This window comes from Malaclemys terrapin, chromosome 3 (genome assembly GCF_027887155.1).
Source record: "Malaclemys terrapin pileata isolate rMalTer1 chromosome 3, rMalTer1.hap1, whole genome shotgun sequence".
NCBI classification, from domain to species: domain Eukaryota; kingdom Metazoa; phylum Chordata; order Testudines; family Emydidae; genus Malaclemys; species Malaclemys terrapin.
The window spans coordinates 49,525,952-49,598,040 of NC_071507.1; the positions used below are offsets into that span (position 1 = coordinate 49,525,952).

General features: G+C 43.8%; 2 protein-coding genes and 1 pseudogene across 2 annotated transcripts; 2 read left to right on the forward strand and 1 right to left on the reverse strand.

Moving 5' to 3' along the window:
• Window positions 1-2,515: 2,515 nt before the first annotated feature.
• Window positions 2,516-4,815, reverse strand: PFN3 (profilin 3). The gene has a single exon (XM_054023726.1). It carries the CDS (start codon window positions 3,680-3,682, stop codon window positions 3,269-3,271), a length of 414 nt encoding a protein of 137 aa, XP_053879701.1. The 5' UTR covers window positions 3,683-4,815; the 3' UTR covers window positions 2,516-3,268.
• Window positions 4,816-11,247: 6,432 nt separating this feature from the next.
• Window positions 11,248-28,773, forward strand: MTARC2 (mitochondrial amidoxime reducing component 2). Its single transcript, XM_054022611.1, has 7 exons — window positions 11,248-11,558; window positions 13,349-13,522; window positions 20,157-20,319; window positions 22,568-22,708; window positions 24,847-24,908; window positions 24,987-25,058; window positions 27,431-28,773. The coding sequence occupies exons 1-7, from the start codon at window positions 11,278-11,280 to the stop codon at window positions 27,555-27,557; spliced, it is 1,020 nt and encodes a 339-aa protein (XP_053878586.1). The 5' UTR covers window positions 11,248-11,277; the 3' UTR covers window positions 27,558-28,773.
• An 8,005-nt stretch (window positions 28,774-36,778) lies between these two features.
• Window positions 36,779-48,991, forward strand: LOC128833792 (mitochondrial amidoxime reducing component 2-like; annotated as a pseudogene).
• The last annotated feature ends 23,098 nt before the right edge of the window (window positions 48,992-72,089 follow it).

The following is a 72,089-nucleotide window of genomic DNA, read 5'->3' on the forward strand; positions in this document are numbered from 1 at the left end:
GTACACAATATGCCTGGTGAAGTATCATTTGAAAACTAACAACAACATCATTGTTGAATATATGTGACAATACTGTGTGTGGAATTATGGCTACTCAGGGATATTATGCTTTGAAATTTGTGCCTAAAAGGTGTTTACACCAGGCATGCCAGGGGAAGTTGATAAACATGTTTCCTCAACACAAAGGAAAAAGGCCAACACTTCAAACCAGGTGTGGCCAAATTCAATGGGCTATTTGTTTGTATTCGAGGCTGCAGAAGGAGAACATTTCCATTGTCAAATTGGAGCAGGAAGCAACACATTGGAACACACCAGTGAACACCTTAATCAATAGGAGACAGGTGACTGAACCCCAGGGAATCAATTTGACCCGTGAAACAATGGCAGACCAGTGCAGTGCAGTGCTGTGTTTGATGGGAAGGGTGTGTTAACTCCAATTAAAAAGCTGTGATGTATTGACTCTTTAAAAGAGCAGCAAACTTTGTACAGTGGTAGGGGCTGTGCATAGCAGAGAAAGGAGCTTGGGGGGCTGGAGTTCACTGACTGTTACCTGCTAGGCAAAGTCTGGGCTGGGAGAGCCTTGAGGAGTTTGCTGGTGAGGAAGACAGGCTGGTGTGGCAGGGGAGTTGATGCACAGTCTAATCTCCAGAAAAGCTCACTCTTGCTGCGGCAGAGTGCTCACAGTTCTGGGTGTTCTCAGCAGTATGTTACAGCTACTAATCTTCATATGGGCTTAATATTAGCACCATATACAATTAGAAAATTCATATTTATCAAGGAGCACAGAAGATTTTTTTTGTAGTTCAGATGTATTTAGGAGATGGCCTGTCGAATTTTTGCCATGATGCTGACTCAGACCTTATTTCTATGGGGGCCTCGTGCATTCTTCAAAAGCAATTTATTTGTGGCCCAATGGGACTGGAAAGCTGAGTGATCAGACAATGAGTGTGATGCGAAGGTGGGGTGCCAGTGCGTAATGGGATCCCTTGACAGATGTGGTAGTGTGGAGAGTTGAGCTTTCCTGGCATAGAGGGCGGAGTCCCATAATGTTGTGCTTTGGTATTGTGTAATGCAGGGATCGTCAACCTTTGGCACGCGGCCCGTCAGGGAAATCCATGGGCGGGCCGGGATAGTTTGTTTACCTGCAGCGTCCGCAGGTTCAGCCGATCGCAGCTCCAGGCCCATGTCGCTTCCCCCATTGGCCTGGAATGGCAAACAGCAGCCAGTGGAAGCTGCGATCAGCCGAACCTGCGGACATTGCAGGTAAACAAACCATCTTGGCCCGCCAGCAGATTTCCCTGATGGGTCACGTGCCAAAGGTTGACGATCCTTGGTGCAGGGCCGGTGCTACCATTTAGGCAAACTAGGCGGTTGCCTAGGGCGCCAAGATTTGGGGGCACCAAAAAGCGGTGCCCCCCATTTTTTTTTACAGTGTTCCTACACCCCTTCCCCGAGCGTGTGGTCACCGCTCCACTTCTCCCGCCTCCCAGGAGCGCCAATCAGCTGTTTGGTGCTGCAAGCCTGGGAGGGGAGGAGAATTAGAGTGGGGGCGGCATGTTCAGGGAGCTAGGGTGGGGAGCTGCCGTACGGCTCCCTGGGGGGAGGGAGCTGCCGCTGGGGGGGGCACCTCAGGGCAGGGGGGGGGGAGCTGCAGCAGGGGGGGCGCCTCAGGGCGGAGGGGAGTGCAGGGAGCTGCCGCAGGGCTGGGGGGGGGTGCAAGGTGGAAGTTTCACCTAGGGCGTGAAACTTCCTTGCCCTGCCCTGGTGTAATGTATTGAGATCTCCTGGCACAGCACATCACCTGGCACAATGGGGTGTCTTTGTGTGTTGAGGTGTTTGGGCAGAGCAAACAGTCACCTGTTATAGTGAGAGCAGAAGTTGGTTCCCGTTCAATACCCTGGCAGTGCAGTACCTAGTCTGGCTAGAGCATATATCTACCAGCCTTTCAGGAGAAAAAAAAATGTGGGACATAATGTCCAAAGGGGATAAATCTGGGGAGAAGGTGCCTCTCCTTTGCTCTTCTTTATTCTCCCAGCCCAACACCACCAAGTTCTTCTTCTTGCTGGCTGCTGCGTTGTGAAGAAGGAGAAAGCGTTCTTCTCTTTTCTATTTGCACTGTCCTGGTTAGACCCCTCCTGCCCCGTATGCGGCATCTCCTGCAAGGGAAGAGGAAGTGCTGCAGCATTCATGACAACATGGCCTTCTCTTGTGGAGGCAATGCTAGTGGAGTGTGAAGGAGTCATGGAACCGAGACCAGCTGATGCAAAGACGTATGAGGGTACTTATCATGGGAAAGAAAGGGTTGAATGGGGAAGGAACCGGTCCCATCGTCACCAAAAAGTATGGGTGGCTTAAAAAAATCAGTTAAAAAAAAAACTTGCTTCCCTTCCAAAGTTACTGTAAAATGTGCAGTAATGGAAGTGAACAGGTGAAAGATTAATGGGGGCGGTTCCACACCCAGAATTCAGGTCAGTCAATAGGTTTGGTAGCATGAGGCTGCCATAATAGCCCAACTCTGGATGATCAATAGTTAGCCTCCCAAGTTAGCTGGGCTAGTTCCAGTGATACCTTTGTTCAAACTGTGGCTTTATCATGTACACAGCACACATAGCGGAGGTGCAGCTTGTGACACCCGACCCTTCAGGGTTCCAATACTAATTGGACTAGCTACATTCTGCCTTTAATAAACCCTCTAATGGAAAATGATACAGAGCTTTGGCTAATAAAATGCCATAATATGAAAGAAAATGAATAGTTCATGTTAGTAATTGCCTAATGGAACATTATCCAAAACAAAATAGAAATTGACTGTCCGAAATAACCCTGCTATTCCTTAGTCTTTATGACTGTTTGTAGAAGCAAGGAGCTTTCCAGGTACCAATAGCAGAAGGGCAGGATGTAACGACCTCAAAGAGCAACAATCACGGACTTGCCAGTAAAAGAGACCAAATCCCCCTTTTCTCAAAGCTATTGCTAACAGAGAACCGGGAGAGTGGGAAACGCTCAGGGTACCACATAAGATGGCTTGGAGACAGACCGGTGGGGCTGGGGTCAGTAAGGGTAACAATCGTGTTCAACACCCCCCTAAGCGATGGGCAGGCAGGTTGCTAGTATAATAGCAAGTTCCTCCACCCCACTCCATCCCACCTGAAGGAAACCGACAAAGAGACAGTTAAGTGAAATCAGGAATTTGTTTCCTTTCTTTTAAAGCAAGGGTAAGGTCATTTTCCATGGGCCCTCCAGGAAGGCAGTATCTGTGTCCTTTGCTCTAGCTACTCTGGGTTTTCATGCTAGCAATCATCTCATGCACCTTCTTGTTGAGGGATCCTCCATGGACTCCGTTTTTGCCCATGAGGAAGATCAGGGCTCTGGGAGTCTTGCCAATACATATGGACTTGTTGTCACCCTCCTTGGTTCTGGTGTCCATCACAGCATCTTTTTCCACAAGCAAGTAGTCGCGGATCACACTGCACTTCTTGCCAGCTATGGTGATACCAGTCTGCAGGAACCCCTTCCTGTCATGGCCTATGATCACCCCCACTTCCTGAGGTGAGATAGCTGCCAGTAGGCCCCCTGGCTTGGAAGCCCACACTGATTTATTGTCACTGTGCCCCACGATAGCTACATCTTCAATGTTCTTATCTTTTAGAATGGTGTTGATGTAGCTTTTCCAGTCACCCATCCTGCTTCGGTTATCAGAATGCTTCTGAAATGCTCTCAGCCAACTTGTTACCTCTTTGCTTGCCTTCTGAGCTTCAGGACTGGGGGCTTTCAAGCTAATCCTGGAGATTTTGAACTGAGAGTTTGTTTGAGCTGAGGACTCTGAAGTGTTCAAGCTGAGGAATCAAGAGGGTTCAGCAGACACTGCTCTTGCTTTGCCAATCAAGGGAGATCTATTCCCATCATGAAATGGTCATGTGTATGCTTAAACAGTTGCTAAGAGTTTCTTTGTGATGTCAAAAGCATCTAGCATCACAACCTGTAGGCCATTATGATGTCATCTCTCTCTTAAAGTAAAAGTATCCTTTATTCCCAAGAAATGTACAAGATGTTGGCCCTTCTACTGCCTACTGCCAGGAGGGGTCTGTGACGGTACCTCCCATAAGGCTTTATGGGAATATGACATAACGGGAATATGTTTTGTGCTGCCTGTGCCATGTAACATATTTCTGTAAAGGTTATGGTCTACTATATCTATTAATCTTATTTGTACACATATATCATTTTGTACTTGAGGTTAAGAATATGGGCTGTATGCTTGCCTGATTTCTAAGTAAGCTTTGTGAGGCATTTGGTCAGCTTCTTTAGGAAGGAATTTGCAAGGTTAAGTACCCGATCAGGAAGCACTTGGGGAACAATGCATCTTGGAATGCTCCAATCCACATAAGTAGTCTTCCTGGAGACATACAAGATACCATGTGGACAATGGCTTCTGCCTGTAAAGACTGTGAGTCATGCATGGACATGTGACTCCAGAACTCCATCTTGGAGCTGGACTTTGCATAGGAGTGAGGGAGGGGGGTCTCTACCCACAAGTGAAAGTCTATTTAAACCCATGGGAGACCCCTCCATTTTGTCTTTAGCTGGCTAAAGAGAGAGCCTCCTCACCCCCCCAGGATACTTGGAAGAAACTGGAACAAAGGGGTGTGAGTGATTACTGGATCCAGGCTAAAAGAAGATTAGTCTGTAAAAGGGAGCATTCTGGAACTGGTGAGGATCTTATCTGTATTCAGTGTTTGATTACACATAATTTGCACATTTTATTTTATTTTGCTTGGTGACTTTGTTCTGTTTGTTACTACTTGGAACCACTTAAATCCTACTTTCTGTATTTAATAAAATCACTGTTTACTTATTAATTAACTCAGAGTATGTATTAATACCTGGGGGAGCAAACAACTGTGCATATTTCTCTATCAGTGTTCTAGAGGGTGAACAATTTATGAGTTTACCCTGCATAAGCTTTATACAGGGTAAAATGGATTTATTTGGGTTTAGACCCCATTGGGAGTTGGGCATCTGAGTGCAAAAGACAAGCACACTTCTGTGAGCTGTTTTCAGGTAAACCTGCAGCTTTGGGACAAGTAATTCAGACCCCGAGTCTTCGTTGGAGCAGACGGGAATGTCTGGCTCAGCAAGACAGGGTGCTGGAGTCCTGAGCTGGCAGGGAAAACAGGGATAGAAGTAGTCGTGGCACATCGGGTGGCAGCTCTCAAGAGGGTTTCTGTGATCCAACCCATCACAGGGTCACTCATATGAACTTCAGTTTTTTATTACGGTCCCCAAAGAACATGGAAACTGCTCTATATTGTGTATCACAGGGCTTGGTGGTGGAAGAATGAAAAGGAAAATGCAGATCGATGTATAGACATGAAAAAACAAGATGAAAATCCAGAAGTCCCAGTACTATAGTTGAAGGTGTTAAAAATTACAGGTTTTAGCCCACAAAAGCTTATGCTCAAATAAATTTGTTAGTCTCTAAGGTGCCACAAGTACTCCTGTTCTTTTTGCGGATACAGACTAACACGGCTGCTACTCTGAAACAATTCTTTCAGTGAATATTGGATCAGATTCTGCCCCTGGAGAGTCCATGTTTCTTCTGAAGTGGAAAGTGGAGAATTCCTCTAGGAAGCAAAGCCATCCAACCACCTGCTTGGCCTTTCTTGCCCTCTTCCAAAGTCCTAGTCTAGTGATACCATCTCTTGCTCTGGAGTGTTGAAGGAAACAGACTGTGCAGCCAACATTTGCTTACACTTTGCAGCCGAAGTATTCTCTATTCTGTGCCTCACCCGTCAGTTGTGAGGTGTGCAGGGAAACTGATGCTGGATCTTGGGCAAAAACTCATCAGTATTAACTTGGCATGGCTGAAGGAGGTATTTAAAGTAGAAATGGGCCTAAACCAGTGGTTCTCAAAATTTAACAACTCACGAACCCCTTTCATGAAAATATCAAATCTTGTGAACCCACTCCTAAAAATGAATATTTCCAGGGATTTTATCCCTTACCTGAGCATAAATTATAGAAGCAGTGATCTTGGAAATAATTTGTTTTTTTATGACATGCTTATTACACACTATTTATTATTACATTATTCATTTTATTACGTAATGAAAACAGCAACACCTCCAAGATTTCACTTTTGTAGCTCATGTCACTTCGATTAAGCCTCCTACATGTTTCATCAAGGAGTACGAACCAGCATGAAGGTATTTAAGAAGCCAACTCAAATATTTTCTCCCACAAGCATTTGAGTCTTGAGCCGTCCAGGCAAATAACACATGACTACAACAAAGCTTAAACTTGTTCTGCCAGGAAGTTATGATCACGGGGATCGGGCTGCTGGCCCTGGCACCTGGGGTCCCTAGGGATGGCTCTGTCCACCATTACAGAATTTTTTTTCTGAGAACCCCCTGATACATTTTGCAAACCCCAGTTTGGGAACCATTGGCATAAACCAAACCCCCCAAATCTGATAATTTCTGGACTTTGGATCTGGATCTCAACTGTGTAGCTGGCCTCTATGTATATAATGGGTTGAGCAAAACATCCACATATTTAATAGTTCAGGCCCATCTCTTAATATACAGATACTATCTCTAGCTAATATGAACAGACTTCTCCTAGCCTCTGAAACAGTAAAATAAACATCTTATGGTGATTACGTGACCTCCTTCACAGCAACTGCCCTGTCTATATCAATCCAGCTTTCTTGGCTCCCTCAGCATGCTACCATCAGTGCCAGCTGTAAGCATGTGGACTCACCCCTGCAGTGCCTCTTGCTGGTCTCTCAGGGAATTAGCTCAATTTCCAGCCCGGAGCACGCTCTGCAAGCCAATGATCTGCCATAACTGGGCCCCATGTCCCCCCCAGACCCCAGTGCCCATTTTCTCTGAGGTGCTTCCCCCGGCAATACCCCAACAATCTCTGTGGGTCTCCCTTCCCCAGGGAACCCCCACCCACTACTCCCACCTTGCCTCAGTCTGGGCTACTGCCAGTCCTCACCTAGCCCACTCACTGGGGCAGATTGCAGTATAAAAGCCACTCATCACAGGCAAGGCGATTTGACCTGCTGCCTTCTTTTACCAGCCAGTACCTCTATGGGCCTGGGACCAGGCCCTGCAGCCTGGGTAGTCACCAGACTGGAACTCCTCTGGCTCTTCCCCGGCCCTGCCTCACTCCCAGGTACCCTCTTATGCCCCTGCAGCCAGGCCAGTCTCCCTCCACAGCTAGAGGAGAGACTACTCGGCTTCTGGCTGCCCTGGCCTTCTGATAAGGCCCAGCTGCCCTGATTGGGGCGTAGCCCAGGTGTAGCTCCTTCCCCAATCAGCTTGGGCTATTTCTCCTAGTCCCTAGCCCTCTCCCAGGGCTGGCTTCTACCCTGTCAGGGCTGGAGCGGGTAACCACCCCGCTACACAGCCTGCATAGGGTGAGGAGCCCTGGTGGGCCAGCCTCTATTCCACCCTGGTCCCGAGACCCGCCGGGGATATCAGCTGGCGGCTCCTCCATGGGGCCGTGAGCACGGGCGTGTACTTGGCGCAGTTTACCCCTGTCCCAGACACCTCTCCTTTCTGCAGCATGAGGGAGACCCTGGCTCACGCTTACTTAGAGTGTGCCAGGTTGCAGCCCCTACACCGGCTCCTCACCAACATTTTGTTGCGTTTTTGGTTACACTTTTCCCCTCACCTTCTCATTTATGCACTCCCTATCCGTGGCCCCACAAAGTCACAGGACCTCCTGGTCAACTTCCTCTTGGCCTGGCTAAACAGGCCATCTATAAAACCAGGGAGAGGAGGGGGAATCCTTTAGCAGTGGGCGAGCTTATGCCCGCCCACTTCTTGGACCCCAATAGGTACACCGCCTGCATAGGGTGAGAAGCCCCGGTGGGCCAGCCTATACTCCACCCTGGTCCCGAAGCCCACCAGGGATATCAGCTGGTGGTTACTTCATGGGGCTGTGAGCATGGGCGTGTATTTGGTGCTGTTTACACCTGTCCCGGACACCTGCCCCTTCTGCGGCATGAGGGAGACTCTGGCACATGTTTACTTGGAGTGCACCAGGCTGCAGCCCCTATACCGGGTCCTCACAGATATCCTGTTGCATTTCTGGCTGCACTTTTCCCCTCACCTCCTTCTCTATGCACTCCCTATCAGTGGCCCCAAAAGTCACGGGACCTCCCGGTCAACTTCCTCTTGGCCCTGGCTAAAATGGCCATCTATAAAACCAGGGAGAGGAGGTTGGCCGATGGAGTCTCCTGTGACTGTGGGGCCTGTTTCCAATCCTCTGTCCATTCACGTATCTGGGCAGAGTTCCTCTGGGCAGCGTCCACTGACTCCCTTGACACCTTCGAGGAGCAGTGGGCGCTGTCCGGGGTTCTCTGCTCGGTGTCCCCATCAGGTTCCCTTCTTTTGACCCTGTGACCACACTCCTGTCCCTGTTATTTCATTAGTTGTCCCCTGAAATCAGTTGGTTGCCAGGTCATGTAGATCCTCCCCTTAGGCTGGGGGCGGGGATCCTTTAGCAGTGGGCGGACTTCCGCCCACCCACTTCCCGGAACCCAATAGGTACACAGCCTGCATGGGAGCACCCTCAGGTCTTTTATAGCAGTGACTCCCTAATCCATACCAGTTCTAACATCCTGTCCATCCACCATAGTATATTTGATCACCCTTGAAAACTACATGTAAAGAGTATCAACTTTGTAAAGCAATGGTGGAAGCAAAGATAATTCTCATTTTATTTCTATAAAATATCATTTCTGATTATTGAGAACATCGGCAGTGGCTATACAATCTTCAGTTCTGGCACCTTTCCTCTTTCTCTCTTATTTTCGGGTGGTACAGGTGTTGAACTCCTCTGTGAGGTGAGAAAAAAATGTGGATGTATGTATGGCAGGAAGAATTCCTGGTGGGGAATGTGTTTCAGGCTAGGACTTCAATAAAAGCTGCTGGGTGTGCAGCACTTTAGGAAACCAGACAACTGATTTAAGCTCCTAAAAAGGATTTAGGAGCCTAACATTAGGCACCCATTTTTTAATACCCTGTCAAGGGTGTAAGAAACTCTATCACATAACTGAGTCAACATGCTGAACACCTTGCCTTGAGGAACTGAACCCAGTGGTGGTCAAGAGTTTCCTGACCACTGAGGACATGGTATCAGCAGGTAAAATGCCAGACTTTAGCAGTAGGCAAAATAGCATGTTTATAGAATTTGTCTTTGCTGCTGCCTAGATGTAGTATACAGCAAGGAGAGAGAATGTGGTTAGGAAAGTGATAAAGGAGGAGAGTTGGGAAGAAGTGGCTCTGGGGATCCCAACATTTCAATGGAACCATGAGCCAGTTAACCTTAATCTGCCCTGGAAATAGAGGCACAAATCCTTCCCCATAACTGATTTGTGTATCAATGCTGAAAAGTTTGGAGTTGCAGTCTGACAGTGATCTGTTGTCTCTCCCTCTGGTCCTGCTTTTGGAGACGGGCATAGGGCCAAGTCATGAGTTACGTGGGCTGTGGAGTGCCCAAAGAAGGACAAAAACAACGAGGAGTCCTTGTGGTACCTTAGAGACTAACAAATTTATTTGGGCATAAGCTTTTGTGGGCTAGAACCCACTTCATCAGCTGCATGAAGTGAAAAATACAGGAGCAGGTATAAATACATGAAAGGATGGGGGTTGCTTTACCAAGTGTGAGGTCAATCTAATGAGATAAATCCATTAACAGCAGGATACTAAGGGAGGAAAATAACTTTTGAAGTGGTAAGAGAGTGGCCCATTACAGACAGTTGACAAGAAGGTGTCAGTAACAGTAGGGAGAAATTAGTATTGGGGAAATGAAGTTTAGGTTAGGTTTTGCCTTTGCTTCTATATGTAAGCTCAGTATGATGCTGGTTGGAAATTTGTCATGTCCAATTTTGGAGTGAGAAATGAATGACTCAGGGAAACTTTATAGAGAAATCAACTATCAAGCGGTATTGGTCTCTTAGTGAAGAGTGTTACACAATAGTAGAGATATTTTACAGTAACTGGTGTGGGCTGACTATGATCAGTCATGTTGCAAATACATAACTATGCCAGAACCTAACTGCGCTTTCAAGAATTGTAGCTTTTTTTCCTGGCTAAGGAAACAAAGTATCAACAGAGAGTTTAATGTTAGATATCCCAACTGGGAGAACCTCTGCATGGCTCTACCAGCAGGTTGTGAGGCCTGGTTTGCACTACACAATTAGGTGCTCCTAAGGCAGCTTACGTCGACCTAATTATGTCAGTGTACACACTAGAGCCTTGTCCCACCCATGTAAGTGCCCTGCTACACTGACACAATAACTCCACCTCCATGAGAGAAGTAGGGTTTATGTCAATGTAGTTAGGGGGCAGCAGTGTCTGTGTACACACTGTTTTACTTACATCCACACTTGGCTGTCTTGTCTATTTCACAGCTCCATGCTGGAGCTATGAAATTGAAAAGAAACCCTGGCTCCCTGCTCCCAACCTGGCTGCTGCCTGGAGGCTCCCCCACTCAGGTAGCCATGAAGCTGGGGAGGCTGCCCTCCTGTTCCTAGCCTGGAGCAGGGAGCCAAGAGCCTGGGTGGGGGGCAAGTGGGCTCCCAGCGGGGAGCTGATCTCTGTCCCCCACACTGCCCCTCTTTAGTGTGTGGAAGCACTCCTGGTGAGGACAGGCACCTCCAACAGAAGGAGGGTTGTGTGGACATCAGCCACCGCAGTAATTACTTAAAGAGACTTAAGTCTATAGTGTAGACATGCCTTCAGTCTCATCGCCCAGGCTTTCACCGCCCTAGAAATCCACTGACTTCCCTGGCGTGGTTCGCGGCTTTACACCATTGTCAAGGAGACCCAGACCCCGGTTCCTTCCCCCGATGAGGGATTCGCTGCAGGCCCGTCTCCACATTGCAATGGGAATTAGGCTACTCTGCATCCCCCCATAACCGTCGGGGTGTAGGGGAGGCGATGGGCTTTAGACGGCGATTTCCAGCTTTCATACAACGAGAGTGGAGGCAGACCTAGGAACTGAAATGCCCGGGCGAGGGGCGCAGGCTGAGGCCCCGGACAGCGCCTGTGGGACAGAGGAGGCGGCGGCGGCTTCTCCCGTCCCGGCAACCTCGCGGCGGCTGGCTCCAGGGCCTGGAAAGCGGGGCTGGGCGGGGACACGAGCGACGCGGCCTGGGGGGCTCCCGCACGGCCCCGGCAGGGAGGGGCGGGACTGTGGGAGCCCGGACCGCCCCTGTCCTCATCAGCCGCGGCCTCCGCCCCCCTCGCCTCAGTCGCCATGAGCGGATCCAGCAGGGCCCTGGGGGGCTTCGGCCTCCTCCCGCCGCTGCCCCAGTCCCGGGCCGCCTGGCTCGGCGCCGCCGGCGCGCTGGCCCTGGCCGCCCTGCTGGGGGCCGCGGTGTGGCGCTGGGCCGGGCGGCGGGCGGGCAGCGCCCGGCTGCAGCGGGTGGGGACGGTGTCCGGCCTCTTCCTCTACCCGGTGAAGTCCTGCCGGGGGGTGGCCCTGCAGCGGGCCGAGGTGACGGCGCTGGGGCTGCGCAGCGGGGAGATGCGGGACAGGTACCGCCGAGGCGGGGCGGGAGCAGCGAGCGGGGCGCTGCAAAGCCCGCGGGCGGGGCAGGGCTTCGCTGCGCCCTGGGGGTCCAGCTACAGGCTGGTTCGCGTCCCCTTTGGGCTGGTCTCCAGGCCCGTTATAACCATCCCGCTCGGGCAGTGTCGCCCTGCCCATAACCCCTTGTCTGCCCGCTTAGCCTCCGCCGCCCCCTGCAGGCGAAGGGCAACAGGTTGTTCGGCCTGAGTAGTTAACTCTAGCCACTAGATGGTGGGATCTGAGTTACTGCAGCGAATTATTGCGGGGTGTCTGGCTGGTGAGTCTTGCCCACATGCTCAGGGTTTAGCTGATCACCATATTTGGGGTCGGGAAGGAATTTTCCTCCAGGGCAGATTGGCAAAGGCCCTGGGGTTTTTTTACCTTCCTCTGCAGCGTGGGGCATGGTTCACTTGCTGGAGGATTCTCTGCACCTTGAAGTCTTTAAACCACAAGTTGAGGACTTCAGTAGCTCAGACATATGTCAGGGGTTTGTTCCAGGAGAGGGTGGGTGAGATTCTGTGGCCTGCATTGTGCAGGAGGTCAGACTAGATGATCATAATGGTCCTTTCTGACCGTCAAGTTTAAAGTTTAACCCGTTTCAAGGTCCACTGCAAGGTGAAGTGGGCAGTTAACCCCCTATTGTGCCAGGGGGAGGCCCTTTCCCTGACTAGAAAAAGAGCTCTGTCTGTGTAGCTCTAATGCTTCTCTCTCTCTCACCAGCAGATGTTGGTCCAATAAAAGATATTCCCTCACCTACCTGGTCTCTCTGATTCACCCAAGGTCATCTAGACTAAAACTCAAGATGCACCTGTCTGCCAACTCATGTTTAAGGCTGCGATTTTGTCATGGACATTTTTAGTAAAAGTTGAGGACAGGTCATGGGCAATTAACAAAAATTCAGGGAAGCTGTGACTTGCCCCTGACTTTTACTAAAATGTCCACGACAAAATGGGCAGGGAGGAGAGTCGAGTACCCTGCCGTGCTGTGGCTGGGAGGGACCCGCAGCTGGGCAGCTCCGGGGGATTTCCCCACTGGCAGCGGCAGCTGAGGATTTGCTGGGGATACTCCCTCATGCTGCTGCCCATGGTGGCTAGGGAGCTCTGGGGGTCCCCAGCACCCATGGACTGGGGAGCTCTGGGGGATCCCCCGCCACCCACAGCAGCTGAGGAGCTGCTGGGGATCCCCCACCACCCACAATGGCTGGTGAGCTGTCAGGGTTTTTCCCCCACCCTCCCCCGGGGTGGCTGGGGGGCTGCTGGGGACCCCCGCCACTTTGGGCAGCAGGGGTTCTCAGCCACCATGGGAGGTGGGGGTACCTGCAGCTCCTAGCTGCTGCGGGCTGAAGTCACACAGGTCTGCAGAAGTCACGGATTCTGTGACTTCTGCACCATGACCAAATCATAGCCTTACTTATGTTTAGCCTCTAGAAGTGAGAATTTCCATAAATATCCTGTATATACCTGCACTGCTTGGATTCACAAGTTTGTTAGTTGCACTGCAGCAAGAAAGCTTTAAGTTAAAAAAATAAAGCTTATTAGTTTTAGTAATAGTCTCTTTAATGAGAGACATCTGTGTGTTGTGTAAGGGCATAAAGGGGAGGGAAATCAGACTTATTAAGGAAAAACCTGAGTAGTTATGATATGAAGATAATTTCTAAGCTCTGTGCATCAGGAAATCTCTCGCTTTGCACTCCAGTGCCTTGATCATTGATGGTGCTGTGTAAAATGTTTAATGTATTTTGTTCCCTTTTAAACTACAGGTTTTGGCTTCTGATTAAAGAGGATGGACATATGGTTACTGCCCGACAGGAGCCTCAGCTGGTCCTGGTATCTGTAAACTGTGAAAATGGCTATTTAACATTGAATGCTCCAGAAATGAAGGAACTGTGTGTTCCAGTCAAACTTTCCAGGAAGAATGCAGTGCACAATTGCAGGTATTAGAGGAAGATTTTTCTTTTTGAAGTACTAACTTCAATTTAATATGCTTTTCTTTCAATTTTACAAAGAAAGTGTAACATAGCTTAATGGGCTTGATGCAGGAATTACTGGGTGAAATTCTATGGTCTGTGTTATGCAAGAGGTCAGGCAATGTTATCATAATGGTCCCTTCTGGCCTTAATTTTTTAATAAGTCCACTTACTATTGAAGTCAAATTTTAGGAGATGACATCAAGGTTATCAGAGATTATACACTATAGCTACCAAATTACCCATGCATATTTACTGTCTGTTCTGCATTTAGCTGGGCTGGGTGCTTGCATTTGAAAATCTTGGTCATGTATGTAGCTATTTCTTGATTTCCAATAAGCAAATTCTGTGTGATGTGCATCATCGCATAGAATTGGTAAATTGGAATTTGTGACATTAGGTATTTTACCTGTACTGAAATCTACCTTGGAAAATGGCCAGTGCCTAGCAGAAAAGGTAAGAACACTTTTTCCCTGTTAAAATGTCAGTTATATTTAAGAATATTGGGGCAGCTCTAAATGTTGGTAACCTACCTGAGTGTGGTGCTGTGGGCTTCTCCCTTGGATAGCAGCAGGAGTGCTGCCAGCTTTTCTGCCTCCCTAGGCGGCAGAAGGTCCCGCCCCGAAATGCTGCCCCCCACAGAGGCGGCGGAAGGTCCCCAAATTGTAGCGCCCTAGGTGACCACCTAGGTTGCCTAATGGGTTGTGCTGGCCCTGGATAGCAGAAGACATTAGAGTACCAATTCTTCTAGCTGCTGGAGTTGAGAATAAAGCAGCTTTATAAGGAACTATATTTGCCAGCTCTATCTGTAAATTGTTGCTATGGAAACTACTGTTAACGAATGTAGTTCAGTTTTTTTCTTTTTAATTTACATAAGATTAATATAAATTGACGATGCTGTTTATGATGGAAAGCTTGGGGGGAAAATAGCATTATCTTTTAAAAATCTGTCTAGTATGTATATAAGATCTGATCCACAATATTTCACTTTTCAGAGATAATGTCTTTAAAAAAATGTTTGTAGCCCCTCCTCTGTGCTGTGATTCAAGCACCTTCTATTTGGTACTTGCTATCACTGATATTTGGAGTGGCGTATGCCCTTTCCTTCCAGGATTAGGTTCTTTTCTGGTGCCTGGTACCTCCATCCAAGGTGACTCATTGCTGTGCTGTTCTTTGAGAGAATTAAATGATAATGCTAGCTGGCAAGAAGTATAAAGCCCACTACACAAGGGACAATAAAGCAAACAAACTCAAACCCTTGCAAAGGATTGACCCATCCAAAATAACAGCATAGCAAAGGGGGACTTTATTGGGTACAGGAAAATAGGATCTGGGGAAGGAAGGGACTAAGGTTATATTATAAGTAATATATAAACCAGTCCTTAACTTGTCAACACTCACAACTCATCCTGACCCCTGACTCCATCCCTGGCACCTTCTCAGGCAAATTGTGTACATTAAGGCTGAGTCCTGAGATGGAGTGTTGCAGTGCTATGTTTTTGGGCAGTTTAAACAAAGAAGCCTTCTTACTCTATCTCCCCCCCGGGGCTGCGGGGGCAGGGTCCTCTCCTGCCTTCTACCAGGCTTGCTGATTATGTGAAAAAGTAGCCCCAAAATCACTAGCCACCACCATTGGGCTTCTTTGGAATCTTCTGTGGGCTTCTTGTGTCCACCCAGCTGGGAAATTTCTGTGCTGGGAGACCCCAGCCCTGCAGCCTGAAATAGCGGAAGGGAGGTGGAGCTGCTGGCAGTGGAGGGTGAAGGGCAAAGAGCTAGGGCTGTGAAACAGATGGATCTGCAACTCCCCTCCTCCCTTGGCAGGCAGCCTGCCTTGGGAAAGCCTGTGACAGTGCCAAGCAGGTCTTCCTTGTGGTGGGGCTTGGAGCTGGAGACTCTAGGGTAGCAACCGGAGAGGTAAGTTACTAAGTAACCTCCCTCAGGACTGCACTGGGACAAAGGGTGGCCCTAGAGCTTCTTGGGCTGGGGGAGAGGGGCTCCATAGGTTTGTTTCCTTGCCCTGATGGAGAGAAGAGCTCCCCATAGATTCCTGTCACTCTGTGCAGTCTCTCCATCCAAGACTCTCACCAGGGCTCATGCTATGCTCCCCATGTGAACTTACCGCAGCTCCCAGGAAGCGGCCACCAGGTCCCTGCAGCCCCATGGCACATGGGCGACCAGGGAGGCTCCAAGCCCTGCCCTCGCGCCCGCAGGTGCCGCGCCCGCAGCTCCCATTGGTCATGGGCCCCAGCTGTGCCACTGACTGGACTTTTAGTGGCCCAGTTGGCGGTGCTGACCAGTCAAAAACTGGACGCCTGGCAGTCCTAACTGCCGTAGAGCTACAGCTCCCTGTGGGGAGTGGGATTCTTGCAGGGACTCCGGGAGTGACTCCCACAGTTAAATGTGAAAACAGAACTAAAACAGGCTGTGCAATGTTTGCTGTGCAGCTTTGGCTGGTCATTTGTCTAGCTCACCCCATGCACAAGCCTCCCTATTTGCCTCAGCAGGAGTTTCTGATTCTTTCTGTCCCCACCCCTTACTCCACGCAGGCTGAGAAATGGTGTCAGAGGGCTCTGGTAGCCATGATAGTTATAGTCCTGTTGGTAGGGCCACTTAGAGGCTCAGTATGGAACTCCAAGAGCTGGCAAACTCAGCTCTTGGAGCTCCGTACATGTTATTTTCTGAAACTTGATAGTGACAGTAGATAGAGATGATTTAAAATATCTGAGCTGCGTAAGTCAAAATTATAAACAAAGCAATTCTGTTGCATTTTTCACTTGTAGATCTCCGTGCTTTTTAAAGGTATCATCCTTATGTTACAAGTACTGAAAACTGAACCACGGAGAAGGTGATTTATCAAAGATAAAATTGAGCCATTGGTAGAGATGGAAACAGAACTCAGGTCTCATGACTTCCAATTAGAAATTAGACTAATTTGTTTTTCCCTCTTTTCCCAGTTAAGAGCTCCCGTACATAGCTTCCCAAATATTAGATTTGGGGAATCCAAATTCTCTCTAATGTTGATTTATGCAACAGGACTGTTTAAAAATTGCTAACTTGGATAGTGTGGTGTTGTAGGTATCTATAAAACACTGTTTTCAGTTGCAAATAACTTACCTGAATTGTTCCATCCAGGTGTCTACCTAAACTTGAATCTTTCTGAATGGTTCAGCCATTTCCAAGAACAAGATTAGGGGAAGTTGCATTGTTTTGCCTGTTAAAAGTTCTTACAGCTGTATTGCTGAGAAGTTGTAGGCCTTCATGATTTGTAACAGGGACTTAAATTTGGCAGGCAGGCTGCCTTTGTATCATAAATGTGCCTTTTGCTATTACCAAGAAAAAATGCCTAATTTTGGCTAAACTTAAGTTTTTGAAAAATCTCAGATTATGTATGTCCAGAGTTTGGCAGCTAACTTCTCCGAAGATTCCAGATGCATGTGTGTGCTTCATTCTCCTCACTGATCATATGTGCCGACTGGACTGCACATGTACCATCCCTACCGAGCGACTGAGCATACTCTATCCCTGGGGTGCGAGGATTGAGCAGGGCTTCTGCAATTGCTTCTCCCAGGTGCCAGGGACCACTGTGGCACTGAGCACCAGAACTGAGAGCAGAGAAATGCTCTCTTCTGTCCTCTCTGTGTTTTCCCCTCCTGGCAGTGTGGAGGAGAGGGGGGAGAAAGTTGACTGACTTGTATGTAGAGGGTTGAGGAATAGAGGGGGTGTCAAGACATTCAAGGTGAGGGGAGAAGCTTGGAAGCTAAGGGAGGGGAGTTAAGAACAAAACTGAGGAGGGTAGAAGAGGAGTAGGGGCAGGAGCAGGGGAGTGTGCAAGAATAGGAACAAGAATCGGGCATGAGTGCAGGAGCTGGGGATGGGAGAAGATAGGATCAGAGGGTCTGGGAAAATGGCAGGAGTCATGGGTCACAACATGGGTGGGGAGAGGAGCAGAAGGAAGGAAATAAGGGCAGGCCCTGGGCTGGGGAAAGAGCCAGGGTGGGAATAGCGGAGGGGGCAGGTAGGAGGTGAAGGGGATGGGGAGAGTCTGCAGATTGAGAGTGGTATATAACTACTAGAGAACACTTCCCTACAGAACATGGAATTGAATCTATTATTCCTGAGTCTCAATAGCCCTCTGCTGTCAGTTAGTACCTGTGAAACTCATTGGCAAAGTGTGTCTTCAACCCTTTCTCATGGCAGGTCTGCACAGAGACTACTGCTGCTAGTTATTCCAGTAGTAGAGGACTCCATGTCAGGATTCCGTCAAATGTCATGTAATGGAAATTTTTTTTTCCAACTTTTAATTATTATTATTTTTTTTTTTTTAGAAAATTAAGAAATTGTGTAAACATACATTAAAAGAATGTTAAGTTTGCTAAGTCAAACCCGCCAGAATTAAGGTTGCCCGTGCTACTCCTAATTCTGCCCCAAATCATTAGTTAATTTTGAAAATCTTGTCCTGCTTTTAAGGCTGGAAAGTCATACTGTAGAAAATTGAAATAACTTTTTAATGAAAATAAGCCAACAATTAAAAAAAAAAAATACCCCCTTCTCCGGAGTGCAGATATGGCCAGTGACAAATGCAGTCAGTAGAAAAAACGTAAATACTTGAGAATAACTTCCACTTTCTTATGGCCTTCGGGGTACTCGCTATAGAGGTAAAGGAAGCTGCACTGCATATAAATTAACAGGACCATTTTAGAGGTAATAATGCAACTAATAGTGACTGGCCTTGAATTTTTTGGGGGGAAAATTATTGCTCTGTAGTTGGAAAAAGATCCCTCTCATAAGCAATATTTATATCCTGCGGTTGGTAGCTTTTGCCACCCACATGGAATTAGTCTGCATGTTAAATCCTCAACTCCAGTTAATATAGAGAATATCTCATGTTGAGGATCACAACTTGAACGCGAGTCAGCAAAGCAATGCTGTTGCAAAAAAAGCAAATGCCATCTTAGGTTGCATTAACAGAGGCATAGCAAGCAAGTCACGTAGTACCGCTCTACTCAGCACTGGTTAGGCCTCAGCTGGAGTACTGTGTCCAATTTTGGTCATAAATGTATGGAAAGGATGGAGAGAAACTGGAAAGGTTCCCTAGGTAAGTGACAAAAATGATCAAAGGGATGGAATGCAAATAATCTGAGCAAAGGCTGAAGGAAATGGGTATGTTTAGTTTGGAAAAGAGAAGATTAAGGAGGGATATCACAGCGGACTTCAGATAGTTGAAAGGCTGCCATGAAAAAGATGGAGAAAAGTTGTTCTCTTTTGCCACAGAGGGCAGGACAAGAGGCAATGGGTTCAAACTACAGCACATAGCAGATTTAGATTAAATCTCAGGGAAAACTTCCCAACTGTAAGAACAGTAGGACGATAGAACAGACTGCCTAGGGAGGTTGTGGATGCTTCTTCACTGGAAGTTTTCAGAAAGAGGCTTGACAGACATTTGTTTTAGAGGGTTTAGAGACAACAAATCCTGCATCTTGGCGGGGGGTGAGACTAGATGACCCTTGTGGTCTGTTCTGACCCTATGGTTCTGTGATTCTATCTCATTCCGTAACTTGGGGCTTTGCACACATTTATAGTAGGGGGTACTTCAGAGACACAAGTTTCATATATCACCCTATTTTTACCTCCCTGTGTCAGGGGAAAATGTTGGACTTACACAACCCTCCCGCAAAATGAGGGGTTATTTTATCAGGAACCGCAGGATCAAAGGACTCTAAATTTGTTTCACGCACTCTGCTCTGGCTTCTGAACTGACAAGCCCATTCTCAAGCTGATTTGACTGAGTATGTGGATTTAACAAAAGGATGCAATATCCGTTTTAAACAGAAACCATCTTGCAGCCTTAACTATGGCCCTTAATAAAAAATGCTTAAGGAACAGAAAGACTGTCTTTAGCGGTGATAAAGGTGTCACCCAATATATTCTTTAGGTGGCATAATCTCTCATTTTTTGTTTACATTCTCATGCCTCTAAAATTTGAGGCAACACTTCCTTAATCACAGGGGATGGGATTAACAAATGTTGATTGACCGTGACAGTGCTCTTGGAAACTGTCATTCACTTGCTTAAATTGATCAAATCTAAATTGGTATATCTTTTGGTAAAGGTTTTCTGTCTTTTCAAAATGAAAAATGGAGTAGAATTATACTTGGTATTATTGACACTAGTGTGTAGAATAAATCTCACTTTTTTTCTTTTAAATCTAGCATAGCAAACGGATGTTGTGTATTACAGTACATGGTTGTGACAGTTAACTCAGCCTAACTTGTTCAGTCCTAACAGGTGGGAAATTCGATTACTGTATTTATCAGTATCACTGTTCTGGTTGACTGTCTGCAAGGAACTGGTGTTGCATGTATTGGATTTGTTTGGATTTTTTAAACATTTGCAGAGAATGTATTAGTGGGTCCAGAATTTAACTTTGAATTAGCCGGAATCCAAAAGTTCCATATTTAATCTCTTTATCGCCACTCAGAGAGCTCATTGACTACATTTTTTTCTTTGTTTTATAAAAGCAAGATGTTTGATTTTGAATTGTAGAGATGAAAATAAGTCCACTTGAGTTCTCTGCTTTTAAACTAACTCACGCTTCTTTTAGGCTGTTTGGATTGGATATCCAAGGCAGGGACTGTGGAGATGAGGCAGCTCAGTGGTTCGCCACCTTCTTGAATACACAGTCATATCGACTGGTGCACTTTGAGCCACAGATGGTGCCTAGGAAATCCAGAGACATATTCACCACTTTCCGATCCACAGATGAGGTTAGACGAAAGTTTTCCTCGATAATCCTTTTCTGTGTGTGTCTTCCTTCCCACCCAACCCTCCTATTGTAATAGTTGTACATGCCTCCCCATAGAACATACTGAAGTACCTACTTCAAGCATATGAGCAGTCCCATGGGTTTCGGTGGGATTGTTTGCTTGCTTAAATTGTGTTTTAAATCAATTACATTTATTGAACACGAAGAGCTACAGAAGCTGAGGCTGACATTTTGACAAGAAGTGACCCAGCATGTGACTAAGGGGAACTCCTGATGCACTTTAATGAATGAGAGATGCTGGAGTTTTTGAAGGCAGTTTATTGGTAAACTCAATGTGTACTGAAACTCCCTCTGCTGTCTCTATCCCCAGTTATGTGCAGCACTGTTCTAATATGAACTGTCATTACTGCTATTTTGTTTACAGATACTAGGCTGAGCCCTAAATCAGAGGTTTGTGCTTCCACTGAGGAAAGCCCCCACAAAAGAGGGTTATGGCAGCACAAGGTGCCCACAATCCCCTCTCCCCTGGAGTGGGCCTGCAACCGCTGCATTAGAAACAGGGTACAAGGGCAGGGAAGTCGGGTGATGTGCTAAATCAGTGCACTCCTGTGGCAGCCTCAGCTCCCTGGGGTCAGGAATCCAATGAACAGCTGCCCTTTCTCCTTCTCGTTCCCATCCTCCGCTTTACCTCCCCTAAGCAGAATCCTCAAGGTAGCAGGGTGTTGAAAACAGTATCTCTCCTTCTCCAGGTAAGAGTTCCCTATGGGGCATAGTTGGCTCTGGTAGTGCAGGGAGATGCAGATTGAGTATCCTGCCCTGCAACTGTGAGCATTATTGTTTATTGAGCATCAGCATTTTACCTGGTGTTGCATAAACCGAAAACAAGTACAAGAAGTTATATTAAAATCTCTACTCTCTGTGCATCTTCTCGACAAGTAAATGAAGACTAATTAAGACCATTTCAGTGAAGCACTCAGTGAAACTGAAGATACTGTATGTATGTGGCTAAGCAAGGTGTTAATTTGGCAGATGCATGTATGCAGGGAGCACAGAGTGGTGGTGTTGGTGTTAATGTGGAGGACCGAGCAATGTAAACATTTCATTGCACATTTTCACTTGTTTGAGAGAGGGGAGGGCATAAATTACCTTTCATTTTACAGATTTTGTACAATGTGTGCAAGGAAAAAAGGATAGTTTGGGAGGAAAGGGAGACTTTCAGTGTACACTGAAACTCTCCTGAAAACTGCCTTCAAAGTCTCACATCTTACGCTTGTCCCATTTACTGATGTATGCAGAGGGAGTTTTCTTAAAGTATTATTCAGTGGCGCTTTTTGCCAAAGTGGCAGCCTCCATGGAGAAAAGTCAGTGCCATGAATGATCAATTGCAACTTAATTTTAATATTGTTTGTTGAGTAAATCTCTTCCCCAGGGTTTGTGATACAGTGGATTCAGTCTATCAGAAAATCTCATTTGATATAGATTGAAAAAAGGAAATATTGAAAAACATAGTCAGTTTGCTATTTGTAAGACTGGGGACAGGAAAGGGAATGGTCTTTTTTTCTGACACTCCAGAGAAAGGCATCCCTAGGCAAAGAACTATAAATATGCAAATAAACTTCATGATGACCGAGGGGTGTGCAAAGGAGGGTTGTGAATTAGGCACTAGGCTCTCTGTGGGCTGAAAGAAACACTTAACTTGCAGAAAAAAAATTGGAAAAATAATAGTTCTGGGCATTGTTTGTTTGTAATTAAATATGGGTCACCTTTTATAAGAAAATTTCATTTATAAATCATTTATAAAATAGTAGTAAATGATTAATAGATGTTTAACAATCTCTAATCAATTAACCATTTTATAAGAGTCCAACAACTCAATGGGTTGCTTATAACCTTCTGTAATATCTTCTACTGATATCTGCAACATGTAACACTCGCGTCTGTAATATGCTTCTATCTATTATTTATCATTTATTAGCCCTGTATAAACAACTTATAAATTGAAGTTTGTATTTGGTCAACTTTACTATTAATTTACGATGGCTACTATGCTGGGAAGGGACAAATTATTGCACTTCTCAAAATACTGCCCGAGTCGTAAGAATGTGACTACAACAACATAAGACTACATGGCTAATATATGGCCATCAGTTCAGTTACCTGTTTCTTGGCCCGAAAGTTCTGCAGACCTTGTCTGTTGAGAAGCATGCTCTAGTGGGAGCATTAGGATTTGTTTGTCTTCATTTTTTTAGATTGCCTATCCCGACTGCAGCCCAGCCATGATCATCTCAGAAGCTTCATTGGAAGATCTAAATACGAGGCTGGAGAAGAAAGTTACAATACAGAACTTCAGACCAAATATTGTTGTTACGGGTTGCAGTGCTTTTGAGGAGGTAAGTGATCTACAGCAGTGGTTTTAAAACTTTTTTTCTGGGGACCCAGTTGAAGAAAATTGTTGACGCCCACCACCAACGGAGCTGGGATGAGGGGTTTGGGATGTGGGACGGGCTCAGGGCTGGGGCAGGGGTTTGGGGTGTGGGAGTGAGGGCTGCGGGGTGGGGCTGGGAATGAGGGATTCAGGGTGTGGGAGGGGGTGTGGGGAGGGGGTCAGGCCTCTGGGCTGGGGATGCAGGCTCTGGGGTGGGGCTGTGGATGAGGGGCTTCGGGTGCAGGAAGGGGTTCCAGGTTTGGGGGGGGCTCAGGGCTGGGGCAGGGGATTGGGGTGTGAGGTTGGGACACAGACTTACCTCCGGCGGCTCCCGGTCAGCGGCACAGCCAGGGTGCAGAGGCAGGCTTCCCGCCTGTCCTGGCACCGTGGACTGCGCTGCGCCCTGGAAGTGGCCAGCAGCACGTCCCGCTCCTAGGCAGAGGCACGCAAGCGGCTTCGCGTGACTGTCACCCACAGGCACCATCTGTTCATCCCCCTCCCCAAGTTCCCATTGGCAGTTCCCAGCCAATGGGAGTGCGGCGCTGGTGCTTGGGGCGAGGGCAGTGCGCGGAGCCCTGTGGCCCCCCTGCCTAGAAGCCGGACCCACTGCTGGCTGCTTCCAGGGCACAGCACAGTGTCGAAACAGGTAAGCCCTAGCTTGCCTTAGCTGGGCAGCACCGCCGACGGGACTTTTAACGTCCCAGTCGGTGGTGCTGACCAGAGCGACCCAGTGCCTGACCAGTACTGGGTCGCGACCCAAAGTTTGAAAAACGCAGATCTACGGTACTTTAATTACTATTTGTTCTGAGTCTTGGATGTGTTCTTCAGAACCCTATTTCCTTGGGATATAGAGTCCAAAGAACATCTAAAGCCTTGGCTGAACTTGGGATTAGCTCTGATTCAGCCATCAATAGCTGGTGACTGGTGTAGCTGCAGTGGTGTAAACCCCAAATATAGATAAGGAAAGCAGCTATCTTGGGGTTTGCCCTGGCACATCTGGCCACCAGTAGCTGACTCCCAGGTACAAATAGAGCCTTAGAAATTCTACTATAAATGCGTGCAAAGTTTAAAGGGATATAATAGGTTTGTGGATATTAATTTATATTTATGCAACCTAGTGAAGGATAAAATGAATGTATTGAAAATGTGAGGCTGGGACTGCATGCTTGCCTTTAGGCCTCAAACGGGAAATGTTATGCACAGTATAAGACATCTAATGATCGAGAAAAAATATTTGGAGTTGGTGAGAGATTTTTATCACATTTTGCTTATAAATAAAAGCACATCCTGATGGTCCGAGAGTACCATAACTGCTGCATATTTATTGGTTCTCTAACTTTAAACATTTTAATTAGTGTAGATAAAACTGTGTGTTTACATGGTGGAGCAGTGCAGGTTTTACATGTTTGAGTTCACTCTGGAGAGTTGCTCTTTATGGGTTGATTGTTTCTGAGGACCTAAAATTCCCATTGGAGGATTGGGCCTCTGTCTTCCAAGTAGGATTGCATTAGGAAGCTTCTGGGCTGAAAATTGAAGACTGACTTTGCTTGTTTTTATTGATAACATTTTATGGAACTGTAGTTAACTTAAATTTTTTTAGATTAAATACAGTGTTAATTATCAATTGTGAAATCAGAACAAACACACTTATGACTAGAAAATACATTCTGTAGAAGGCCTTTTTGGTTCTCCCTTTTTGTATTAACCTGCATTTTATGTTTGATAAATTACGTGTTTTTAATAAAAATCATGTATTGTGAACCTATAAGACAGGTACATTTTAAATGACCAGTCACCTTTTAGTGGAGTGTATCTGAAGCAATTTGGTAATTCATACAACTTACCCTGTAGCTTTTGCAAAACTGATCACACTGCTTTGAGTAGATTAATATTCTGGTGTTGACGAATGCAGTGCTAACATGTTTTATTAAAAATAACAACATATCTATTATAGCTCTTATTATGAGGATGCAAGAAAGCATAATGCTCTAAAATGATGCTTCGTCTTATAGTAATGGCCATGCTCAAAGCCAACTTCTGGGAAATAGTTAATGCAAATATTCTGAAAGTATAATAATATATAAATGTTTACATTTCCCTTAGGATTCCTGGAATAAGATAAAAATTGGTAATGTGGAGATGAAAGGGACAATGGCTTGCCCCAGGTAAGGATTTAGGAATATACTTGAAGGAAAAATAAATATTAAGTAGCTGCTGTTGTCTAACATTGTCTATCATTACAGGTGTATTTTAACAACCATTGATATGGAAACTGGGATCATTGACAGAAAGGAGCCACTGGAAACACTGAAAAGGTAGCAAAAATAGTAGTGTCTCATCTTGTATTCAGCAGTTATTTAAAAAAAAAAAAAAAGCATTTGAAATGTGTGCTACATGTACTCCTACAGCCTCTTAAATTGCAAACTTTGGGTTCAGTCCTTGCCTATGTACTATATTGAAAAGAGGACTCATTAAGACTCTCCTTCTCCCGTTTCCTATATATAGGATTCCTTGGTCCTCTCTTCAATATAGTGTGCCTGTATAGTCTAGGCAAGGACTGGACCCAAAGTATACAATCTTTAAAATTGCATAATTTAACTGGCTAATTGTAGCTGGTAATCATTTATATCTGTCCTACAAATATATAAACTATAGTGTGTGTGTGTGTGTGTGTGTGTGTGTGTGTGTGTGAGAGTGAGTGTATTATTGGGGATGCAAGTAGCATCACCTATTATTAAGGTTGCCTGACACTTCCCATTTGAAGACCCCTTTTTTCAGTTACTTATAACTTGCCAAACTTTATCTACTTGGGCTGAAGTTTTCCATTCTGGGTGTCTGCTTTAGGCAGGCTTTGTTTTTGTTGTTTTTGGGGAAAGTGGGGTTGGATTTTAGCCAGAGGTTTAGCCATTTCTGAGAATGAGAAATTGAGGTAGAAATTGGGACCGGAGACTGGTGGGGCAGGAAAGGAGGGGGACTGGTATTTGAAAGGGGAGGGAATTGAGACTGGATGGGCAAGGAGATAGGGGAGGGGGGAAATGGATGGACTGCAATTGGCTGGCAAGGAGACTGCAGCTAGGAGCAAGGGAGGGAAGACTGGGAGCTAGTAGATGGGAGAGGGAGGAAACTAAGATGGGATGAGGAGTTGAGAGATACTGGGACTGGCTGGACGAGAAGTAGTGGGATGGGGGGAGGAAAAATAATAGTGATCATGTAATTAAAGACTCTCATGATGCATATCCAAATTAAGATAGCACGGGCAACCTTTATTCTGGCGTTTTCTGACTTTCGAGTGCTTGACTTTATTAAGGTTGCAGTGTGTGTAGTCTATATGATAGATTACAGGAATGTCACGCTGAACCCTAGAATGTCTGTGGAGTCAATGTGAAGTGATGGAAACAGTTAAAAACATGGCTGAGAGCTCTCTTTGTTTAGAATATCATCAGGTTCAATCATCACTGGAAGTGCTGTCTGTTACAGGACAGTTTTTAAGTTCTCAGCCATTTTGACTTTACGAAATACACCCATGCTGTGTACAGCTATAGTAAAGCATCCATCTATGCCATGCCAAGAGTCCCTAGACAATTGTGATACTACAGATAACCAGTCATCACCTTTACTCTACGTCTAATCTGCATGCAACAATTTCATTGGTTCTTTGAAGGAGACTGCACGCGGATGGTGAGTTACTTGGCCCAACCGTCAGACCCATTCAGCAGCTTGGGGCTTTCAGCTACTTGTGTGTGAGACAAGGATCAATCAGTCTCTCCTCATATGAGCTGCTCCATTCCATTAATTATCTTAGCTGTCCTACATTGTCACCTGTTTAACTAGCTTGCACCCATTAAGGTGACCAAAATGAGAGAGCATACTTCAAGTGTTCTCTAACCTTCACCCTGTAAAGCCATGTGCCCTTTGACTTGTATACTCCAAGGCCCCAATCTTGCAATAATTTATGCTCATGCTTAGCTTTCCCTTGAAATCAATGGGATTACTCATGGTAGTAAAATTAGGCAAGTGAGTAAGGGTCTGCAGGTTTGGAGCCTTAATACAGCCAGCATCTTATCAGCTTTCTTCTCTGCACGCTGAACTGAGAATTGAATTGTCAGATCTGTCAGTACACCCAGATAAGCTCCTTCTAGCAGTGTTAACTAGTTTTTTGCTGTTTAAACTGTACTGGTACTTAAGCCCCGAAAACTGTTATGCGTGTGTGATATTTTACTCACAGCAGTAGCCTCACTAAGTTCAGTTCATTGTGTTTGGCAAAAGAAAATCTATTGACTTATTCCATCCTAAATTTTTGGTGTGCCATAAAACTTGTGTATTTAAATGCTGCATATTTTTTTAAAGTTTTTGTTCAGTTTTTTAAAATAGTGGTAGTGGTGTAAAGAGAGATGAGTGAAGAGTATCCCAGAATATAATCTACTGCTAATTTACAATGAAGGGATGATATTAAATTTACTTACAAAAAAACCCCATTAATTTCTGTTACGTAGGGCATAATGTCTGTGGATTTTATTTGTGTCTTAAATACATAAACAGAATATGGGTACTTATACAAGTTCATTATTCTGTTGCGTTTCTTTCAACTTAAAACAAAGCCCTCACCCCCCCCTTTTTTTTTTTTGCTCTACTTCTTAAAGCCGTGTTTTGCCTTAAGTGAATAATAATGACCATTTTCTCTGTGCAGTTACCGTTTGTGCGATCCTTCTGAGCGACATCTCTACAAATCCCACCCTTTGTTTGGATGGTATTATGGAATTGATAAAACTGGAACGCTTCAAGTTGGAGACCCTGTGTACAAGATAGTCCATTGATGGAAGATGCATTTTGAGTGGAAAATAATTGTTCATTTTTATATGCAAATGTTTTTTCTGTGAGCACAGAGCCTGAAATAACTCCTTGATGTTATCTTGAGGTGTAAAGTACACTGTCCTTGATTGTCCACAGATCCTGTGAGGTGCCAAAGTCGTCTTAAATCAGTCAGTCCACTAATGTGCCTTGAGCCCCTAAATCTAAAACTAAAACTTTAGTTTTCCATTAGAGTGTAAATGGCAAGCTGTCAAACACTTAGATCAGATGATAAAGTGATTTTCAGTCTTACACATGCACACTTATATTATTGCTATTGTGGAATGAGGCAAGAGGGTGAAACAAGTTGGATGATGATAGTTGAATGTTCCCTTCAAGGTTTGCATATGTTTTAAATTCCTATTTAAATTGTAATGTCTTAAGAAAACCACCCTTGGCACATTTTGATCTCTTGTTACTTTGTTATGGATTGGCAGATAGAGCAAGAAATTCTGAACCAGCAAAAGAGTGGGTTGTGACAAGGCATGAAGTAGGCTAGACTGTTTTGGAGTAGATTCTCTACTTTCTGTAGTGAACATTGAAGTGCAGTTCTATTTGAACATTCTTGAATAACAGCCTAATAAAGTGAAGAATTAGGCTGCTGCTGCCCTGTTATTGACTCAGTTAATGGTACTGGGCAAGCAGTTATCATGCTTGTTGCAAGTAATGCCTGCCTGCTTACCTGTCTCACATTGGTGTTGCCGAGGATTGACTGATTTTTGTAACGTGCTATATAAATGCTAAGTATTATTGTGGCAACATGTATCCCAGCATTAGCCCCTGAAGAAACATAACATTGTGCGTGCACAATGCGGGAAATGGTGGCAGGCAGAGGCCGTGGAAGAACAAGTGTCCCCATGGGCAGAATTTGGTGAACCCTATAAAGCTCGTGCTCCTGAGCATAAAGAAGTTGAACAAGATTTAAATCCATTAAAATGACAGTAATTAAAGGTGGGCTTTGGGGGATCTGGGGTAGGTAAGGTCAGATGAATATTTTTAATACAAATGTTTAACTTTTAACTGATAGAAATGTAATTATTTGATTGAAGCAGCTAGGGGAATGAGGTTATATAAACATTGCTAATCAGACAATTCAACAATCGTTTTCTAAAATGATGTACTTAAAACTGTAAAACAGATTTTATCTCTAGAAATAAATATACATCAAAATATAAACTTCTACAGAGTCCTAACTACTGTTTAATACGATGTGCAATTTGAGGGATTTGTTCTCTTGGCTTTTGCCATTTGATGTTACATCTTACCTATGTTGGTGTTCGGTTATTTCTCTGCTGCTTAATATACCTTTTGGTCTGGCAAAAGGCCCTTCCCACTGGTGCCCTATTGCACAGTTAAAGGCTTTGTGCAAGAAGCAGATGCCAAACTCGGCATCCAGGTGTCCTTGCATTGCTGTGGAGAAAGGCGTCAGTGCAGAAAAGTCTTCAGATTTCTGATGTGGGGAGAGAATCATCAGGATTTGGTAGCAGCCTGGCTCTGTGTGGATATTGACAAAGAACCATCCTTGAACCTGAGGCTGGCATGTTGATGCAGAACAATCCTTCCAGTACAGGACACATCAGAGCTGAGATACCTTCTTGTTTATCTTGTGCTATGGAGCTAAGAACCAAGACTCAAAGTAGACTAGATCCTGGCCCTGCTGTGGTCCATTTACAATAGTCTAGTAGCACAAGGGGACTGAATGCTGGGTTGGGTGAATCTTTGGTTAGGTTGAGCCAGCTCTGCGCTCCCCGCTCCCCCTGTAATCCTTGGCCCCCTGTGATCCTTGGTGTGCGTGAGGCATTAAATGTGTGGCTTAGGGAAAGGATTTGGCTGGAACACTGTTGCACCCTTGACATCTTTGGCTGTTATAACAGTTCCCTGAGGGCTGTTACTAGCCAAGGCAAGTTAGAGCAGCCGTTAAGATCCCTCACATGCATAAAGCATGTACTTAACTTTGCAGGACTGGCCCCTGTTTAAATCATTAATTCTATTCCTTCCTATCTGGCAGTAGTTTGCCAAAGAGAACTCTCAAACAGATTGTGTAACTGTGCTATCAGCATTTACCTCTGAACTTTGTCATAGTAGCTTATTCTTGCCAGAGGGGATGTAATATCTGCTGAGAATTTTAACACAAGCATTCTCAGGTGACAATGGATGTGGTAGCTAATGTGATAACCTTTATTGTGCCAACAAATAAATAATATGAGGTGCTCGGCTTTCTCCCTTCTTCACATCGAAGCAATTCCTACAGAAAAAATGCAGATACTAGAAAATGCCCACAGCCTGTCAAGAGTTAATCACTGATTTTCTCCTCCCTCCCCCACAGAGGTGATGAGTGGGGGCGGGGGTGAACGTTGAGAGCGGAGTGGGATGAGAGGATAGTTTATTGTGTGGCGCGCAGGGTTTTTCTTGATAGAGGCTGCATATGCAGATTTAACCTAAGGGGTAAGATTTGGGGTTATCTTCGATGTTGGGGAAGCACAGGAACAGAATACCGCTGGGTGGGGCTGAGAGGCAGAATTGGCCTGGCTCTGGGGAGTTGGGGAAGGGGAGGGGTGCAGGCATGAGGTGAGGGGGGAAGGGAAACTATGGGACCCCAGACCCACCCCCCCTCCCTCAGGTCCAGTTGCCAAGAGTGGATCCAGCGGGCCTCAGGGGGTGCTGCTGCCTCAATCCTGGGCCCCCTGGCTTGGTGCTGCCACTATGCTGGCCCTGGGCCCCCTGCTCTTGGCTGTGGTCTGGTGCTGGGCCAGGAGGTGGGTGGCTCCCAGCTGCAGCAGATGGGGATGGTGTCTGGCTTCTTCATCTACCTGGTGAAGTCCTGCTTGGGGTAGTGGTGGTGGTGGTGGGGACACTGGGCAGTGGGTGGAGGTGACCAAGCTGAGCTGCAGGGTGGGGAGATGCGGGAGTTACTCCTGGGGGTCCCAGCCAGTGAGCCCTGGGGAGATGCTCTGGTGGGGTTTCCACTGCCCTGAGCCCGCTGGACCAAAATAAATTGTCTTCTTGCTGTGGGGCAGCCCCCTTCCATGAAATGCCCTGTTGCTGCAGGTTGCACCTTGACACTAGGTTAATATAGTGATGAGTCTTGGGTGAGGACTCTATTGTTACTATTTATTGGACACTGCCCTGGCCTGCTCTGTGTCTGGCAGAGCACAGACAGTGAACAGAAAACGGGAGCAGAGGATTGCAAACATTTTCATAGCTCAGGGACCCACCTGTTCTTACCCTAGGGGCATAACATCCCTATGGCAATTATACAAACTGCCTACAGGGACAAGTAACCTTAGGAAAGTATATTATAGATTGGAAATGGGTTGGGCCAGTGCTATGTGACTAGCAAGTGCAGATCATAGCTCAGGTACGTACGTATGCTTGAGTATCATAAACAACTTTATTAAATATATATATATATATATATAAACTAACCACTAAAAAGAGTAGAAATTGGGGTATGAAGAGCTTACGGCAGGATCAGTGCCACAATTAGCAGTGACAATTGTATACAGTCATATCTTGTATCTGAGCTGTAGTGGAAGCTGTTGGGGGGGAACCCCAGACTATGCACCAGCTATGGTTGTCTCCAGGCTTAACTTCAGGAACCGTTGTGATATAGATGTAGAGAGAAATTAGCAGACTAAATACAGATTTATCATCGCCTTTTCTCCTATATATGTACATCATGTTAAATCTTTTAACAAAACTGTTCTTAACAGTCTGAAGCAAATCTCTGTTAACTGGTCTCCATTTCTTGTATCTATGAAGACTTTTTCTACAAATTCTTCAGCTATCCATAGAGCCGCCCACTGTATTCAAGACCTGAATTTTGAAAACGTTTGTGTTTGTGGGTTGGTATTTATTTTTGGAAGATCTTTTGTATTGAATTTATGTAGAAAACTAAATGGGGTAAACCATTTTTTTGTTTTGTTTGCACATTGCCTTTGATTAACCTGCCTCTTTGAAAGAACAATGTCTCTTTACGTACACAATATGGCTAATTTGTAGTTAGCTTTGTGTTACTTCTAGTTGAGCTGAATTGTAATACAGTCATGGAATCATAGAAATATAGGGCTAGAAGGGACCTTGAGAGATCATCTACTCCAGTACTCTGTGCTGAGGCAGGACCAAGTTTACCTAGACCATCCCTGACAGGTATTTGTCTAGCCTATTTTTAAAAACCTCCATTGATAATTCCATAACCTCCCAAGGTAACCTAGTCCAGTGCTTAACTCTCCTTTTATTTAGAAAGTTTTCCATAGTATCTAACATAAATCTTCCTTGCTGCAGATTAAGCCCATTATTTCTTGTCCTACCTTCAGTGGACGAGGAGAACAATTGATCACTGACCTTTGTATAACAGCCCATAATATACTTGAAGACTGTTCTCAGGTCCCCTCTCAGTCTTCTTTTCTCAGGACTAACGTGCCCATTTTTCAAAAAAAAAAAAAAAAGTCTTATAGGTCAGGTTTTCTGACCCCCTTTCTCATTTTTGGTGCTCTCCTCTGGACTGTCTTCAATTTGTCCATATCTTTCTTAAGGTGGAGCATCCAGAATTGGACACAGTAATTCGCTGACGCCTCATCAGTGCCAAATAGAATGGGACAATTACCTTACTTATCTTACATGTGACACTCCTGTTGTTAAATCCCAGTGTGATACTTGCCTGTTTAGTAACTGCATTGCATTGTTGACTCATATTCAATGAGTGATCCACTACAGTCCCTACATCCTTTGCAGCAGTACTACTGCCTAGCCAGTTATTCCCCATTTTGTAGTTGTGCGTTTGATTTTTTCCTTCCTAAGCATGGTACTTGGCACTTGCCTTTATTGATTTTCACACCAGTTCTCCAATTTATCAAGGTTGTTTTTAATTCTTATCCTGGCCTTTAAAGTGCTCGCAACACCTCCTAGTTTAGTGTCATCTGCAAATTTTATAAGCATACGCTCCATTCCATTCTTCAAGTCATTAATGAAAATATTGAATAGTCCTGAACCCAGGACCCCACTAGCTATGTCCCTCCCAGTTTGACAGCAAACTATTAATAACTACTCTTTAAATATGGTCTTTCAAACAGTTGTGTAACCTTTTTCTAGTAATTTCATTTAGACCACATTTCCCTAGTTTGCTTATGAGAATGTCATGGGGGACTGTGTCAAAAGCCTTACTAAAATCAAGATATATGATGTCTACTGCTTCCCCCTCCTCCTCCTCTCCCCTCCCCTAAGGTCAGTAACCCTGTCAGAGAAGGAAATCAGGTCTGGAAACTGGGCAATTAAACTGAGATTCCCCATGACGGAGTGTTCCTTGTCCCGCATCTGACCTGGGCCATGGGGGACCCCCACTGCATGTACACCAATCTCTAAGCAAGCTGAGTGCTCCTGCCATCTCAGAACAACACTCTCCTAGATCATCTAAGAGGAAGACTCTCTAGGCCTCTCAGAAAGACTCTAAGGGAAGGGGCCCTGGCTCTCCCCATAGCGAACTCACACAAAAAATACCTCAGTCTCCTTGTGAGACAACCATATTGGAGATTTCAAGTTCTCAATCTGGTACCATGGAGCTGCAGGTTCCTCAGATACCAGCAGTGCTGTTAAGTCCCTAGGCCCTAAGGGACTTGGCTCCAGTCAGATGTTGGTACTGATGGGACTTGATTGAGGTGGCAAGGGAAAAAGTCTGCCTCCACTAGATTGGAGACAACCCAATACTCAGTACCTAACAGTGTGGTGCTGCAGAAAACCAAGTGGGCAGTCAGCTCCAGGTGCTCCTTGGAGTGACCAAAACCACTGACAAACCTGTCTACTCAGACTACCACCTTGGTGCTGATGGCTCTACCTGTGCCCCAGAAATTTAGATAAGTCAGAGACCTGACTCCGGTGGCGGTTCCGGATTCTCATTTGCTGGGCATCAACCCCCTATCAGTACCGAGACCCACCCAGTCTCTGGACCCTCACTTATCTCCACTACCAACAGAGTCACCACAGTTTTCTAGTGGTGCTCTATCGACAGAAGATAATGGGGCTTTCTTTTTGGTCCTCCCAAATCTCCATCCATGGCTCTCCTATTCACTGCTTCTGGAACCCTAGGGGAGACGGAAGACAGCTGAGAGAGACATCCTGTCCCAGTGGTATGAATGGGACATCCTGTCCCAGTGGTATGAATGCTCTTGTATGCCTCCTCCCATCCCACATGGTTCCCTCAATTACTATATTGGGACCCCAAGTGGCGTACCACCAGCAATCCTCTAGAGCCTCTCACCTCGCTTGCCCACATGATAGCAGGTACTGCTTGGTAGTCACCTGAAGTGGAGCACCCATACAGACACTACTAGAAGAAGAAGGGGGGGTACTCACCCTGTGCACTAACCGGAGTTCTTTGAGACTGTCCCTATGGGTGCTCCACTATCCACCCTCTGCTTCAGCATTTCCTTTATGGGGCTTTGCCGTGGAGAAGGAACTGAGGGCTCCTATGCTACTCCCCTCACCCAGCTTCACCCAGAATTTACTGTTGGCTGCTGAAAATTCAGATTGTTTTTTTTTTCCAAGACGTAACTTGGTTTTCTGTAGCAATATTTGGAAATACTGGTTATAGTTAAATATTATATAAACAAATTTAAAAACTGCTCATTTGGATATGCCTATTTCAGGATTTCCTATAGGAGCAAATGCCATCTGATTTGTGTTGTCACTATTTGAACATGCGGCTGGAAAGACATTAAGTACCGTACAGTGTGGGAAACTGCTGGTGCCAGATAGAAAAGATAAGAACTCCTTTCCTCTGTTTAAAATATCAGTTACATTTAATAATCTTTTAGCAACTCAAAACACTGATGGCAATAAAGAACATGCTGCTAAATGTGTTACATCCGTGGATTGCAGAAGAGATTATTGTCTCTGTGTCCCCAGACAGTCTAAATGTAGCAACATGTCTAAGGAATTGTATTTACAAACTCTGGCTGTAATTCCATTGCTACAAGAAATACTCTTGGGAACTGGTTTTTAAACTAATACAAGACAGATGGAAATTTTATTATAAACAAACAAAAACTGCAATTACCATTGAAAACTCGGGAATTATGGGGAGTTTTTGCATTTCCGGAACACAGTGTGTGTAATGTTTTAGGCTAAACCAACACAAAAACCTAAGTTATAAGAAACAGGTCAGCCATAAAAAGCTGTTATCTTTAAAAACAGCCACAATAGGAAACTGTATAAGTAATTTTAAATGGTTGTGGTGAACAAAACAGTGATTAACTTGAGTGCCCTCTTAAGGGTCATAATCACACATATAAGAGCTTTTAATGCATAGCTAGCTTTAATAGTCTCATTCACCTTGACCATAGCTAACACCTCCTCAGAGTTGTTAAGGTACATTAACACAGCTTTATTCACAATAACACATTAACTAGTGTTTTAATACAATTTCCTCTAACTTAAAAGATAAGAAGACTTCTCATTCAGCTTATCCCAGACCTTTCTCTTTGTTATACAATCTCTATTGACTGGAGTTGAGGCATCGGTGCGCGGCAACCCAACGGCGCCCTCCACCAGTTGGCACCGCTCCCCGTCCACAGGACACGCCAAAAAGGCAAAGAGGTCTTCTCTGCCAAGGCACCAGAGCAAGACTGGGGGAGAGACTAGACCCACGTTGGGCAGCTCTTGGTCCCCGTCGGCCTTGTGGCCTCCGACTCAAGTTGAGCGGAGTAGCCCGGCCCACTCCAAGCCGGCCTCCTGAATGCCAGTGGCCACATTCGGGTGCCCTCCATGCTGGAGGTCCTGCAGGCAGCTCGAGACGTTATGTCTCTGCCAGTACTGGTAGCACCGCTGTCGTCTGCTCCCCAGTCCAGGGGCAAGCCACTGCTCAGACCTCCGCAGTCGCTGCCTGGGTGGTACCCAGGGCCGGCGCTTCCACTAGGTGACCCTAGGCGGTCACCTAGGGTAGCAGGATTTGGGGGGTGGCATTTTGCCGTCCTTGGCGGAAATTCGGTGGCAGGGGTCCTTCCGCTCCAAGTCTTCAGTGGAAATTCGGCAGCGGGTCCTTCACTCGCTCTGGGACCCGCCACCGAAGTGCCCCGAAGACGCAGAGCGGAAGGACCCCCGCCACCGAATGCTCAGAGGAGGAGCTGCCGCCTAGGGCGGCAAAAACCCTGGTGCCGCTCCTGGTGGTACTGCTCACGGTCGAGGGAAGGTTCCTGACACTGTTCCCCTCACAGTGACCGCCCCGTGCGCAGTCCTGTCCACATGCACCACACTGGGGCTGCTGGTAAACAACATCAAGTCCACTTTGGTACTGGTGTAGCGCATAGAGTTCATTGGGGCGATTCTGGACGCAACGTCGGCCACAGCCTCCCTCCCACCAGACAGATTAAAAACCCTAAGGGAGCTCATCAGCGCAGTCACAAGGTTCCCTGTTATAACCGCCAGAGCGTGCCTCGAACTCCTGGGTCATATGTCGGCGTGCACGTACATGGTTCGTCATGCCAGACTCAGGATGCAGCCCCTTGGTTTTCTCCCAGTCCAGAGACAGGATGGACAAAGTCCTCACTGTGCCCAAACTGGTGATAGCCTCCCTGCGCTGGTGGTCCTCACCGGGGAACATGCTCCAAGGGGTCCCATTCAGGGGCCGACCCCTGAATGTGGAGTTCATGGCCAATGCTTCAGACCTGGGGTAGGGAGACCATGTGGGAAACCTCCAGACCCAAGGTCTATGGTCCGCGCAGGACCTCACCTTGCACATACATGTCGAGGAGCTCAGGGCAGTCCATCTGGCATGCGTGGCCTTCCACTCGCGCCTGGCGGGCAGAGTGGTCAGGGTTCTCACTGACAACACGGCCTCGATGTTCTACATCAACAGGCAAGGCGGGGCCTGTTCCTCAGCCCTCTGCCAGGAAGCCCTCAGGCTGTGGGAGTTCTGCGTAGCCCACAGTATTTACTTAGAAGCCACCACTTACCGGGTGTCCGGACCTCTACATGCTCCTGGTCACACCTCTCATGGAAGGTAGCCTTCCTGGTGGCGATCATGTTCACTAGGCGGGTCTCGGAGCTCTGGACCCTGACCTCCGAACCCCTGTATATGGTGTTCCATAAGGATAAGGTCCAGCTCTGACCATACCCTTCGTTCCTCCCTCAGGTGGTCTCTGCCTATCATATGGGCCAAAACATTTTCCTTCCAGTGCTCTGTCCAAAACCCCATATGTCCAGTGAGGAGTGCTGCCACCAGATGCTGGATGTGAGACGGGCTCTGGCCTTTTACCTAGACTGTACAAAGCTGTTTAGGAAATCTTCGCAACTGTTCATCACCTCGGCCGAATGCATGAGTGGCCGGCCGATCTCCACTCAGCGGCTCTCCAACTGGATCACCTCGTGTACCCGTACTTGTTATGACCTGGTGGACGTTCCCCCGCCGCCGATTGTGAGGGCACACTCGACTAGGGCGCAGGCCTCGTCGGCTGCCTTTTTGGCCCATGTCCCAATTCAGGACATCTGCAGGGCTGCCACATGGTCGTCGGTTCACACGTTTACCTCGCATTATGTGATCGTCTCCCAAACCAGGGAGGATGCTGGGTTCAGCAGGGCAGTGCTCCGTCCCAAGTGTCTGTGAACACCTATCCACCTCCAACAGATATAGCTTGGGAATCACCTACTGTGGAATGCACATGAGCAATCACTTGAAGAAGAAAAGACAGTTACCTTTTCTGTAACTGGTGTTCTTCAAAATGTGTTGCTCATGTCCATTCCACATCCTGCCCTCCTTACCCTCTGTCGGAGTTGTCTGGCAAGAAGGAACTGAGAGTGGGGGGAGCGCACAGTACCCCTTATACCATGCCATGGCGACGCCACTCCAGGGGTTGCGGTTCCACTCCAGGGGGTGCTCGCCTACGGGTACTGCTAAGGGAAAAACTTCCGGCACCAGTGCACGTGGCGAGCACGCACACCTATTGCAGAATAGACATGAGCAACACATCTTGAAGAACACCAGTTACGGAAAAGGTAACTGTCTTTTTTCTATATCGCTAAATAGCCTTAAGGATTTGTGTACCATATATATTTGAAGAAAACAGACTATAATTAAGCAAAGTTATTAGCTAGTATTGGGGCTAGTATGGGCCCAGTCCTACTCACACTGGTATCACTGGGACTTTTTGCCACTTTTCACTAGAGAGTGACTCATCTGTTCTTTATTGGCTAGTTGCATCTAAAGAAGGGTCCCTCTATTCCGCTAACATCCTTCTCCAGCTTAAGTGACAGAGGTCTGGGTTTTATTTAATTTATTTATTTGGACCAATAGGACCATGGTTCCGGTAATGGATTTATAGCAGTTGATATGTGGTTTATTAAGAAGAGGTGGCAACCTTTCATAGCTAAGGTTGAAACTAGAGTCCCAACTAAAACAAATCCTTCACATTTTGATTAAACTGAATGTGTACTTTTTATCATTCAGTCTAAAGTGGCACCTTTTTTGATACTTTTGGTGAAGTGTCTGATGTTTTGTCCCTGTATCTCCCCAACAGAATCACATTACAAATTTGATCTATGGGTAGATTATTTTTTAAGTAATCCCTTCTTTCCTAATTTAGTTCAGTTGTTTAATAAAGGCATCGTCTTTCCATTACTCTCAACATTCTTATTCTGGTCAGCCATAATTTCATGGGTATTTTTTAACCAGAGACTGTTTAAGAAATTACTATTATTTGAAAATTAGATGGGATTCCTTATCAATGGGGCCAATAGATGGGGGTGGGGGTGCACATGGTGACAGAATATGCTCGTTCCTTAGCAGTCTGGTCTACTTTTCAAAGTGAAAGGAAATGCTGGAATCTAGTAAAAATTACTCTTTTTACATTTCCTACCAAAGGGTTCCCTTCTCATGTGGGTCATGTACACAGGTCTATTTTCCTGACAAAGTGACGTGCAGAAAATGTAAGTGATTTGCATATATAGGAGTTTGTGACAGAGCTGGGAACAGACTTCTTCTCCCGGAGGTGGTAGATCCATGCATTATACACCAAACCACAGACCCTCTTACCAGGGCCACCCAGAGGATTCAGGGGGCCTGGGGCAAAGCAATTTCGGGGGCCCCTTCTATTAAAAAAAGTTGCAACACTATAGAATACTATATTCTCGTAGGGGCCCCTGCGATGCCCAGGGCCTGGGGCAAATTGCCCCACTTGCCCCCCTCTCTGGGCGGCCGTGCCTCTTACAGAAATTGCTTCTAATCTCTGTACTTAGTCTGGTTTTATCATTGGCTAAATGAATAAAGCCTACCTACCTCAGTAAAGTGATCACAGATCAACAGACGAGAGCTCTGCGTCAGTGTAAAGCATTAGACAATCTGTTTTATGCCACTATTTAAATATATATATTCACTTTCCTATGCAAAAGAAATGCGAATGCTGGAGAGAAACCAACCAACCCTCAAAACACTCTATATCTTGAGAATTTAAAAATAAATAATTTTTATACCAGTTAAGCTTGCTAAATAACAGTGTTCTTAACTAACATCTTATTAACAAAACCAAACACTTAAAAGTAAACAAAAATAGATTGGGACAGCCCTTATTTTATCTACATACTAAACAATATCACTTTTATCAGTGATATTGACATATATATATTTCATCATAACGTTAACTCTAATCTTAAATAAATAGTATAGTATGAGTGTAATCTCAAAATATAAACCTAGTACCAAACTCTGATTAATAAAAGAGGAAGAAAATAAGTGGGTATGTGTGTATAGATACACACACACACACAGACACATTTATATATGACACAAATTCATTGGTGGTTTTGCATTGTCTTCAAGGAGAATAGGATTAGACTACTTGATTTCAGTGGGCATTGTTTTAAGAGGAGGTGGCTCTGAATGAACGTGTATAAAGATGCAACAATCATAAACATTCTGGTGTCTGTTTAAATTATCCTATGGTACTAAAAGGAGCTCAGTAACATACTTGTGCTGTGATTCACTTGATTAAATTAATCTGTGTAGTTTTGGGAGAAGTATTTATTTTACAAATAAAAGCCAGTATTCTCTTTGGAAATAGTCATGCCGTTGTTTTCAGTCAGGTTGTTGTGAGCCCCAGTTCTGAAGTCTTTACTCAGGCATACTGCCCCTTAAATTCAATAGAAAGAATGCTGGGTTTGATTAAGGCACAGGATTGGGAGGCCAGAAACATGGCTTCTATTCTTGGCTTTGCCACAGATTCCCTGTGTGGCCTTTGGCAAGTCACTTCATCTCTGTTTTTCAGTTTCCTCATCACTAAAAAAATAGGGATAGTAATGCTGCCCTACCTCCCTGCAATGTTGAGACTAAATTAATTAACATTTGTAAGGTGTTTTGAGATCCTCTGATGGGAGGTGCTATACAGGTGGAATTTATTTATTAATGGGAGTTTGCCTGCATCAAGACTTAGGGCTAGGCCTCTAATTCATCTTAAATCTTAAGCAGGAAATCGGTGTGGACTGAACAGGCAATATTTGCCTCTTCTCTTGTGAGAAGGTACACAGGCACAGAGCTGCCCTCGAACAGACAAAAAGAGCAAAAATGAAGGACACAGGCACCTCCCATCCCCCGCTGACGGATGTAGCCCTGGTGTAGCTGCAGCTATGTTGACAGGAGAATGTTCCCATTGACCTAGCTATCATTGCTCTGGCAGGTGATGTGCCTACACTGACAGAAATAACTCTTCAGTCAGTAGAGGCTGCGTCTACTCTACGGAACTGTGGCAGCATAGCTGTGCTGGTATAGCCCTTATAGTGTAGACACAGCCAGAGAGAAGTCTGCAATGCCTCCTCAAAACCCTCACATGTCTATTCCAAGATGTGCAGAATACACTGACTTCAGTGAGGATTGGGGATGGCTGGTGCTTCTCGCAATCGGGTCTTGGTCATCTATCAAACTACACAAGATCAGGCTATAGTCGCAGATTGAGGCATTTTCTTCTAAATCTGGTATCCTCAAAATATGTGCTCTTGGAAGGAGAACCTGAAGCAAGAAAGACACACACACACACACACACACACACACACACACACCCATTGGGTTAAATTAAAGCCAAATCATGATGTGTCTGATGTATAGAACTCAGAGACTGAAACACATATGGAAAAATAAGAGTTCTGAAAAGTGGGCAGGCAGGCTTAATCCTTAGTGCTTGCAGGCACAGGTGCTGGAACTAGAGGTGCTGCCGCACCCCCTGGCTTGAAGTGGTTTCCATCGTATACAGGGTTTATAGTTTGGTTCAATGGCTCCCTGCACCCCCACTATACGAATTGTTCTAGCACCCCTGCTTGCAATGCCCTTCAACAGGTGTGCTGAGTTCAGAACCATTTACACTGTTTGCTTTAGCTGTTGAATTACAGAGTGAAACTTTCCCCTGCCTCCAGCATGCACCCTTTGCAGGGAGGACTGGCTGACAAACGAAACTGGCCTCTGATGATGTGGGAATTTACAATGGAAAGATATCGTTTCCAAAAGGATTAATGGTTTTGTCTAACTGGATAATGTATTAACTGGGCATATATTGATGAAGGTAACTTTAGCATAAATTTCTCATGTACCATTGACTTCTAATGTAACAAAGTTTAAAAATAAAGAGCCATACTGTATCATTGAGCTTCAGTAAACACTCTTTATTGTTTTCACTGGGGCTTCAGCTTAAACTCTGATGGCAGGATATGACCATGAAAAATAACAATGCAAAGGAGCCATCTAGCTGGCTTAATTAGCTCTTTGAGGATTCTTCCTGCATAGGAGAATCCTTAGGTGGTATATGGTTTTGAGGCAGCGATAATTTGGTAGGGAACTAGAATAGGCAGTTGTATGTGAAAAGGAGGCATAAAAGAATCTTTGTGGCCCCTACCAGTCTTCTGCCAAACACAGCTCAGCTGGATCGAAGGATCTGGTCCACTGTTTTAGTGGATCCAGAAGCAATGTTAGAAACGTTGACATTAAACAGTTGCTTTCCGGACATTCAGAGTGTTTACCTAGTTAAGGGAATTTTCTTCTTGCTTCTTTAAAATACATTTGCAGTATTTCATTCTGAACAGTGGTGTCTCGGAGGTAAAATAAATTGGAACAGTTCACTTTCAAATTTCATCCACATGGAGGTTTTTTTGTAATCTGCTGCAAGGTGTTTGGACTTGATATGCAAGGCAGGGAGTGTGGTGATGAGGTAGCTTGGTGGCTCACCTTCTTGAACAGTGAACCATATTGACTGGTACCTTTGAGTCTCATAGGGCACCAAAGAAATCAAGTGAGATTGAGCCTCCTTTTCGATCAATTGATAAGATTAGACAATCAGTTTTCCTTGTGATAATCAGGGTATTTTTAAAATCTCATCTTTTGTTGTTTATTTTGTTTTGTTTTTCACCCCTCCTCATTCTTTTTACATGGTAAGTGAGGGCTGAGTTAAGGAATTAGTTGGTGGTGGTGTAGAAAAGATCAGGAGCAAAGGGGTTAGATACTATTTTAAAAAATATTTAGTGTAATTATTATGAATCCTATATTTGAATAGCAATTGGATTGTTGTCTTTTAACACCCAAGAATGGAAGTGACTATCATGGAACATCATGTTTTTATATATTTTCAAGCATTAATATTCTACAGGTGATTGGGAAGTATGATTTTTGATGTATCTTTTGGAGGTTTTCTCCATTCCTTTGGACAGATTGCCTACCCTGACTGTGGTCCAGCCTTGATAATCTCAGACATTTCAGTGGAAGATCTAAATACAAGGATGGAGAAGAAAATAAATGTGCAATTTTAGGCCAAATATTACTATTTTGGGTTGCAGAGCTTATACAGAGATAGAGAAAATACTTTAATATTTGATACCATTAGACTTGGGTTTGTTCTTCAATAACTTCTTTCCTAAAGTATTGGGATAAAATGTCTAAAACTCACCTTGGAAAGCATGTTGTGAATATATGAGAGGCGTTAGGGTTTGTGGATAAATAAACTTCATTGTCATTCATTCAATTAATAGTTTAGGATAAAACACACATTTTGGGTAGCAAACTAGTTGCAATATATAATGGCTTTGGTCTTGGGGGGAAAGGAGAGGTAAAGTATAGCTACTATAGATTCATGTAAATAATCTCAAATTTCTGTATGTTTGCGGGGCAGAAGAAGACAGTCATGTGATGGATAAGTACAAGCTCTATTTGATGGTTCTCTAATACAGTGGGCGCAGGGGACCCATTGGTAAACCTTGATGGCTTGTTGCAACCTAGTACATAGCTTTAGTGCAAAAAACATCTGGTTTGCTAAATATTTCTTCCCTACGATGTATAATACACACATTAATGTAATAAGTACTAAATAAGTGCGCCGCGTGTACCACAGCAGAGGCTCCTGCGGCTCCTGTGCCACGAGACTGGCTGGGTTCAGCCCCCTCCTCTCTCCGGGCATTGTGACGTCCAGGTTTACAGCGCCACTCAAGTTTGGGCCAGGCTCCCAATGTGGGGCCGGTCACCAGCCAGGGCCTGGTGCCTGGTGCATGGTATCGCAGCACCACCACTCACTCAAATTTGACCTGGAATCCCCCTGATCATCATGACAGAGAGTTGACTGGGCCAGACCTGTGTAGTGCTATGATCCTGTGCACCAGGTTGCAAGGCTTGGAGTGGGGACAGGTTGCCGAGTCGAGCCCAGCCAGCCCGGAGGGACTGGAGCCCCAGGAGCCATTGCTGAATGTGGGGTGGGCTCTGCAACCCCTCCCCCCCCAAGACTTTCCAAACCCCACCTTCCAGGTCTCCCACATGACCCTTTGACATATTCTGAAGACCCAGTTTTGGGTTGCGACCCACGAGTTGTGAAACCCTGCTCTAATGCCACTGCTATAGTGCCTGGGTTTGATTGTGTTGCATCAGTGTTGCTAGAAGGTTGAGTTTGCACTCTATTCTTAAATTCCCATTTCTCATCTCCCCTCCCACTCCAACCCCCACGCCAAAACCCTGTAGTAGAGCACAATGCATACCACCATAAAACTCAAGAAATATTTAATGCCATATTCAAAAGAAGACATTCTAATTATGTACTTTCATGCTGATGGTGTCCTCCAATAAAGAGATTAGTACATGTAGGTTAGCTAAAAACAGCCATATGCCAATTTGAATGACTAGCTATGGGGTGTGTGTTCTAATCTAGTTTTTACCCTCAATGACTAGAAAATACTCTCTGCAAAAGACTCTGCTCTGGCATTTCGGAAAGGATGAAGTAGCCTATCTTGGCCTTACAACTGCAGCAAATCTTTTTCTAATCATCATTATTAAATAATCTCCTAGATGGCCTGTGTCAGGATGAGTCAGGAGTTTCCAGTTTTATAAATTGTGCTGTATGTAACATGCATCTGTACTAACGCGGATGCTTTTGATCCGTCCCGCATCCAGTTGTTCCATAACCTAGGGCGGCAAAAAAGCCAGAGCCGGCCCTGCCCTTTCCTAAAGATTCCTAGCATTCTGTTAGATTTTTTGACTGCTGCTGCAACTGAGCAGATGTTTTCAGAGAACTATTCACAATGACTCCAAGATCTCTTTCTTGAGTGGTAACAGTTAATTTAGACCCCATCATTTTGTATGTATAGTTGGGATTACGTTTTCCAATGTGCCTTACTTTGCATTTATCAACATTGAATTTCATCTGCCACTTTGTTGCCCAGTCCTGTGAGATCTTTTTGTAACTCTTCGCAGTCTGCTTTGGCCTTAACTATCTTGAGTAATTGTGTGTCATTTGCAAATTTTGCCACCTCACTGTTTATCCCTTTTTCCAGATGAGTTATAAATATGTTGAACAGCACTGGTCCCAATACAGATCTCTGGAGGACACCACTCTTTACCCCTCTCCATTCTTAGAACTGACTGTTTATTCCTACTCTTTGTTTCCTGTCTTTTAGCCAGTTACTGATCCATGAAAGAACCTTCACTCTTATCCCATGGCTGCTTACTTTGTTTAGAGCCTTTGGTGAGGGACCTTGTCAAAGGCTTTCTGAAAGTCCAAGTACATTATATCCATTGGCTCACCCTTGTCCACATGTTTATTGACCCCCTCAAAGAATTTTAATAGATTGGTAAAGCATGAGTTCCTTTTACAAAAGCTGTGTTGACTCTTTCCCAACAAATCACATTCATTCATATGTCTGATCATTCTGTTCTTTGCTATAGTTTCAACCAATTTGTCTGGTACTGAAGTTAGGCTTACTGGCCTGTAATTGCCAGGATCGCCTCTGGAGCCGTTTTAAAAAATTGGCATCAAATTAGTTATCCTCCAATCTGTAGTAATAATTGCAACTCATCACCTGCCTACCTGTTATAAAATAGCATCTGTGAATTCTGTTGGGAACAGGAACTGGAAATGTGGAAAAACTATCAGACGGCTGGAAATCTATTGGGAACAGCCTAATTGTGCAGACCCAAGAGGTTTACGTAAGTGTGACAATAGGAGCTGAGATTAATTAAACACTTTTTTTAAAATAAGCAGGTCTCTCCAGGAAAGTCTTTCTAAGGTGATAAAAGTTGGACAAGACTAAACTGTCACTGGATAAATATTTTCAATGAGCTACTAATAATTCAAGCCATGTAAAATCATTTATTTGTGGTCTTTAACATATTTACATATACTAAGCAGCTAATACACGCCAAGTGAAATGTGAAGTGCGTGTTGTAATGTTGAGTAGCAATGTTTTGTTTATGGGTGACATGGCACTTTTATGGTAAGTTTCTGTTTTCAGGTACATAACTTCTTGAAAACGTTCTCCTCTGCACTGCAGTTTCTCATATTTATTCTCAGCCTGAAGGTGAATATTTTTAGTTTAATTCTGTGCATCTCTCTGAGTTATTGGAGCAGGTGGGAAATGAGTTTTCTTCAAGTGTTGAAAAAATTATTCAGATGTATTTTTGCCCTCTAGTGGAAAAGGCTTAGCTTTTTTATCTTATTGTTGCAAGGTGTAACTACTTGCTTTGTTCTCTTTTAAAAAGTCAGAATTCCATGACATGTTATGCAAAAACGGTTAACATTATGATCGAGAACCAATAATCAGACTTATTCAAAATTTTCACTGCAATGGGTACTGTCACATTGCATATTTATGCAGCAAGGTATAAACTTAACGGCATATACAGGACTAGAACAGTACATACTTTGTGTGTGAGAGAGAGAGCTAGCTACTGCTACTACTATCACCTTGAATTTCCTGACTCTATTGTGTGACTGCAGCAATACAGATGAGACCTTAACTTCTTTCACTGATGTTTTGGGAATACCACTTATGAACAGTTAACTAGGCTAAAGCACATGAGGTGTGAAGTGTTTGAGTGCAGTAACTTTTACTCTCTGATGCTGTAACACATTTTGAGGGACCACATTGCCATCCTGTGGTGAAGTGTGTGTGAAGCACTCCTGGCATCACACTAAACTAAGTAGAATTTCATGCATGATGTACTGTGATTAGGAGTAGACAGTTGGGAAAAATTAATGGATTTTCTCTCTGTAATACATTCAGGGGGAACAGGCTTATGCAAAACATGCTCAAGTATCTGCTTATAGCTCTTTGGAAGAGCAGGAAAACTATTCTGAAATATGACTGGTAATTCCTCTGACGAAATAATATTGCGACTTCCATCTGAAGGTCTTTGTGCAGTTCAAACACATTAATTTAGCCTTATAAGAACCCTGTGATGACAGTTAAGTATTGACTCTATTTTACGGATGAGCAAAGGGAAACACAACATGTTAAGTGATTTGATAAAGACACAGAGGTTAAGGCGTGTACGAGCCTCTCCAGTACAAAAGCAGGAATAGGAGAAGAAACTGATGTCCGAACTTCACAGTCCTGTTGGTTCAGGGAGTCGGGCACAGGACTGGAGACTTTGTTTCAATTCCCTCTCTTCCATTGTCTTGGTCAGTGGCCTTCAAACAAGTAATTTAAGTTACTTCCTGACCTTGTCTTCAGTGGAGTAGATGAAAGGAGCCAAGGGGGAGAGAGGTGAATTTTAAACATCTTAGCTGGTCAAGTAAATCCAAGGCTTCATGTGGAGATTTACCTCAACCAGCTAACTCACTTTAAAACTGCAGCTTGTTTTGTCTACAACAGGATTTTAACATGTTAGTTAACACAGCTTTTTTCCTAGTTTAGGCCTGGCCTCAGGACCTTCGTTTTTCCATGTGTAAAATAGGGATACTGCCCACCCACCTTTATAAAGCATTTAAGAGCTACAGATGAAAGTACTAGCTAAATATTATCATTGCTGGAAATTTGGATCTAGGCTCCTAACCCTGCAGTGTCCAGTTGTTTGTGCAAAAGGACTCCCTGCCCCATACCTCTGCAAAGCTCCTCCCCCACTCATGATACTACCGTTGGCTGGCTCCCCCAGTTTTGCTCTCTGACTGGATTTAATAGTGGTTCAGAAAGCATTAATTCTCCACCCGTTTTCCTGCAGCTAGTTTGTAGTTTGAGGGGTGTGCATGCTAGGGAGCATGTCAGTTAATTCTGCTCCTTTCTGGCTTCTTTCTATGCAGCCCAGTGCTCATGTGGATATTTTGCAGAAGAAGAAAAATGTCTAAGCAAAAGGGAATGGGGAGCATCTTGTCTCTTTCTCCCTGTCACTGTGCCTAAGGTGGGTCACAGCTGAGAATACAAAATTCAGGACAGACTGTATAAAACAGGGCAGATACACCCCACCTGTTGGTTATTCTGTCATTAGAGATCACCAAGCCAATAACAAAAGTGAACTTCTGTATCACCACATTGCTTAATAAGAAGTCAAAAACACTATCCCCTTAGGCATTCCAGCTGCTGGCTCACCACCTGGACAACCAGAATTTATGATGAGAGGTTACTGAAAACCAGATTCATCATACATAAAGTTCTTCTGATCCCAAGGGACCAGCCAGTAAACTGCGTCAATATATATAACTCATATCTTACCCCAAAATCATGCTTAGAGTCAATCCTTCCATAACTAAAAACTAAAGGTTTAATAATATAAGAAGAAAACCAAGAGAATTATAAATGGTTAAGGAATCATGTACATTACAAGTGATTTTCAGAGATTGCAGGTCAGGATCATAGTTGTAAAGTAAATCTGCTAGTCTCTCTGGATTCACCCAAACAGATTGGGGGTCATTCAGCTTCCTGTTTAATTTTTCCTTGTTACAAATCCAGTTCAGAGATGTGAAGCAGGAATGAAAACAAAGCAGAGATGTCACAGCTTGCAATTTATAGCCCAGCGCAGGTACATGAAACTATACTGGCCCAAGATGGAGTCCAGGGTCACATGAGCATGGAAAGTTACCGATAAAAGATGGAGTCTTAGGTCACATGTCCTCATCACATGTTCTTACTACATGTCCCCACATGCTTTGCTGACACACAGGGGCGGCCATTGGTCCCCACGCTGTCTGAGGCATCCACAGGAAAGGCTTACTGGGCATGATGAGTTTCTTCAATTGCCCATTGAACGACTGGAGTGTCCTTAATGGGCCATTGACACATAGCTGTCTAGCCCTGATGTAAATCTATCTGAGGGGTGTCCCAAACACAATACTTGTTTGATACAAATACGTAGCCAGTATTCATAACTTCAGATACAAAGATGATACATACATAAACAGGTCTACCATACTTAGCAATTCATTACTTTTCTATTGATACCTTATGTGACATACTTTGTATAAGATTTATTGCAACTTTGTAACAATGGTGACCAGGAGCGCAGCCAGCTTTTTTGCCGCCCTAGGTGGCGGAAGGTCCCGACCCCGAAATGCCACCCCCGACAGAGGCGGCGGAAGGTCGCCGCCCCCAAATATTAGTGCCCTAGGCGACCGGCTAGGTCACCTAATGGGTTGCACCGGCCCTGACGGTGACTCTATTAGTGTAAATAGAACGAGGAGTACTTGCGGCATGAAAGCTTATGCCCAAATAAATTTGTTAGTCTCTAAGGTGCCACAAGTACTCCTGTTCTTTTTGCGGATACAGACTAACACGGCTGCTACTCTGAAACCTGTTAGTGTAACTAGTCATTCTTTTAGAGCATCACACTCCTGCTGCATGGGACCACTGGGGCTTTTCCTGTGGATCTGGTCCCTTGCATACAAGCAGTTCTGGAGAGCCTAAGAGACTTCCCCATGGCAGCCAGGACATTTTGAGAAGTGCTTTTGAATGTCAAGCTAAATAGACAGTGCTTAATTTACTGAGGATACCTGGGATGGGAGCCTAACTGGTGATGTGGAAATGAAAGAGGTGATGGCTTGTGGAGGGTAAGTCTGCATTATTATACAAGGAGAATAATCAGCTGTTTGCATATTTTATGCTTAATATTGTTTGCCATTGCAGGTGTATTTTAACAACTGTTGACCCAGACACTGGGATCATGGCCAAGAAGGAGCTACTGGAGAAGTAGCTAAAATATTAAAGTTATTCTAATCAGTTATGTATCCAGTACAGTTTTATTAAATTGCATAGACTGCGTAGACTGTCGGTCATTCATCAGTTAAGATTGAGCCAATCACAACACATCTTCCAATCTTCTCTCGCTCTGGCCATCCTTCACCATGCTTGTCCATATCTCCTTGTTAGGAAATCATCCCAACTCTTTGGAGGCCGACCGCGTGACCGTTTCAGTTCTCATGGATAACACTCAGATATAGCTGCGGTCCATCTGTTGTCACTGAGTCGGGCCACATGTCCCGCCCACCGCATTTTGCTGAGCCTGCTTGCAACAACAACATCTCACACTCCAGACTGCTGCCTAATTATTTCATTGGGGATGTGATCGCGGAGCGAAATGCCCCCAAATTTTCGTTCCATCGCCCTCTGTGTGACAGACAGTTGATGTTCTTCAGTCTTCGTCAGCGACCATGTTTCGTTGCCATATAGCATCGCTGGAAGCACAGTCGAGTTATAAAGATTTGCACGAGTTGTTTTGCTGATCTTTCCTTGGAGGATGTCATTGAATGAGCACCATCCAGCTTTTTTTCCGCGTGACAATTCACCTTTCTGATCGTGGCGCATGTTGACTTCCTGGCCCAAATAAATGTATTTGTCGGCCTCTTGGATCTGCTCTCCTCCAAGAGTTATTTGGGTTCTTGGCAGAACATCTGATCTCATATATTTCGTTTTCGACTGGTTCATTTTAATCCGACTTGTATTAATGATGGCTGGGTGTGTGGGTCTGTGGGTATAGCTGACACTTCATCTATTTATAATAACTTACACATAGGTGTATATGTGTGTATGCAATATATAGAACACATGTGATTGTATCCATCTCCCTCTGATGCTTTGTGGGTCACTTGCCTCCTTAGACTGTGAACTCTTTGGTGCAGTGACTAAGGGTCTTTCAACACAGCAAAGAAAAACCCAGGACTGGCTCATGCCAGCTGACTCGAGCTCATGGGGCTCGGGCTGTTTCACTACTGTGTAGACTTCTGGGCTTGGGCTGGAGCCCGAGTTCTGGGACCCTCCCACCTCACAGGGTCCTCGAGCCCAGGCTCCAGACTGAGCCTGGACGTTTACACAGCAATGAAACAGCCCTGGAGCCTGAACCCCGTGAATCCCAGTCAGCTGGCATGGGCCAGCCATGGGGTTTTTCTTTGCTGTGTAGACACATCCTCTGTCTTTACATGTGTTTTTACCGTGCCTAGCACAATGGGGTCCTGGTCCTGATTAGGGCCAATGGGGACTATTATAATATAAATATTAAGGCCCCCATTCATGAAAGCCTGTGTTGGAGTGCTTTTCCAGATAGGGTTGCTTTCATGAATTGAGGCCTAAATAAAGTATATGTATATGCTTGTTGCAAAGGGCAGTTATATTAAAGGCATTTACAATTTGTCCCCAACATAATTCAACCTTGTAAATTAGATTTTTTATTTTAAATAGTTAAAAACAAACAAAAAGCCCTTCATCTGCTGGAATGGTCTGTATTTAAAACTCTGCAAGGAGAATATTTTCAAACCATGTAATCAAAGGGATGGCGACTGAACTAGCCTTTTACCTTTTGAAGACCTGGGACAAATTCCATCTGTGGTCACAATGAAAATAATCCTGAGTATTTATGTAGTACTTTATATATTCACAGAGCAGTACAAACCTCTGTGGTTTCTTCTTAGTTTTCATTTATGCCTGTCAAAACCCACTGCACAGTATGGTACAATTCAGTCTTATAGTGTTCCCTAAAAATGTTTTTAAATGGATTCATTCTTTATTTCAGTTGCTGCTTTTTGTGGTTCACTTACACATTCCATTTTTTCAGCAGCTCCTTATTTAAATATATTCTGCCTGAATTACTGGCCTTGTACTTATCATTTTAGGGATGTTAGAGGTGATGGTGGATAATCCCCACCAAGCCCTTATGTACAATGTCTGGCGACAGCAACACCTGGGAATAAAGAGCCATCTTTCTTGAATACTGCAAACAGGATTTGGCCTGTGATCTCAGCTCACTTTTTTGCTGTCAGTTCATCTATTGACTTACTCTATCCTTTTCTACACTATCTCATTGGGTAAAGGCCCTGCAACTGCTTTCAATTTTAAGCTTAGGCCTGGTCCACACTAACCCCCCACTTCAGACTAAGGTACGCAAATTCAGCTACGTTAATAACGTAGCTGAATTCGAAGTACCTTAGTCCGAACTTACTGTGGGTCCAGACGTGGCAGGGAGACTCCCCCGTCGATGCCGCGTACTCCTCTCGCCGAGCTGGAGTACCAGCGTCGGAGAGCACTTCCGGGATCTATCCAGGATTGATTTATCGCGTCTAGACCAGACACGATAAATCAATCCCAGAACATCGATTGCCTGCCGCCGGACCCGGAGGTAAGTGTAGACAAGGCCTTAGTGACTTTCTTTTCAGAGCTGAGTTTTCTGTGAACTTTTTAGTCTTCCATGTTAACTTTCCTGACCTTATTACTTAAGACAAAATTGTGTGTATATATACACACACATACACTTTGTCTTAATTATACATACACACAAATATGAGAGCGAGAGATGTATGTAAAGTTGTTTAATACTAATAAACAGAATCCTGCCCAATTCTGAATTTTTTACTCTCACAAAACTCTATTGACTTCAATTTTCCCTGCTTTTTTATCTATTTTAGTAAACTGGAGAGCACTAGCACATCTTTAAAGTAGAAAAGTGGGCCTAATAATAAGGCTAAGGATCTAACTGGTTACCTTTCTCTACACTGAACTATTACACAATCACATCTATCTAAACTCACGGTGGCTAATGCTCTGTAACGCTTTGCCACACAGCACAGCAAAGTCAGTGCTTAGTATTTTACTGCTATTTTAAACTATCATAAATATAATGAAGCATAAACTTCTAGGAGATGGAGTAAAAAATTTGGGCGAGAGACGGTCCGACCTCTATGATCTCCCAAAGGTCTGATTCAGCTGGTGCTGAGTGCCCTCCACTCCTGGCTGGAGAGACTTTAGCACTTGGCAGCACTGCATCCTAAATCTGGGCTAGGTAAATGGTTGTCAGAAAACAATTTCCCTACCACTGTGGTTTTCCAGATGTCCACGCAGTGAAGCTGCATTTTATTCTTTTTGTCAGCTGTTTGACAATGCTGCTGCTTTTAAAATAAATACAAATGTTAAGATCCTAAATCATTAATGAAGTACAATACACTTTAAAATCACATTTGAAAATAGTTTCTCTTATCCACTTGACAGATCCTGAGTTCAAGATTCTATTACATGAGTTGATGTCACACATGCCTGAACATTTCATGGAGCTTTGCGCCTTGCACTATTTACATGTTTGTGATGTCTGTAACTCTTATAGGAAAAACAGAGGACTCTGAACTTGGATTTTGTCAGGGGAGATGGGGGAACCCTCGCCATCCCCCATAAAATGTGGATAATGGTACTGACCTCCTTTGTAAAGCACTCTGAGATCTATGATGCCAAGAGCTATATAAAAGCTAGGTGGTATTATTTGCTGTTTGTAATTTATCTGCCAGTTTGTTTCATTATGTCCCCATAAATCAGTGGAAGTTTGACTTAAATCATTTAAGTCAACGGAAGTTTTGGCATTGATTTCAATGGGAACAGGACCAGACCTTTAATTATTTAAGAATGTAAGTATTTATATTTATATATTTATTTTTACAAAGCACTTCAGTTCACTTGTAACCTGAAGAAAAGTACACAGTGAAATATGTGCAAGAGATCAAATGTATTAAACAATCTCATTGGAGATTATCCCCATATGTATTTTCCTGGTCTTTGCATGCTCACCTCCATTAAGCAACCAATGTTAGTCATTCCTTTGAGTGGTCTTTAAAAACAAGTTTCACTGAATTTTAAATCCTGCTGATTGTAATCTGTTACCACCCGAAAGGTAAAGTGAAGTAGCTCCAAGCAGAAATACAGACAGGCGCTACAAACACTTTTATGATGCCACTGCATTTTATCCTCTTTCTTAACATGAAGAAAATGCTATTTTCAAATTGTGCTTTTAAAGCAGAAGCGTTTGTTTTGCCATAAGCGAGTAATGCTGATCCTTTCCCCTCTCTGTAGGTATTGGATGTGTGATCCTTCTCTGAAGCACAACATCTACGAATCAGCTCCACTGTTTGGGAGTCTTTTTGGCACTGATACAATTGGAGTACTTCAGTTTGGAGATCCCATGTATGAGATAATCAAATGATGGAAGTGTGATGGGTTAGATCACAGAAACCCCCTTGGGAACTGCCAACCGATGTGGCAAGACAACTTCTGCCCCTGCTTTCCCTGCCAGCTCGGGACATCAGCACCCTGTCTTGCTGAGCCAGACACTCCCACCTGCTCCAACACAGACCCAGGGTCTGAACCACATGCCCCAAAGCTGCAGACTTAACTGAAAGCAACTTACAGAAGTGTTCCCGTCTTTAGCACTCAGATGCCCAACTCCCAATGGGGTCTAAACCCCAAATAAATCTGTTTTACCCTGTATAAGGCTTATACAGGGTAAACTCATAAATTGTTCACCCTCTATAACACTGATAGAGAGAGATGCATAGCTGTTTACCTCCCCCTTAGTATTAATACATACTCTGGGTTAATTAATAAGTAAAAAGTGATTTTTATTAAATACAGAAAGTAGGATTTAAGTGGTTCCAAGTAGTAGCTGACAGAACAAAGTGAATTACCAAGCAAAATAAAATAGAACACCCAAGTCTATGTCTAAGAAAACTGAATACAGATAAAACCTCACCAGTTCCAGTAAGCTTCCTTTTACAGACTAGTATCCTTCTAGTCTCGGTCCAGCAATCACTCACACCCCCTGTAGTTACTGTCCTTTGTTCCAGTTTCTTTCAGGTATCCTTCGGGGTGGAGAGGTTCTCTCTTTAGCCAGCTGAAGACAAAATGGAGGGGTCTCCCACAGGCTTAAATAGACTTTCCCTTGTGGTGGGAGACCCCCTCTTCTCTCCTATGCAAAGTCCAGCTCCAAGATGGAGATTTGGAGTCACATGGGCACGACACATGTCCATGCATGACTGAGTTTCTTACCAGCCAAGCCACATTCCTGTGAAAGCTCCGATGTGGATTGGCGTCTTCGAGTTCATTGTTGGCTTAAGTGGTTCTTGATTGGGCATTTAATTTGCACATTCCTTTCTCAATAGAAATCAAACAAATATATAGCCAATGTTCCTAACTTCAAGTACAAAAATGAAACATGCATACAAATAGGAGGAATGTAGTCAGAAGATCATACCCTTTCCATAGATATGTTACATAGCATATGTAGCATAAAACATATTCCAGTTATATTATATATACATTCATAAGCATATTCCCATGAAGCCTTATAAGGTACACTGTCACAGGAAGATACCTCTTAAATGGAGAAATTTACCCTTTTATTTGTCTGCAAATAATTATTTTCTGATCATTGTTTCTAAAATCCCTCTCATAGTCTCTTTTGGATTTAGTTTTGCATTGCACAGGCCTTTGAAAAACATATTATTTTCAGTTTGACCCAACGAGTTGCCAAAACATACTCAGATCATGCTACCAGCTAATGTGTTAATGCTTAATCCTGAATTTTGCCTTACAGCAGTAATCCAATTTCCATGACAGATATGTAAAGAAAAATACACCTACAATTAATACAAAAATATATTTAAAAATCACATGGTTGGTGAAGTCATGAGGCAGGAGGAGTGTGACAACTTTGTCTTACTGTAGTTTTTCTCGAAGTCCAGTATAACTAAAAACTTTATTTAGTGTATAATTTCTTGACAATGAGAGGATTGGAATGGTTTTGCTTTCTTTTCCATCTAATTATAGCTTGGAAAATAGTAGAATTCACCCCTGAGAAATTATGCTGCAACAGTTGTAATTTTGTATAAGGACTAATAGCAGCTACATTTACTGCTTTGGGATATAAAGAGCCATGATCTTCTCTTTTCCATGCAGTCTTTCCCTATTATTTGTTCAATCCCTGCCTCTTTCCCATACTAATCTGTCTTCTCGACCGTGCCCTCTCTCTTATTTGCTTCCTCTTTTTCTCATCTTGTTCACCTTTGCTGCTTACTTTATTCATTCCCTTCTCTTTTCCCGCCCCCCTTGTTCTGCAGTTTCTACAATGATCCACAGAATGAAATGTAAAAACATTAATCATCAGCACACCTTCATGATGCAGGCAGGTACCTCACATATTGGCTGAAATCCTGTAACTGCTAAAGTCAGTGGCAAAACTCTCATTGACTTTAATAGGGCCAGAATTTTACCCGTTATATAGCTAGTGGGAAAACTATGGCAGAAAGTTTTAAGTGTCTTGACCAAGGTCACAGAGAGTAAGAGTCAGAAGCAGGGTAAGAGTACAGGATTGTGTTTCTCTCAGTTCTGTGCACAGCCCACTAGACTATGGTGGCCAGAGGCTACTTTGGCTGCTTATCAGCATATACCTGGACAGAAGCTGGTAGAAAACTTGCAATGGCCCTGAAACCATTAGCAGTGGTCTTACATGGGACCCAAGAGGAGATATACCATACAACACTGGTCCACAGTTTACCCAAAATTGAGGGAACCATGTCAATGGGGTTTTGGCTCCCAAGTGCCTAAATCACTTTTGAAAATGAGGCTAAGACTCCTAAATCAGTTTATGTTGCATCACTGACAGCCACAACACCTAAATACCTTTACAAATCTGGGCCTCTTACAGTATGAGACTCTCTTATTGTTAATGTTTAACATTCTTTTATTAACAGCATATTAGAAATTATACTGTCTAGACACACCACCAACCAGTATCCTCTTTTCTACCACCAACATGCCTTATTTAATGGTTTTGTGCTTGTCCAATTTAGATTATAAAGTCCTTGGGGCAAAGACCTGTTTGAAACATGACATATAAAGTGTGACACTCATCTCTAGAACTCTAGAAACAATAATGGACACGTAGATATAACAATTAAACTTATTACAGTGTTAGTGCCCATGAAGGGGCAGATCATATAAGCATTTTGCGCACACTAACACATTTAATAAAGCTGGAATGCATTCCAGAATTTTTGTCAACCTTAACTGTGAATTTCCCTGCATTTGTAGGTTTAGCTTAGACTCTTAAAGGGACCCTCCTCCCCCATCTTGAAATCTTAGTCAACTGCAAAGAAATGGGTTTAAAAAGAGTTTCAGGTACAGTACTGCATCTGCCCCTGAGGCCTTGCAAACTTTGTGGGTTTACAATGAAATGTTCCTAATTTTTTTAAACATGTTTTTCCCACTCCTGTTGTAGTTTGAAAGACCCACACAAATAGGGGAAAGTGACTCAAGAGGGAACGCAATGACAATAGACAAAGTTCTGTCAAATGCAAACGGAAAAAAAAGGTGTAATTTTTTTTTCTGCAAGCTACTTGTTCAATAGGACACTGAGGAGTTACTTGGGAAAATATAGCTTAAAAATTGCAGACAAACATAATTTTATTTTTTTAAAAGGCCACCATCAGTTTAGGTCATGTCCCTGCACTTAGGAGAAGTTTACACTTAAAATGCTGTACCAATGCACCACTGTAGTGCTTCAGTGAAAGTTGACAGGAGAGCTTCTCCCATTGGAGTAATTAATCTAGCTCCATAAAAGGTGGTAGCTATGTTGACGGGAGAAGCCCTCCCATCGACACAGCACTGTCTATACCGGGAGTTAGGGCGGTATAACTGTGTGGCTTGGGGGGTGGATTTTTCACAGCTCTGAGTGCCATAGTTGTACCGTTGTAAGTTTGTAGTGTAGCCCTGACCGTAAGCATGCGAGTAACTGTACACAAGTAATCCTTTGAGTTCAACGAGTTCATAAAGTTTCACACCTGCATACATTCTTGTAGACTCAGTGCTTGTGTGTTGTTTGTGGTTTATTGTTCTATTGAAATGAACTATTTTTGTGTGCTGGCTTTTAGTCTCTCTCCCTCTTCCCATCCCCATCCCCATCCCCACCCCCACGCAGTGATGGTTCTCTGATATTTTTACACCTGCTAGGTCTCAGGTTGAGCTCGGTAAATTTGTCCATATGTTGTTGTTTATTTCAATAAAAATACCAGATTACTTCCAGAAAAATCAAGCAATCTTTTTAGTCTCTGAGCGCAGGCTCATGGGACACCCAAGGACAGCTGTAAAGCTCTTCTTTTCAAGAAGTTCTGGTTAATGTCAGTTAGGAAAGCTCTCGGTAAACAAATGAGTAATTGATCGCTCAGCTTTCACATAGCTACTGCGTTTCTGGGCCCACATGACTCATTTGTGAACCATTCCTGTCGTCCTAATGCCATAACATTGGAGAAATGATGATTGTTTCTTGGAGATTCTTCCGTGGACATAGTTGCCAAGACCAAAGCTGTAATGGTTTGTTATGATGACCTTTGTTATTCCATTAGGCTCAATTGCTTAAAAAAAATGATGTGTGCATACTTTAGGAAAGTTTTTACCCTTTACATTGACCTGACATCATAGTTTATACTACAAAATGTATTAATGACAAAGTAGTGTTTTCATGTCAGGAGGACAAATTTTAACAACTATAATCTGCCCTTAGTCGTCATAAATATAAATGTAATGGTAAAACAGATCTTGTTAATGCAGCCAAGACAAATGCTAGGCTATATTTCAAATCAATTGAGGCACTAGCCTATACACTCCAAGCTTTTTGTGTAGCTTGAAATACACTATTGTCAAATAGCTGTTAACATGAATTTTCCAATGGTTTTTGTAGACCAGTAATGACCTACTTGATGCAAACAATCCAGGCATTTTTCATATATTGCTTGAAGAAAAGTGCATGTTGTTGAGGAAACAGAGGGGATATAAGGAGAATTAAACCGACATCTCTCATAATAGTCACTACTTTAAAAAAATAGACAATATGGTTTTCAAGAACTCTTGGAAACATGACAGAGCTGGCAAAATACATTTTACAACAAACAGTTCCATCTGCTGTTTTGAAAAGGTTTTATTTTCCTGTTTCCTTTTGCTAGGGGTGTAAAGGCAATTTCAAAAAAGATTTTTTTGGCTGGCCCCATTTCAGTTCCAGATCCTGGGAATGGTGATATGTGTTAGTCCATTGTCATTTCATCGTGTCTCTTGCTCTATATGTGTTAGCCAGTGTATGGTATCAATCCTCAATCTCTTTTTTGGAAATGGGGGAGGGTAGCAATGGTAAACAGCACCAAGACTTGTCACCAACAGCATTTCTGTTGAAGTACAATTAGACAGAAAAGTGACTGTAAAATGTGCACATTACCTGTATATTCAACAGAACTGTCCCCTATTTGTATTCAGAGACATATCTGCTTATTGCAGGGATAATACAAACAAGTTTTTATTCCTTTCTGCTCCTCTTAGCACTGCAGAGCCTGCAAGCTGAATGAAAGGGGTAGGTTCTGTTTTGACTTCAACAGAGTTAACTACATTCTAAAAGCATGTTCACATTCTGCTCCAATTATACCTTTGTCACCTCTTCCATGGAGTTGGTTGCACAGAGATAGCAGAGTTCAGAATGTGGTCCCGTGTTGCTAGTAGTGATTTATGAACCAGAAAGATCACGGCTTTCTAGCTCCAGGTTGTGTGTAGGGTTAGCAGTTAGAAAAAGCTCTTGTCAAATGAGTAGATATGCTCTGGAAGTCATTGAGACAATAAATACGGAACCCTATGGTTCTACTTCTACAGACTCCCTTTTCAGAATAGCACTGCACTTCAAACATCTGTGGCCACACGTGATAGCAACACACTCAAGCCTAGTGCTGTATTATATCAGGATGTAGTATTCCTAGTTTGCCTTAAGGATTAATAGAAAACCATTTGATCAACTAACCACCATAACTTTCCATCCACTGGCCTCGTTAAAAATCTAGAAATAGCATTTTAGTGGAAGTAGGGTTAGGCCGACTCTGAGTGCTTTTGAAAAGCCCACCCTTTATGTATAGGATTGTGAGCAAGCAACCAAGGGAAATTTCCCTTCTCTACTTGCAGGACAAGACAATCAAAGAAAAGAAACATGAAAGGTGGAAATGGACCAAAAATGCTTCCTTCTTTTAATAGTGGCACAGAGGGCAACTTTTATACTATGAACAACTACACTGCTATAAAGCATGTCCAGAAATACATGTCTTATCCAGAGTTCAGTCTGGCATATGGGAGCAGTTCTTTACTACTACCAAAAAATCTCGAATAACTTTTAATTACTGTGTGCAGGAAGACACAGCATAACATTTCTCTGAAAGGAAAAAATTTCAAATGCATACCATTATTCAGTGCAAATGGGAAAGGGTGTATTTAGACAATCATTATGGAGGTTTTTAGACCTAAATCCCTATGGAAAACAATATGCCTTTTAGGAATCCTGGATGCAGAATGACTGTGCTTCATCTCTGTGCTGTTTAACTACTGTATTATTTAACTACAGTTTAAGTCCCTGGAGGGAAGGATGTAATAAATCTTTAAGTATTTGTTCTGGTTTATGGCTGAGGGAAACTGTATAACATTAAATCAGATGTTATAAACATTTGCAATGGCACATTTTTCCTACTTGGGACATCATGGCATGAAGTTCTTGAGAAACTAGAGAGAGTATGTTCTAAGGGCCTGGTGCTTTTTTAAAATTTAATTTTATTGTTTTAATCAAAGGCAACATGCCCATTGACTTTGCCGGGAGCAAAACTGGGCCCTATCTTACCAAGCCTGCGTTATCCAGTACTTCCTTTACTCAAATGTAGAGGGCAGTCACGTACAAGAGACCTTTTGCTGTAAGGCTAGTCCTGAGAGCTAAGAAATGTATTACCATGTCACTCGCTCTGTATGGATATTATTATTTTAATAAGACACTGTTTAATTTGAGAACAAATTGATGCAAGTCCATAGTACCCCCATGCTTCATAATTCTTGGAATATAAATAGTGATGAGCGAACCTCACTGGGGGGCCTGATCCTGCAAACCCTCATTCAACTGAGTAATTCCTTCAAAGTCAATGAGACTACATCTGGGAATAAGGTTATGGAGGTTTAGGACAACTGCTTGGGGGTCCCATTTGCAACTGATATGTACCTAACATTTGTAAATTTTACCAGAACGACATGATGTTTTTGCGGTTGCAAAATCAGGCTAGAAATCTCCTGAGCATGCACATTCTCACAGGTTTTCTGGTGTGCAGGGCTGAGAACACTGAGAACAGCCTCTCTCCTTGCATCTACACTGCAATTGGACTAACCCAGGCCTCAGACCCACCTTCCCAGGACCCTACAGGGCTTGAGGGTCCGAGTTTGAGTTAAGTGAGGACCCAGGATCTGAGCCCTATTGCTTTCCAGTGTAGATGCAGCCCTACTTCACTCGTGTCTGAGGAGTCAGGCAGAAGTACCCCACAATTCCATGGAACAACGTCCTTAGTTCTCTCTATCTCAACAATCTCTATTAAAAGTGGAAGCCACCACACCCTTTGCAAATGGTGGCAGCAGCTCAGGTCAGCATTAATCTGTTCTCTGATCTGCACACATACTATGAGAGAGCCTCCTGGGTTTTTTTTTAATTATAATTATTAATGGAGATATCCCATCTCCTAGACCTGGAAGGGACCTTGAAAGGTCATCAAGTCCAGCCCCCTGCCTTCACTAGCAAGACCAAGTACTGATTTTGCCCCAGATCCCCAAGTGGCCCCCTCAAGGATTGAACTCACAACCCTGGGTTTAGCAGGCCAATGCTCAAACCACTGAGCTATCCCTCCCCACCTCCAATGGAGTTTGCAATGGAGAACCAACTGATCAAACCTTTTGCAAAGAAAGCTCCTTCCTGGTAACGTGCAGGGCAGGCAGTAAAGCTTTCCTGCAGTGCACCATGTTCCTAGGGCTAGAGTGGCCACATTTCAGGGTGGGAGCGGTAGGGACTCTGGGATAGGGTTACTTTGACTCAGATCTGCACAATGCAGTGTGGACACTAGAGCCCTCAGGGTCGAGCATGGTTTAGAAAAGTTTTAATAGGGTTAAAATACAATGTAGATGCTCAAGTCCAGGGTTCCCTAACATAGGGCAGCTGACTTGAGTCCCATTAACCCCTGGGCTTACATTGCAGTGCAGACAAACCCTTAATAGTGGTATAAGGTCTATGATGCAGAGTTGAACAGTTCTGCTTGTCTACAAGTAGAGGGCTAAGTGCCCATACACCCTTGCTCGTTAATTATTTTCATTGTTGAATGTAATGGCAGATATTGGGGCAAGGTGCAGGGCATCTAGTTACTTTCAAAATTTGCTGGATTCAGCAGGTAGGGATTCAAACGCTCCCCATCCTAAATTTAAAGTCTCCTCTATCCCAGCCCAAAAGAGGTTGGGAAAGAGGTGATGGAGCCCAACCCCAAGACATCAAGCCTCAAACATCTGCATGCCTCAAACCCAAAATCTACTCCGACATTTTCATGCATACCAGAAATCCCATGTCCCTGCCCAGCTCCCAAAACCTTGAACTTTGCATCAGCAGTTGCTACAAGGCAGTTTTACATATTTTTTTTTTTTACAGAAATCTGTATCGTTCTGAAAATATGGACGCAACGTACCAAAGATAAAATCAATATAAACAACAAAGGCTGCTGTACTGATAGGACTGGATCAGCGTGGAGGCACTGTGGGTACGTGGTTTGGGGATTCCCAACTACACAATTCTGGTGTCACTATCACATAATTTAGGTCTCAAGTGCTGGATTGGGGACACGAATTACAGCGGAGCTGCTTATCAAATCAACTCTTACAAAAGCGCCACAGTTCAGGCAATTGCCCCGCTCCCGAGATGACATTTTCAATCTCATTGCACACATACTCCAGCTGTGATGCGTTTGTTCATCAGTGTAATGTTTTTGTTTTGTTTCCTATTTAGTTTGGTGAGAGCGCAGCCTCAGCTCGTGAACATCTGAAAGCAAAGGAATGTTCCATTCTCAGACAAGGTAGGGGGGTGATGGCTTGTTTTGTAAGATGTAGTCAAATCCATTAGTAGCTGGTCAACATTGGGAAGTAGTCTGAAAAGTAGCACTTGATGGTGCCTGAGGAAAGGGAGAAAGCTAGATGGGTAGGGCCAGTTGTTTGGGTATGTCCATCACGGGCCCAAGACCCCTTTCAAAAGGGTGGGAGCAGTACTGGGCCCTTTGTGTTATTTCTTTTGCAGAACACATGTGGCTGAACAAAGCAGCACCATAGACCAACACATTTTTATTAGGGGAGATGTTTTCTTCTATAACATTACTTTGAAGGAAAATATAGTCTAATGAATGGTCAGGAGCTGCTGTGCTCCCTGTCTCGTAACACAAGAACAAGGGGACTGACACTTAAATTGAAGAGAGGCAAATTCAACATGGATCAAAGGCAATGCTTTTTCATACAGATTTAATTAGACTGGGGATCTCATTGCCACAGGAGGTCATTGAGGCCAAGAATTTAGCAAATTTCAAAAAGCAGTTGGCCATTTATAGGGATATTGAGACTATCCAGAGTTGTTATAATGAATCATAACACGTTTTGGGGAAGGGATATAAAACCTCATGCTTCAGGGCTTAAGTTAATTTCTAACTACTAGAGACAGAAGGAGACCTAATGTGGGGGGCAGATTGCACCACATCTGCTTACTGTGGGGTTTTTGCACCTTCCTCTGCAACATCTGGTACTGACTCCTGTTGGAGACAATCTCTGTGTTTCTCAGGAAGCATGGGCATGTGGACAAGACAACATCCATCTCATAAAAAGAGGTCTAGAATGACAAGCTCACACAGGAAGTCTGTGGCAGAACCAGAAATTGAACCCAGCTCTCCTCGATGCTAGCCCAGTGCCTTAACCACAAGCCCATCCATTCTCTTGGAGTAGTACCTCTCTCAGTGATACTATTCACGTGAATAAGGTGAGTAGGCTTTGGCCTTGGACACACTGATGTTGCTTCTGGTGAGATAGTGTAAAAATACAAAACAAAACTAGTTTTTACCTTTCTGCTTCAAAGTTGTTATACAAATACATCTCTCTGGAGATATTCATAAAAGCTAATGGAAGCCTGGAACAGAGCTATATTTTTTCTACCAATCTAATAAAATGTACTGCTTTTTCTCCCAAGTAGTTTTATATTAGCAGCTGCTGCTCTAGAACAGCTCTGGTGATATAAAATGACTTCAGGTGGAGACTCTCTAGTAAGTTGCTGACTTCGTGCCCACGTGATGCAGGCATGTACTGCTTGCACCAAAGGTTGTCAGCCTCAGCTAGGAAACAGGGAGAGAGAGCATGCAGAGCAATCCCAAAGGCCTGTGCTAAAAGGCTGTGACCCACCAGACCTGGCAGATCAACTTTCCATCGGCTTAGGAAAGTGATGGAAGCTTTCGCTCGGCTGCTGACACTGGGCATGTCTCTCAGGAAATGAGGATGTGTTTGCGGTGTCTATAGCCTAACGGCCTCTGGCTGGCAGAATGGATCTGCCGGTAGTCAGCACACCTTAGAGCAGCTCTGAGGCTGTGCTAAATTGTGCCCAGGGATAGCCTAGGGCCATGGCAGCCCAGGATCAAAAGAGTGCAAAAGGATATAAAGCCACCTTTGAACCCGTTCCCTAAGTTCCAGTGAACACTTCTTGAGCCACAGCTCAGGATCTGGGCCTTTTAGTTCTAATTGTCCAGCCAGCTCCATCTGATCCTTTGGCAAGGCTGGCACCCCGTGCTCTGTGACCACTGGGTGGCTTTTTAGTTTGTGCCGGGAGATGGATGAATCCAACTCCTCCTTTTGGGTGAAAAAAAACCCACAAAAAATGATCCACACTGTATATTAGCAGTTTATACTCCTAGAGCACCTTCCCTCCAAAGAGCCTCACAAAAATGGCAGAATTGTAGCTCGCCTTAGTGCCTGATCCCACTCTAAGAAAATGCAGACCCACAGTTCTGGACCAGTGCCACTCCGCTGGTGGGAGCAGCGACGAGGCTGTTGTGCATTAGACTCAGTTGAGTGTAACACTGTCATCTACCCCTACTCAGGGCAGGATTTCATGACCCAAGGGTAAAAATGCACATGCCTTGTCTGCAAGTGAGGACTTCTGGGTCCTAATTTTCCTAATGTAGACACAGCCCTAGAGCTGACACCCCACCTTCATTCTGCCCCCTGCTAGGGGTTGGGGTTTTAAGTCACAATCCAGAATTAAATATTTAAGCCTCATAGCACTCCTGTGAGGCAGGGAATTATTTGTTCATTTACCAGATCGGGGGAACTGAAGCACAGAGATGTTAACTGACTTGCAACATCATGCAGCAAGCCAGTGCCAGAGCCAGGGAAAAAGCCAAAAATTCTTGACTGTTAGTCCCATGTTCTAACCAATAGACTCAGACTGTAAGCTCTTTGGGGCAGGGAGTGTCTTTTTGTTCTGTGCCATTTGTACAGTGCCTAGCACCCTGGGGTCCTGGTCCAGGACTGGGCTCCTATGCACTACTGCAATACAGATAATAATAGACAACACTTTCCCTAACAAACTAGATCACTTTTAGGTTTAATTCAGTTTTAGTTCTTTGTTGGTAAGAGTTACCTTTGGTTTGTTTGAAGGGGGGCAGAGAAAAAAAAAAAGTGGCTGACCTGTCTCAGACAAAAGGTAGTGCCAAATTCACCCCCCGGTGTAAGTGGTCACAACTGCACTGAAGTTAATAGAACAGCATGTGTTTATACTGGGCTAAAGTTGACCTACAGTGGTTATTTAGTTGTGTGTCTTGAAAAACATCTTCTAAAATGTCTCTCCATCCAGAATTCTCTTTCCAGTACAACCAATGTTCCCAGCTAATCAGTGCAAGAACAAGTTAAAACACAATAGCTCTAGCTTGTTTATCTCATTTCACTTTCCCTCTGAGTTTGGCCTTCTGCCAGCAAAGATGTTCTTTACAAAGATAATAGTTTCCACTTAATCATTCACCTTTTATGTGTCTAAAAGAAGTTAAGGATGCTGAAAGTTTCCAAGAAAAATAAGCAAACACAACTTGTTCAAGAAGGCCTCTTTATGGCTGTTTTATTGATTTTTAAAAAGCAGCAAACTGTTCCTGCACGTCACCCATGTCCCTTTTTTTTTTTTTTTTTTTTTAAATGTGTGTGTTTGAATTTAGAGTCAGGCTTATGAAGGGAAGGATTATAAAGTGGGTCTTGTCATGGTGGATGGGAGAGATGGGCCTGGAGCAAAACCCCAGTTCTGATCCCCTCTCTGCTTTTGGGTTTGGACCTGAATCTTGTGGCCTTTCACCCAGGCTTGTGTGTTTGTGACACATTTAAAAACTCAGGTTTTCAAAAGTGACTCTCTAGTGATTTTGGGTGCCTCCATTTTTAGGTGCTCAACTGGAGAGACATTAATGACATCTGACTTTCAGAAAGTGCCCCTTTAAAGTGTCTCAGATTGTCACTCGTCACTGTTGAACATTTCAGCCTCGGTTTAAAAACCAAACCAAACCCTGGACCTGAGGGTGGTTAATGAGAGCCAATAGAACCCATATAGATTACCCACACAAATCCTGCTTGTAGGGCTGGGCTGAACATTTTTTCCCGATGGAAATTTTCCATCCAAAAAAACAGTTTAGACAGAAACTTTCAACCAGGCCTACCTGCTTGGTGCTAAATATGGTAGATCTCATATTGATTGGAAGGGGAAAGGTGATGGATATGGGCTGTCACCTACTAGATATTAGCTGGGAATCGAGATACAGAAACGGTCCACGGCATCCAAAAATATGCATCCACTTACTGAACTGAGTCCAACACTGGAAGCAGTGTAGGACACACATAAAGGAAAAACAGAAAGTAACCACCAAGCTTTCTCTACTTTTTTTTTTTTAATTTGGATTGCCAGACACTAGGGTTGCCAACTTTCTGATTGCAGAAAACCAAACACTCTTGCCCCTAGGCATGTACACCACGTTAGCCTGACCCTTAATCTCCGTACAATTCTGGAAACAGAAATAAAGTTATCACGGTTATCACCGATTCAGGAAAATTCCTTCAACAGAGGCACCCATTTTCCAGACGTTGAAGAAAAGGGGGAAATTACCTGGCCAGGTGCAGTGTGATTTCTAGTCCTACCCTTTAGAAAATCAAAAGCTGAAGTTGGTGTGTTTATAACCAGTCTGAACCAGCATGTTTTTGCCCCACACTCCAAGTAAGGAGGGGATTGTCAATTACAAAACACATCTAAAAATGTTAATTTTCACAAGATAGTGATGAAACACAAAATGGTGCTCATTCCGCCCCCCCCCCCCCCCCCCCAACTCTAGGCTGCAACATAAAGGCCCTAAGAAACCACACATTCCCTGAGTTTATTACTGTCTGCATGACTCAGACATTTTTTTAAGCGTTAGCATTCAGTAGAGGTTTTTCTAGTTCAGACCATTGAGACTTGAAGGTCTTTTTTTCCCACTGACCTTAAAAACAGGATGATGTAGTGCAGTTAATAATAATAAAAACTGAAAAAAATATTATTATTATTATTATTATTATTAAAACAGTCCTGAGTCCCAAAGCACCAGAGGATGGGATCTTGCTTGTTCTCTCCCCCTTCCTAACTAGCTAAGAACAAACAAAGGTTACTAGCAATAAAAGAAAACTTTAAAGAACAGAGAGTTTCAGTCCCACTTTCTCACTATGGACAATTACTAGGATTGTTGTTGTTATGGGGCTCTCCGACAAGCACAAAGTGATGCTAATTCATGCCTTGCTGCTATTAAGAAGTAGTCCTGAGCTTGGGTCTCTAATGTCTAGCAAAAAGTCCTAGCAGCTAAGGCCTGCTTGGTTTTAGGATTAAAACCTTGTGTCTGATTCTCCCTGATTATTTATTTGCATTGTGGGCCCAACCAAGACTGGGACCAATTTGTGCTACTGCACAAACACACAGTCCCTGACTCAGAGCATACAGAGAAAGGTAGGAGCATGGGAGTTACTCATGTTCTGTATATGGGTGGAGAATTTGGTCCTAAAATATAAGTGAAAGTAATGTAGGCAGTCATTATCTAACCTCTGTACTCTAGTAACAAACTGTAAGATCCCTTCATAAAAACAGTACTGCAGTATTCCACACTAGCAGTCCAAAACACTGTCCCTTAGGATAGTGTTACTGCTAGAGCTGCAAGAGACTTTAAATACAAAATAAGAAACAATATAAAACTTGCCTGGTTGAAGGGAAAAGGTTGTAACAAACTGAAAACACAGCCCAGATATATTGAAAGCATTGCTGAGAGTCACAAAGAATTCACGTCAACTCCCAGCTTTGAGTGAACATGGGCCAAATTTATGGCTTCACAATGAAACCACATTAAGCGTGTGGGTTTTGCATGTTTTTTTTTTTAAATGTGAATCCCATTGATTCCAAATGAAGCAGGATTGGGGCCATAGTTCCCATATCACATTGGCACCATCATCTTACCATATATTATTAATCAACTTTATAATCTTTCCATTGACATACACAATATTTACAGTTTCTCTTTGTCAGTTATATACCATCCTGCTTCCCACTGTGACTAGACATGGATTTTCCCACACTCGCCCTTAAGTGAAAACACATTGTTCATCCTCATTTTATTTATGTATTTGGTATAACAAAAACAAGATACTGTTTTATCTTTGAAGTGCTCTAACCACAATAGTTGGTTCCTTTTTGGAACAGTGGGTTTTCCTAATGCCACTCTCAGCAAGATCCTTATCAAAATTTCCTTAGCAAGAGGCAATGAACATTTCACAGCTTGGGGAAAATAAGAAAAGGGAAAAAAAGACAAACGCACAATGAGAAGAGAAGCTGATGGTGCAGAGGAGGTCTCCCATACATGTAAATACAGATTATTTTCCCTTATCTACAGTTTATGAATGTTTTATTCTTTGATTCAGCTCCAGAATTTACAGTTGGATGGACAGCACTGGAGACAGCAGTACTGTAGCCTGAGAAGAAGTACCCACTGTGACTGGTGGCAAACTGAGCCTTGCCACTACAGCCCCAGCTGGTGCCCATAAATCTGACCTGGAGGGGCCCCTTCCTGTGCAAAAATTCCTTGGCTCACTGCTTGATCTTGCCAAGAAGGGTGGCAATTATAGTGCAACTTTTTGGAACATACATACCTCTGCAGTGCGTCGATTCCCATTGCTAACTGCAGAAACCAGCTCATTTCATACAGGCCTCTGCACATCCCGGAGATGGGACAACATTCATCTCTCTGACTTGCATTTCAGATACCTTAATGACCTTATCACTGTGATGGTGTCACCGTGCCTTTGTGGGTCACAACTGAGAATACCAAATTCAGGACAAACGACTGAGAAATAGGGCAGACACACCCCAAAACTGGTGGTTATTTTCTCATATGATATACCAAACCAGCAATAAAAGTAAACATCTGTTTCACCACACTGGCTAACAAGAAGTCAGAAAAGCAGTCTCCTTAGGCATTTCAGTCCTTGTATCATCACCAGAAACACTAGACTTAATGATGAATGGTTATTTAAAACCAATTTCATCAAACAAAAGGGTTCTTCTGATCCCAAAGGACCAGCCACATACCCAGGTCAATATACAACTCAGATCTTAACCAATAATCACGCTGTTGCCAATCTAAAATCTAAAGGTTTAGTTATAAAAAGAAAGAAAGGTGAGAGTTAAAATTGGTTAAAGGAATCAAATACATACAATAATTGCAACGTTCTTGGTTCAGGCTTGTAGCAGTGATGGAATAAACTGCTGGCTTGTTAAGTCTCTGGTTGCTTCCAAATCATTGGAAGGTCCTTAGTCCCTTGGTTAGAATGCTCGCATTAGTACAAGTTCATAGTCCAGAGGCATGAGCAGGAAAGAGGCAAAATTGAGATGTTTCCAGTGCCTTTTATAGCTTCTCTCAAGTGAAGGGAAACCCATTGTTCTCACTGTGGAAAATTAAAGGGAACAAGATGGTGTTGGGGGTCACATGGGCAAGTCACATGTCCATGCCTGATTTCACTTAGTCACATCAGAAGCCATTACATATGTTCTAGACAGATTCACAGGAAAGTCCATTCAGTGTAGATAGGATTTTCCCATGGTCCATTGTGAGTTAAGTGTTCCTTGATGAGTCATTTAACTTGAATAGTCCCTTCAAGAGGTGCAGGCTAAATACCTTGTGGGTGTTACCACAGGAGCAAAAATATCTGAAAGACAGGTATAGAGTGAATACCCATAACTTCAGATACAAACATGATACATGCATACACATAGCATAATCATATTCAGCAAATCATAACTTTTCTATTGACACCTTACTTGACACACTTTGGATAAGATTTGTTGCAATTATATAACAGTTGTAGCAACAATGATCTACGTGGTCATATTTTATCAGACAACAACACACCCCCAATGCAAAATTGATGCAGAAAGGGGTGTCCCAGACACTGCTGAATGCATCATTGGAACTTCCCATTCTTGGTTCTGTATTGCTAGAGCTGATGACATCCAACTCTGTCATTAGTACACTGATGACATCCAACTCTCTCTGCATCTGACCCAAGGGCTTGTATAATTATACCACTGTAGTTATATCAATATAACTCCCCCCGTGGACACTCTTATTCAGAAATAAGTGTGCCTTTTTCTGGTTTAGCTTATATTGCTTTGGAGGAAGATATCAATACCTCTGAGCAAGCCTGCATCTGCCATTTGTTAGTCAAGTTCACAACCTGGGGTCTTGTTACACTCACAGCTACCCTTAGATGATCATGTAGCAGCAGTAACCAGGAAGGTGTTTCTCTAGGTGTGTCTCAGCAGGAGGTAGTGTGTCTCTCAGATGAGAGCTCACCACCATGACTTTGTCACTTGAAGGTCAGACTGCTGCAATGTGCTCTACATGGGGCTGCAACTTAAATCAACTTGGAAACTGAAGCTGGTGCAATAGCCTGTTTGGGAAATGGAGAATCTGACCACAAGCAGGTAACATCAGTGCTCAGAATCTTCATTGACTGCCTGTGGGTATCCAGGGGGAGTTTAGGATGTTGATTCTGACATATAATGCTCTAAATGGCTTGGAACCTACCTACCTTCAAAAGTGACTTTCTCCTCATGCCCTATTGCTGCAGTAGGGGAACTCAAGCTAGGAATATTGGAGTACAATCACTTAGCATACAAGAACAGGGGCTGTAGCAGAGTCTTCTCCACAAGGGTCTTTTGACTTCAGAATTAATTCCCCCTCCTTGGTTCAAAATAGCCCTAATCCAGTGGTCATTGGAGCATGCTGAGAAACCCATCTACTCAGACAGGATTTGGGAATGGCTGAGACTTGGGGGTCTGGGTAGTGGTGTGGATATTTTTTTTTTTTTAACTGTGGTGATTATGGTTGCACACAAGTTGAGATGAGGAAGATTAGTATTTGTGGCTTTGTGTGGCAACTGCTGATGGTTTGCTACTGCAGTTTTTCTTTTAGCCTGATTGTGTTTTTAAATATCTAGGAGGGTGCCTAGAGCCAGGAATGGGTGACCTTTTCATATCTATAGGTTGAAATTGAAAATAAATAAATAATAGGCTACTATTAAATAGGAGGGTGTCCTGGATTATTATTCAAATACAATGAATGCATTGTTGGATAGTAGCAGATCTGGAGGCTTTGAAGACTTTTTTTTAATTTTTTTTTTTTTTTTTTTTAAGCAGGGCAACTTTGTTTTTTTTCTTAGTTTTTCATGGTTTTGAATAAACAAGAGGTGTAATGTACAATAAAGGTGGCACTGGCCTTGGGCTCAACGGGAGCCTGGATGGAAAGTGTATTTTTGGATTCCAATCTCATCCAAAAAAATGTATCACATTTTAACAGCCTTAGATAGCTTATACATTGGCAATGCCAAGTAACTGGAAACTTTCAGTCCAAAGTCAACTCTGCTTTCATTAATAATTATTATAAGATGACATTCACAGAACAAAACAGGACTATATAGAGCAAAACCAGCTCTTTGGGGAGTTGTCAAGGCTGAGAAGGAGTTCGTTCCCATCCTCTCCACTCTCCTAATTATATAAGGTGCCACAAGTACTCCTGTTCTTCTTTATACAAAAAATAGTGGCCCGATCAAGGTATGCAGGCTGGGTCAAGACAATGGGGCAGGGAAAGGAAACAAAAGAAGGCTGCCATAATAATAATATGTAGTGCTTATATACAGCTTTGCATTTTCAAAACACTGCTAAAGCCTGAAGGGCCTTATCCTGAGACGTACTGAGGGCCTAATGCTCTCACCCTCCATGGTCTTCAGTAAGAGCTGAAAGTGCTAAACCACCATTGTGTTCAAGTGGAACTGGAGCCACTCACCACTTCATGGCTCAGGCCCTAACTAATATCCTTCTGGTTCCCCTGGGAGGTTGGTACATATTTTAACCCCATATTACAGATGGGTAAACACAGAGAAAATACTTAATTAAGACGCAGTGTTCTTTGAACCAATTCTGGACTTCAGTTTTTGGTTTTGGATCTGACTTTTTACCCCCCGGCTTATTCTTCTGCACTAAAGATGCAGGATACAGCCATAATCTGCCTTTCTGAAGATCATTATAAATATTACGAGAGATTTATCACTTCTGTATGTAATTCACCAATCCTGGCAGTGATTTTTTTAAACACAACAGCAGCAAGAAGCATATGTTCGAAGAGTCGATTTACTGGGTTGTTTTCTGCCAAGGACAATATTTTTTTCCCCTTTGTTTCAAAATAAACATCATGCTGGAATGTGCTGTAGCAAATGGCTTGCGCTCTATTATATTTCATGCAGCTTTCTAAACAATTTTCAGTCCTGCTGGCACAATGTCAAACAGAAGGCAACCAACAATAGCAAAATCCCATTAAAGCTGAGAAGGTTCCTTCCTGAGGTGAACACAGCCAGAAATAGTAATCTTGGCTCGCTTTTCAATTTGGCATTGGGGACTAATAATGCATGTTCTACTAATGGAAATTATCTAATTTCATCCAAGCACAGCTCCAGAGAGAGCTGGGCTGACGCAAAAACAGTCAATATAACAACATTCTTCTTGAAGAGCTGAACAATAGAGCTTTGGAGGGACTGTGATTAACAAC

Coding starts and splice junctions, on each gene's coding strand:
- PFN3 (XM_054023726.1), bottom strand. CDS start 3,682: ATGGGTGACTGGAAAAGCTACATCAACACCATTCTAAAAGATAAGAAC.
- MTARC2 (XM_054022611.1), top strand. CDS start 11,278: ATGAGCGGATCCAGCAGGGCCCTGGGGGGCTTCGGCCTCCTCCCGCCG. Junction 22,709..24,846: donor GTTGCAGTGCTTTTGAGGAG/GTAAGTGATCTA, acceptor CATTTCCCTTAG/GATTCCTGGAATAAGATAAA. Junction 24,909..24,986: donor GGGACAATGGCTTGCCCCAG/GTAAGGATTTAG, acceptor CTATCATTACAG/GTGTATTTTAACAACCATTG.